The sequence below is a fragment of the Eptatretus burgeri genome, chromosome 17 (assembly GCF_056783735.1).
Source record: "Eptatretus burgeri isolate ZD-2024b chromosome 17, Ebu_testis_v1, whole genome shotgun sequence".
Taxonomy (NCBI): Eukaryota; Metazoa; Chordata; class Myxini; order Myxiniformes; family Myxinidae; genus Eptatretus; species Eptatretus burgeri.
In genome coordinates this window covers 37,075,464-37,138,047 of record NC_140977.1, presented here as the reverse complement: position 1 = coordinate 37,138,047, position 62,584 = coordinate 37,075,464, and the positions used below count along the sequence as shown (strand labels likewise).

Here is a 62,584-nt window from a genome sequence, read left to right as displayed (position 1 = left end):
ACCCACACACACCCCATGGTATCGGGCGGAGGTTGGACCGTGACATTCCAATTTTGGGGGTTGATGGAAAGGCTCAAAGGTAGCGTAGTCTACTATCTTTGAGCTGTCATCTAGTTTGGGTTGGTGTCGCAAAACGACTCAACTAGGAACTTTGACTCAGGAGCCAATCGGCCCATTATACCTGCGCAACACCAACACCAGACCAAACAAATCTGTCTCAGGCCACAAAACCAGTCTCAACGGGGGAGGGGGAGCCAGGAGGTGATGTGTGTGTGTGTGTGTGTGTTTGTACATACACACGTACACACACAAACACACACACACATACACACGGAGTTCCACATCACTCTCTGCTGGCATTCGCATGTGGTTCTCCACCTCCGAGCCCACAGCCGGTGACAGACCCCATTTATAAGCACTTCCCCACCATCCATCTGAACAATCATCCCCAATGAATAAATAATCGAGAGAACAGACAAAAGTCCTCAAGTTTCCAAGCCATATGATTTTACCAACTAGTACTGGACCATCTCGAGCAGAATGGGCCATGTTGAGGGAGGTTTTCACTCTGCGGTGGACAAAACAACTTGGTCAAGTCAAGACTATCCGATAGAATATAATAGATTATCTTACTTTTCTTTTTGCCCTGATTACCACTACTCGCACAACTATGGCTTTCACAAAGAGTCGGCGAGCTATCGCCGGAATCTTGAGAAAATTCCAAATTCCTGCTCTAACCTTAGTCGAACGTGAGGCCTACTCAGCTGGTTCGTAAAAGAGTTGGGCCAAGCTTCAATTCCCCCAGCCAATCCAACAAGAACGTGGGAATAATTGTGACTGTTAAAGAAGGAAAAAAAACTTGTACATCAACAACAGTAAAAACATTTGGTGAGTGAAGGGCTATCTGGAATATAGTGTGCAGTTTTGGTCACCACAACTTAGGAAAGACATAGCTGCCATAGAGAGGGTTCAGCGCAGGGTGACGAGATCGATTCCTGGCCTCGCTAGATTCAGCTTTAAGGAGCAGCTGAAGAGACAGGGCTTTATATATTAGAAAGGAGGCGGTTACGAGGAGATATGATGGAGATGTTTAAGATAATGAAAGGTATCGATAAAATAAGTGCAGAATAATTATTCAGCAGCGTAAACAGGACCAGGGGCCACAGCCTGAGAGTAAAGAAGAGGTGAGGTAAGACCGTAGTAAGGTAGGGGACTTTTACTCAAAGAGTAGTTGATGCATGGAATGGCCTCCCTGGAACGGTAGTGGCAGCAGAAGCGGTTGATAAGTTTAAATTAGAATTAGACAGGTACCTGGAAGTTATGGAGATAGAGGGGTATTGGGATGTTAGACAGAATGTTCAGAGAGGCATTGCGCTTTCTCGCGGTCTGTTGTCCAGATTGTGTTATCCACATTGAGTGCACCTACACCATCCTGTGTGCGAGTGTTTCCTCGAAGGTAGACATATAGGTGTTTAGGTGCAGATTTTGCTTTACTAGCAAGAGGCTTTGTTTGCACTGGTGACAAGGCCTTAACGACAGCGTAGTCCCCCTCTGACCTTGTGTTTTGGTAATGCCTCCACAGTTTCTGCTTTGCTAGCAGGAGCTTCAGAGTGTCCCTCATCAACCATGGAATTCTGCTTTTCTGACACAACTGCTGCTCTGGGGTATTCATTAGGTTTTCAATAACTGACTTAATGTGTAGCCACGCTTAATCTGCCGAATCTATATCCTCAAGTTCTATTACAGTGGATAAGCTCTAATATTTTAACAAATTGTGCATTTTATGAGAAAAGCATGAAATTTCTAGCATAGTTAGGTCATACCATAATGTTTATTTTCAGATGTGGAGGGAAGTCAGATTTGACCTCTGAGGACCGTGAGAGGTCAAATCCAAGATGGCCGCTCGTCACCCGGGTCTAATGTTCAAACGTCCTTAATTTTGGAACCAGACTGCGCAGAAAAACATTTACGGTGTAATTTCCAACTAAATTGGGGATGCCCATTCATTTGGTGATACCTTTGAGAATGTCAGAATTCAAGGAAATGAATTTAGGTCAAGGTCAAGATAAAAATTTATCAAAAAATAAACAATCAGTTGAAATTTGCAAATGAATACCGAGTGGTGTCATTGTGGCGAATTTAGTTATTTAGCCCCTCAACGCCCTGGTACAGGCTGGACGAACGCCCTGGTACAGGCTGACATTGCAAGTTCTGGAACAGCAAATTCCTTCATACATGCCAGCCATGTCACCAAGACCCGCCATGCACACCAGGTCACAGCTGCAAGCCTTTATACACTCCTCCAACACGCTTACCGTGAAGACTGCACATCCGATGATACTGATGCCATGCAACCTGATAGTCCACCTTTTGAGGAGTGGTGCATACAGCGAACAAAGGCCAGTGTCCACTTTGACTACTGGCTAAAGACTTTGTCATTGGAGCTTCTCTTGCTGCGGTACATTAGGTCTCTTTGTGAAGGTAACTTCCAGCTGTAAGTGGAATCCCTGACACAGATCATGCCATGGATGTTCACCCTTGATTACACGCACTACTCCAGATGGCTTCCCGTACACATCCGTGACATGACGACTCTCTCTGAAAAACACCCAGATGTCCCATCAGAATTCAAATCTGGAAATTTTGTGGTGTGCAAAACCAGCAACAAGTTCTCTGCCATGGCACTTGACCAGTGCCATGAGCAGAACAATACAATGGTCAAAGGTTCTGGTGGGGCTATTGGACTGACTGGCAATCCTGGAGCACTCAGACGCTGGATGGTAGCAGGGCCAGAAATGGCAAGGATCACTACAGAGTTTGAGCAACAGGCCACAAAGCAACAGCATGGTGCTGGCAATACTGGACACCATCACCATGATCAGCAACCTGGAGTGCAAGCAGCATTCCTGAAGGAGGTTAAGGCATTTGTGACAGTGCTGGAAGAGATGGGGAATCCATTTATAGAACACAGTCAAGACCTACTAGTCATTGACATAAGGGACATCGTGGACACCCAAGTGACTCAAACTGTGAGAAGGATCGAGACTCTTGGTGAAGAGCAATACACCAAGTTTGTGAGAGAAAGGCTGCAACAGTGTACAACACCTATCACACAAACACTTCCAAAGAACAAGTTGCCACTGTTCAGTAGGCCACCGGTCAAGATTAAGTCAAAACAGAAGGCACAGCTCGCAGCACTCAAGAGTGACTGTGGTCTCTTTTCGAGGCTGTACATCTCCTGTCAAACACGAGACGGAGACATGGACAATTTCTGTTTAGTTCCAAAATGAAACGTGTTTGAACATTAGACCCGGTGGGCTGGTGGCCATCTTGGATTTGACCTCTCACGGTCCTCAGATCTCAAATCTGACTTCCTCCACATCTGAAAATAAACCTCATGGTATTCACTAACTATGTCAGAAAATTCATGCTTTTCTCATAAAACGCACAATTATTGTGCTTATCCGCTGTACTATTCTCATCGGGTATTGGCGGCTGCATATCTCATTCCTGCGAAGTTGGCCTTCCAGATGTTGCGATGCTTTCCCAGTGCTATCCATGGTACATCTTTGGGCAGGAAGTGTCGCCAGTGGAGCACTACATGATCACTCTTACCCAATGGCAGGAGACATGGCTGCAATTGCACATCCTCATCATCCTTGGTGAATACAAGGTCCAGACATGATGGCTCCTGGCCCCTCAGAGAATCGTGTAGGCTCCACTACATGCTGCGTGAGTAGTTCTTTGGCAGCTATGTCCAACAGTCAGCTGCTGAAAGACTTTGGCTCTCCCATATATGTGAGGCTGGACCAGTTGACATGGGGTGCATTGAGGTCTCCCATGAATAGCACATTTGTAGTTGCCGAGCAATGGTGCGTGATTTCCACAAGGAATTCCAGATCCTGGTCCCTCAAATTGCCGGGTGGCCTGTACCAGACCCCAACGGCTAGTTTGTGAGAGCCTTGTATAATTATTTTGCAGAAATATTATACAAAAAAAAAACCCAATAGATAAACACAAAAAATTACAATAAAAAACCTACAAAAAACACAAACACAAAAACAAGCAGTCATAGACTGGTACTTACGAAATCGTCAACTTGACCTCTGACCTTGTCTAATAAAAGCTGTCTCTCGAGAAGGTAGCGACGCAAACCAGAAGTTTCTACGTTGTTTCTGTACCAAACCATCAAAAATCGTATGTTTTGGATGTTTGACCTCACTGTGACCTTGACCTTTGACCGATTTCGACCAAAATCTAATCAGCACTAGCATTCAACCTCCTGAATCACGTGGTATAATTTGACATTGGTAGATTCTTCCGTTCTCGAGTTATCATTTTTTGGATGTTTGACCTCACTGTGACCTTGACGTTTGACCGATTTTGACCAAAATCTAATCAGCACTAGCCATCACCTTCCTGAATCACGTGGTGTAATTTGACATTGGTAGCTTCTTACGTTCTCGAGTTATCGTGCCTACAAACAAACAAACAAACATACAAACAAAAATGGAAGTCATTAATATACTTACGAAATCTTTAGATTTCGTAACAAACACACACAAACAAACGCACAAACAGATGACGGAAGTCATCAATATACTTACAAATTATATATATATATATATATATATATATTGTTATATATTATATTATAAACAAATCTAAAGATTTCGTAAGTAACAAACAAAATAAAACTACAATAAAAGCAAACAACCCCCCCCCAAAACCAAAAAAAAAAACAGGAAAAAATCTACAAAAAAAAAAATACAAAAAAACATTTTGCATTTTTATTTGTTATATATATATATTGATGTGGTGTTGGTGTGGTGCAGGCATCATGAGCTTAAACCAGAGATGCCAACTTTTGGAAATCAGAATTAGGGAGGATTTGCAACCGACACCAAATAATGTGCGCAAAGCGCACATCTCGAGCGCGGAGCGCTCGACCCTTGCGGCGGGGTCCAGGGCCCGCCTTAGGGCCCTGGAAGCTCTGGGGTTCTAGACGCTCTCTAGTGCCCTCTGAGCCCTATTTTGGAGCATTTAACATGTTAAGAATTCCCACTTTTTGAACAAAAAAAGGGGAAAATTGTGCACTTTTTAATGTTACATGTATGTTAATATTAGTAAGTTAGGGGACAATCAAAGATTAACAAAAAGCACACAAGAAGCAATATTTTTCTTACCTTACTGGCTGGTACTACTGCTGCTTGCTTTTTCCATGGCAGCTTTGCTGAGTGACAGCTGTGTGGCTCTTTTAGCCCTTCTGATTATGTCTTTGCTGTATTCTCTCTGGTAGCAAGGGGTGCTATGAGCTAGTTTTTCAATTAAGAGAGCTTCCAGGGTTTTGACACTCAAATTGGGACGAAATTCAGTATGATTCTTCCGTACAAGACTGAGTGCCCGCTCACATGATGCGTTCGAATGAGGAATGACCAAGATTCCCTTCATCACTTTGCTCAAATTAGGATACTTCTTGGCACCAGTGCAGGGATCTGTGAGCTGTGAAATCCGATGCCACTGCTCATCCACTCTCACTGTCTCAGTAGCAATTGTAGCTATGGAGGCGTCTGCCTGGTAGTGAGCGAATTCACTCTCAAGACTGTCTATGTCACTATCACCGCCACTGAACAGACAGGGGAATTTCTTGATGAAAAACTCCACACAGTCAAACCCCACTTCTTGGTGTAGCTTAACATCCAGCACCTGAGCATGCTTGGCTAATTCATCATCTAGCGGCCAGGTTTTGAAGATGTAATTGCAGGCTTTCACATAATATGAGCGAACTGCACTGAAGAAACCTTGGATGTCTGACTCACTCAGAGTGAAGGTGGATTTCTTGAGACTCCTTTGTTCCCTTATATACAGTTTGGCATCGTTCCCAATCATGAGGTCCTCATCATTCTTCTGATGATTTCTGTCAGAGAAGGGTACATTTACCAGAGCAACCGATGACACCGATGGTTTCAAAAACCGTACGAAGATATCTTTCAGAAGACCATTCAATTCTCCGTGCAGGAGATGAATACAGGGTTCGTCTCTTTGTAGCAGAAGATTCCCCTTCTCAAAAAGCTTGTTAGCATATCGAAGGAAGAAACAATAGAGTTTTGTTTGTGGAGACAAGAACATCCTGTTGACACGTTTTTCTCTAGATTCCTGCACAGTGTTTGAGGAAGATGCGCTTTTAGTTGTAGAACTCGTAGTACACTTAGCCGCAGGGCGATCACACTTGCGTTTACTGCCAGCAGAAGAGGTCAGACTCGTAGTACCAGATCCAATTTTACGTTTGAGGAGAGAGCTTGAGGTAGGTGCAGCCAAGGAAGAAGACCTCTGATTCGAAGGTTTTGCTGAGCTTCTATCAAGTGATTTGGCAAAAGCAGAACTTAACTTGGGTCCTTCTTTGCCTGTAGATGGGACTATCACAGTCTTTCTCAACTCTGAAGGGATCTGCTTTGTAGATGAACGTGATGAAGGGCCGGTGATGCTACCTGCTCTCAGCATTGGTTTTGGTGCTGTCCCTGCTGTCTTCTTCGCAGCAGATACTGCAGTGGTAGTGGTGAATGCTGCTCCACTAGTGCTTGATCCTGCAGTGCCAGTACTGGCAGTAGATACAGTGCCGTTCTTCTTGCTCGTTGTTAGAGTCTTGGCTACAGTTGGTTGCATTTTTCTTCGTACTTCTTCTTTGAAGAAGAGGCGAAGTGGCTCCCACTGTTCAATCAGCCTGTCTAGGCACTGACCAAGGGACAGCCACCTTGTTGCGACATGCTTCAGAATCTTGTGTGTCGGGGCATCACAGAGTTCTTGGAGTGCTTTCACTCCTTTGACGCGTTTACTACTTTTGTCCAAGTAGTAGTAAATATCGATGAGAAAGTCATCTAATTCAATGGGTAAGGCCTGAGCCGCCTTCTTGGCCGTATTGTGCATCATATGGCAAGGGCATCCCATGATGTAGCACTCTGGATTTTGTTTGTGGATATAAGCAGCGACTCCTTTGTGCTTGCCCACCATGACAGAGGCATTATCAGCACAAAAGGAAACACAATTTCCCCACGGAATTTTCCTGTCACTGAACTCATGATCAAGCAGTTTGAAAATGTTTTCTCCAGTGGAATCTTGTTTGCACGCAAGCAAACTTAGCAAACCTTGCTTCACAATCCCAGCACTGTTGTCATAGTACGAAATCAGGACAGGATATAGCTGGGCCTCACCACTGTCATTGCTACCGTCTGTAGCTAGGCTAAATGGAGCTAGTCTAGCAATATCGGCAATAGATGAAGCAGTAACATTTGACAACTCACCAATTATTGCTGAAGTTTTTGTTCTTGCACATCCATACTTTGAAGCAACTTTTGAATCTGGAAACATCTTTTGAAATAGAGGTCCAGCATGATCTGAGACTGATATGGGCAAGTTATGTTCCACAATAAATCCACTAAAGAGAAGTTCCGCTCGGGTAACATCCTCTTCCTCGCTTGTCCCTTGTTTGGTGAAATAATTCAGAAGTGTACCGGTACTCGTGCTCGAAGATCTCTCCTTTGCAATGTCTGTGTGCCGTTTGCTTCCAACGTGCTTCCGAATATCATCGCGACCTCCGTGCTCAACTGAAATATCAACGCTGCATACTGTACAATACGCATGATGAATTCCTCTTTCAGACTTTCGAATACACGGGTATTGGAGACTGTATTCGGTCTTGTACTTCTGAGACCATTTCTTGGTCTTCGTAAGCTTCTTTTCTGCCATTTCGTAATCAACATCTTGGGCTTGAAGCATCAGTAACTTCGAAGTCGATGTTCCACAGCTGCAGCGCGACTCATAGAACTCTAGCGGCTGTTAAACACCGCACGGTGGTCGCGACCGCCGGGCTGGTACGGGGCCCAGCTGCATGCAGTGAGCGTATCGCATGCATATACACTGTGCATACATACCGCATGCACTGTATTGCACACATACAGCATGCACTAAATCTCAGTGCATGATCGCATAAGCGAGATCCAGACCCAATGTTTCGCTGCTCCTCATTTGAATTTGCAATTTTTTACGTACAATTTGGTAGCAGCGAACGTTATGGAGTTACCACATGCTATACGTAGCAGACGATGCTTTTCATTCAATTCTCATACTAGTACATTCTGATTAGTGAACAGTGCAAAAATATCAAAATTTCGGGAGGATAAGGATAGTGATCGTAAGGGCGGGAGTTTGGGTGAATTTTCGGAAGCCTCCCGATAAAATCGGGAGGGTTGGCATCTGTGGATCTAGATTCCGGGTGTTCGGCAGAGTCGACCCTACTGCTCCACCTCGGGGTCGTGCTCGCAACCGATCCCTGGCCCGCAACAGTACGCATCTTAGAAATGTCCCTTGAGCAATAGATCAAAGCTACAGGCTAATAAAATTCATAACATGCCAAAAATCTATTATTATGCTAATTAGCTACCGCCATCCTGGAAATGCAAGTATGACAGTCCTCGTCCGCCTCTGCAACAAAGGAGAGAAGGCTTGGCATCAAGAGACGCCACATAGCTTGCAAAGTCAGTTTGCGTGCCCTCATAGCTTTGTTGTATGCCTTTCCTGCCAGAACAAGTTCTACAGTGCCTTGCCTGAGCAGTCCACTCTCCACCCACACTTCGGCTTGTCCGGAACCATTCATATGATCTCCCATGGCCTTGAAGAAGTCCATCGATACGTGAAGGCCACTGAGGCGAGGTATTAACTTGTCCTGGTATTCTGGAACAGACCACTTAAGCTCCATAAGTCTGCAGTACAGCACTTGGTCGACTGTGAGGACTGTATGTTCCTGCCCAAAATGTGAAGATATTGCCATGCATCTCTTCATGGCGGTATTCAAAGTATCCAACTCATGAGTGGGAGCAAGGGTTATAGGCAAATATCCTCCTTCTGTCTGTTCTGGTTCCTCTGATGGCAATGACTGATTGAATAGAGTCCAAGAAGGTTTTATCTCTGAATTTTGATGGCGCAAGAAGAAAGCTAGGTCTGGAGCTTTTGCTTGTCTTGCATACTCATTGTCCTCAGATTTGCTGAAGCAGGCTTCGTCGACGGGTGCTGTGAATACTGGCTTGTATTTTCCACGAGTTATACTGACAGGATGCAGCTCCTCCAGGATATTTGGCACAATTAAAGTATGTCTTGTGGATAGCTCGAGATTTTTAAGAGAAGCATCAGTTGTTTGGCCTCATTGCCATGCTGCCATTTGAGTTGCATGGAAGGTATTCTTTCCATCAAGTGTTTCATCAAGGGTGTCAATGTTATCACAGGTGTAGTGTATGAATTTATTTGCCTCAATGTTTGGTGGAATGATGGCACCAGTTGCTTTGTCCAATGATTTGAGAGTGCTCTCAGCCAAGGAAGTGTCTACTTGCAACACCTGTTTGTAACTCAGGCAATGCCCTGCCTTGTTGAATAATCATTCTAGGTCTTTTGAACGCGTAGCTTTATGAGGAGTACTTGCAAGACCAACATGTTTTGGAGTCCATTTTTTGCCACACTGACGCAGTAGACAAGATCTTGTGCCACACTCAGAACTCTGCTCCGGACATGTTCTTCATTGTTCCCAGGGTTATCATCTTCAAGGGATGCCTGCCCACCGACTATCAGTCTCAGTAGCATATATAAACTCTCGGGAATGCATGCTATAGCATCTTCTTCACTGACAGAGAACCCTTTGTGTCCTGGAGTTTCCATCATGTCTCCACGGACTTTCATAGCTACATGAACAAGTGAAAGGAAAATGTCGTCCTGGGGCTCATACTTAGGAAAGACTAACTTTTCCTCACTCTCCTCTGTGTCTGCTTTCATCTGCAAAACTGCTGTTGGCTGGTACTTAGTGGGAATCAATACGGTTTTTCGTTCTGATATGCAACTGTCAAGAGGTTGAAATAAATTGAAAATGTCCCCAAGCTGTGACTGCAACTTTTCCTTGAATGTTCCTCTTCTGCTTTGATAGGACGGCTGAATCATGGTTGAAGATTCCTCAGCTAGCTCCTTATACCTTTCCCATACATCATTCAGAAGAATCACATGTCCTTTGTCAGCTGATTGATGGAGCTCTTGGCAAAGCCATATCATACATAGCAAGGTCTGTATTTGCTGACTCCTGCTTTGTTTTGGAGGTAGACCTGTTAAATGCGCTAAGACAAGGCAGATGATATTTGGCTTCAGCTGCAATTAGGTCAATCACTCCTGCCAGTCGAAGGCCAACTTTGTAGTCAAGATGTGAGGCTTGAATTATTTGATCACTTGTTTGCTTAGTCATGACGGAGATCAGTCGTGCCTTCTTATTTGCAGTTTGACAGAAAATTCAAAGGCTCCAGTTGACTGGCTGCACACCTTTTCACAATGAACGCCTGTAACCACCTGGAACACCTGAACTGCAACCTGCTCCCTCTGTTGAATATTCTGTCTGAGTCCTCTGAAGACGTTCTATTTTACCCTTGTGCGTGAAGTGGGCATAGCACATTCTGTGCCACACAAGAGATATGGCTGTGGAGGAATCGAATGCATTCTCAAGCCAATCAATTGTCTATATTTTTGGAGTCCCTCAGCTTTTTTTCTGCTACAGGCTGCATTCCTGAGTGTTGTGAGTCCATGTTCAGTTGCTTCACTCAGGTTTTTTCTGGCTTTATGTCAGGGCAAGGATACGGTCAATCGTTGACCTCTTTGGTGTAAAGCCTGACTGCTCTGGACGCTGGTGCTCAAGCAGATGGTGGCGAACCCTATCAAGAATTATCCGAGCAAAGACCTTGCCCGGCACTGAGAGCAGCGTCACCCCTCGGTAGTTGTTGCAGTCTTGGCGATCACCCTTCCCTTTCCAGAGAGGGACAACAAGGCCCCTCTTCCAGTCAGTTGGGATGATGCCTGTGTTCCAGGCAGAGCACAAAACTGCATGCAACGACACGAGTGCAGCATTTCCACCAGCCTTGAGAAGTTCGGCATGGATGCCACAGATCCCTGGAGCTTTGCCCCGTTTCAACTGGTTCACCGCAGCCCGTGTTTCCACAAGCGAAGGTGGACCACAGTTGATTCGAGGGTCAGCAACAGGGATTGTAACACCCTTGACGTCCAACTCGGCAGCTGGGGGATCAGCCTGGTACAACCGCTCAAAGTAACCGGCCCAGCGGGCCTTCACTTCAGACTCCTCTGTCAAGAGCCTACCACTCTCTGCTCGAACTGCAGTGCTCCGAGGGATGGGCTTGGATGAACGTAATGTGCGAATTCCCCTGTAAGCGGGACGAGAATCACCTGTCCAAAGGTGATGCTCTACCCCCTCACAGATTCCTCGCACATAGGCCTCCTTGTCCACCCTCAGTGCACGTACAGTTTTATGCCTCAGCTCCCTGAACAGCTCAACTCTGCCATTCAGCCTGGCCCTGCGATTCTGCTCAATGGTATCCAGTGTCCCTTGAGAGACAAAATTCGTCTTTGCCCTGCGGTGAGCTCCAAGACATCCACCGGCAACATCAAGGACAGTGGTCTTGAAGGCGCTCCACAACTCTTCAGGACCCCCCAAAGCACCCAGACCCCCCAAGTGTCCACTCAGCCTGTTCGCAAACTCCTCAGCTACTCTCTCATTCCTGAGCTTGCCAACATCCAGCCTAGGCTGGGATGGTACCATTCTCCAGGATTTAAGGTGCAGCTTTAGAGTTGCTACAACAAGCCTGTGGTCAGTATTGAGGAACTGAGCACTCCGGTAGACTCTGCAGTTCTGGATCATCCTCCAACGACCGTCAATGAGGACATGGTCAATCTCCTTTGCCACACCGCCAGCGTTGGAATACCAAGTCCAGCGATGAGCTTGTGGGCGCTGAAACCATGAACCAGCCACCCTATGTCCATGACTTCTTGCAAAGTCAAGGAACTTAGTGCTATTCTGGTTCATAGTTCCTGACGCATGGGGACCAACACACACCTCATAACCATCCCTATCAGTTCCAGTCAATGCATTGAAATCTCCCAAGACTAGAAGTGTATCTCGTCTGGGGCACTGATCAACCACAGACTCGAGTGTGGCGTAGAATGCATCCTTCACGGTGAGATCACTCACCTCAGTCGGAGCATAAACAGAGACCAGGGAAATGACACCTAAGGAGTGACGAATCCTTAATCTCATAATACTGTTGTGGTTACCAAATTCGCAAACCACCATTCAGGTCCCTTAGGTGAGGTATCTCGGTAAGTACATGTGTAGTTAGGCCCGAACCCGTTGTCTAGTGGGAATACATGTCATTTATGCGTGCTGCGACTCTTCAGGATAGCCGTTTTTCTTTTACTATCTTTATTTTGGACCAACCGCCATGATTACCACCACAACCACAACATCAACCAACAACCACAACCACCGCTTCACCACAACCGCCACGACCTTCACGTCACACCTCGCAACCGTAGCATCGCCACCGTTCTTGCCCCGCTGTGGGTACCGGTGTTGGACTCGTGCAGGGCGCGCGTCGAACAGCGTGTACAAAATCACGGATTTTGTGCTTCAAAAACGGATCAAAAACGACACACGCCCACTTTTTGCCGTCCAATCGGTGAGCGAGGGGCGATTTGGCCCCGCCTCCAGGACGATCGATATATGCAAATTTGTGGATTAAAAAGCCTTCACGCCCACTTTTTCTCGGGCCAATGGGGAGCGAGGTGAAAGGTCAAAGGGAGGGGGTCAAAGGCGAAGCTACGGGGGGATAAAAGGACCGTGTTCGTCAGCCAGAGTGGGGAGTCGGAGAGTCCAGAGTGGGGAGTCGGAGAGTCCAGAGTGGAGAGTCGGAGAGTCCAGAGTGGGGAGTCGGAGAGTCCAGAGTGGAGAGTCGGAGAGTCCAGAGTAAGTGAGTAGGAGAGTCCAGAGGCGGAGAGTAGGAGAGTCGGAAGCAGAGGGTCAAGACTTCGCGGGCGGTGGAGCTGCTCGTCGTGTGCGTTGGAGTCGGAACGGAGGGGACGAGCTGTGGAAAGGCGGCGACACCAGACGAGGGGGTGCTCGCGTCGTGCAGGGAGCTGCACCCGAGGGAGGCCGACAGCGCGACCTGGCCGAGGTGGAGACGCACACCAGGGATAATAAAGATCCTCTATACCCCGAGCATCAGCAACCCCCTCCTGTTTCCCCCCGCGCTGAGATAGTGCGACCAAGGGGGCCCCTTTCCCACCCCCTACCCGACACCCTCCGCGAGGCCCGCGGAGTTGAGGCGCCATCGCCGCTCCGCGTCTCATCACCAGACGGGTGGCGCGGCGACCCGGTCTCGGCCTCAGGCCCGCCTCATCCTTGAGGGTATTTCTTTTCCTTGGTTTTGGGTATGTGTTGTCGGCGCCGTCTGTGAAGTAAAATTGTATAAGTGTTGCCGTGTGCTCGGTAGTCGGTATTAGCTCTGCATTGTGTTTTCGCTTTTATATTTGCTTTTTGTGTAAATTGCATTGTGTCTTTTCTGTGTGCTTTTGGTGGAATTGAATATGTGTACTTCCCGTGTGCCGCGAATAAATGTGCTTTTGTGTTGAACTGTTTCCCGCTTCGCTTCGTCATTTCTCCCATTGAATCCTCATCTTGCTTCACCTAAAGGGTTGGTAGTGGGCTGAATACGCCCGATAATTAATCGAACCGTCGAGGTCGACGATAACACTGCTCGGTTATTCTGATAGTACGGAACGGGTCGCTTAAGTGGCCCGTGTCCGAAGTCGACCTGCGGCGAGGTGCGATCGCCCGGTCTACCCTCCGCGTGGGTACTTAGGTAGGTCGAATTTGGCGAGCAACCTATCACGCGGGGGCTGATTGGCTCGATCGCGGTGAGACCGAAAGGTCCACCCGTGACTGGTTCCCGGCGTTAGTCCGAGAGGGTCACGACTGGATTGTCCGTCCGGTGGGCGACGTGCCGCGATTCGAGTTACGTGGCCGTCAGCACGCCGGCGGGCGCGAAAATCCGCAACACTGGTGTCAGGTCGTGCGATACAAATTCATCGCCCTCCTCGCGGCACTGGTATCGGAGAACAGGAAAACGGGCTCTCCTGTCTCCGGCTAAATTCACGGGAATTAGAGAACATTGTACTTTACGGTAATTCTACATATCGACGGTCCCCTGGGCCAGTGCGCATGCGCAGCCTGACCCGGAGCCAGGGATGTTGTGGGTGTTTCAACCTGTTCAATACTTGTTTGATTATTGTCGTTCCACGCTAATAAAGTGGTCGAACAAATTGAACTCTGTTCTTATTTATAATCAAACAACTTGATGCAGTCGAGTAAAGATCGTCGGTGCTGAGGAGGACGCGACTGGGTGAAAACGGACCACGAGAACGTCGACAGTGAGTTTGGGTTTCTCGGGTACTGTACCCAATCTTCGCCCCCAGGACACTGTACACACGTGTGCATCACCGAAAATAGAACGTTTACTCCAGAATAACTGTTCCTATGGCGCCGGTGGAAGCAGAGTGCCCGATCGAGGTTGTGACTATATGGCAACACACGCAGAGGCGGCAGTGGTGGCCGCCATGTTGAGTATACACGCCACTGTGCACGTCGCCGCCCCAGGGCGGCGAGCTCGAATGCCAAGATGGAGAAACTCAAGCGTCCCTCCATAGCACTGGCCGGAACGGGCGAGGCCTGGTCGTACTTCATAACGCCCGCTGGGGCGAATACAAAACAGGTACTAAGCTTGTCGGACCTGACATAGTCGCGCAGCTACTGGAGTGCTGTGAAGAGGAGCTGAGAAAGGACCTCACTCGCGCGGCGGGTCGGAGCCTCGTGGGCAGCGATGAAGAAGACGTCCTCGCCGCCATGAAGGCGCTCGCCGTCCGGACGGAGAACACGATGGTAGCTCGAGTGGCCCTGTCTAACATGCGGCAGGGACACGAGGAGCCCGTCCGGTCGTTCCACGCCCGCATCAAGGGGCAGGCGGACACGTGCAAGTATGAAATGAAGTGCACCAAGGCGGGGGTGCGATCAGGTCAACGACTTCACCGAAGAGATATTGCGCAACGTGGTTGCCCGTGGCATCGCGGACCAAGCAATACAACTTGACCTACTCGGTGAGAAGAACCAGGACATGCCATTAAAGGACATGATAGAGGTATATCGAGGCCAAGAGTCTGGAAAACGCTCGGCATCGCGCCTGCTTGACACTCAGAGCACGGACGCGATCAGTAGTTCGTATCGGCGGGGAAAGCGACAGGACGTCCGCGCCAAAGTAGGAGCCAGGCCGGAAAAACGGAAGGCCAAGCCCGAAGGGTATGCATCTACTGCGGCGAGGTGGGCCACGGCAAAACGCCTCAATGGCGCGCCAGGCGCGCCGAGTGCCCGGATATGGTAAAAGTGCCGGAAGTGTGACCGCCAGAATCACCTCGACAAGGCGTGCCTGAGCGGCCGATCGGCAAGACCCCATCTAAGGAGACCGACGGGGATGTACGACGAGCAGACGGCAGCCTTCGTCGAGCTATGCACGGTCACCATGGCCAGCACAGAGGACGAAATGCGCACGCTTCCCCTCGCTCACCACCTGTACGATGATATGTGCGATAAGTGGATGAAACGCATATCCGACCCGCAGCCATACGTCAACCTCACTCTCACCAACAAGCGCGAGGATTACAAAGCGCTGGGTTTTAACCTCCTGAAACACACGCGCGCGGTAACCCTACCGCTATGGCAGACACGGGGTGCCAGAGCTGCCTGATCGGCATTAAAGTCGTCCACCAAATGGGCCTGAGTACCGAGGACCTCATGCCTGTATCCATGACCATGAAGGCCGCAAACAACAGAGGAATTCGTATCCTCGGAGCCGTGGTAGTCAGATTCGCCGGTAACAGTGACGACGCTCGGAGATTGGAGACGCGCCAAATCGCATATGTGACGGACTCTTCAGACCGCATATTCCTCTCCCGCGCGGCCTGCATGGACCTGGGAATGATCTCGGACAGATTCCCGACACTCGGAGAGGTGAATCTGACGACCTCGGAATTGTGCGACTGCCCGCGACGCGCGGAGCCGCCGACCAAGCTGACCGCACTCCCCATGCCAGCGACCGAGGCCAACAGAGAGGCACTACAGTCACATTTACTCAGGATGTATGCTCAGAGCACATTCAACACGTGCCCACACCAGCCACTACCGAGAATGACCGGCCCGCCACTACGTCTTATGCTCAGTGAGAACGCGACACCGGTTGCCCATCACACTCCCATCTCCGTGGCCATACATTGGCAAGATGAGGTAAAAGCAGGCCTCGACCAGGACGTTCGGCTCGGCGTGTTGGAGGAAGTACCCGTCGGCACGCCGGTGACATGGTGTCACCGCATGGTAATTTGCGCGAAAAAGAATGGCAAGCCGCGACGCACCGTCGACTTTCAGGCCTTGAACAAGCATGCGTTCCGCGAGACCCACCACACCCAATCCCCGTTCCACCAGGCGAGACGCGTACCCCTAACGGGAAGCGCAAGACAGTATTCGACGCATGGAACGGTTACCATAGCGTCCGCCTACACGAGGACGACCGCCACAAGACGACCTTCATCACTCCATGGGGGCGCTACCGGTACCTATCTGCCCCACAAGGGTATATGGCATCGTGGGACGGTTATTCATCACGATACGATGAGATCGTCGCGGACATTGGCAATAACAAGACCAAGTGCGTAGATGACACGCTCCTATGGTCGGACACGATTGAGGGAGCTACTTCCAGGCGGTCCAATGGCTGGATATATGCGGCCGGAATGGAATCATCCTCAACCCGGAGAAGGTTGCCTTCAGCGCACCCACGGTGGACTTCGCGGGCTTCACCATCAACATGACCGGCATGCGACCGCGGAGCCCCTACCTGGAAGCAATCCACGATTTCCCACAACCGCGTAACATCACCGACGTCAGATCGTGGTTCGGTCTTGTCAACCAGGTGGCATACGCCTTTAGTATGGCCGAACGAATGCAGCCATTCCGGAAGCTCTGAAAAAGTGGAGAGCGCTTCCAGTGGTCCATGGAGTTAGAGGACATATTCCGCGAGTCGAAAGACGTGATCGTACAAGAAATCGAACACGGTGTCCGCATATTTGACAAAACTAAGCCAACATGCATCGCCACGGACTGGTCGAAGGAGGGAATCGGATTCTGGTTGCTTCAAAAGCACTGCCGATGCGTGCCAGTTAGACCATTCTGCTGCACTGATGGATGGAAAATAACCCTGGTCGGCAGCAGATTTACACACGCGGCAGAATCCAGATACGCGCGCCCATAGAGAGCGAGGCTCTCGCAGTCGCGGACGCCTTGGACAAAGCGCGCTACTTCGTACTGGGCTGCGAGAACCTGATCGTTGCGGTAGACCACAAACCACTGCTGAAACTCCTTTCGGACAGAGCACTTGACGACATACCCAACCCCCGCCTCAGGAACCTCAAGGAGAAGACCCTGCGTTATCACTTCCGCATCATACATATCCCGGGAATGAAGAACAAGGCGGCAGATGCCATGTCGCGCAGGCCAGTTGGCACCACGCGACCTCCACTCATGAACCTTCCAGATGACAATGCCACCATAGCGACCCACCTCCAACCAAGCACGCACACCGACGTCCTGTCCCTCCTACGCCAAACTGAGCCGGAGTATGCAGCGACGTCGAGGACAACCTGGCATGGTGTGCCGCGGGCCTCGAATCATTGCGATCAGTAACATGGGATCGCGTCAGGGAAGCCACCAGCAGCGATGGCGATATGCACATATTGGAGGGAATGACAATGAACGGCATCCCCGACTCAAAAATCGAGATGCCAGGAGACGGTCGCGACTATCACCAGTACCGCGAGAACATTACATCGACAGATGGAGTGATCCTATACAAGGACCGAGTAGTCATACCACCCTCACTCCGCGGCGATGTGCTGGCGCCCTACACGCTGCCCACCAGGGCGTATCAATGATGACCGCCCGCGCAGAATCCTCTGTATTCTGGCCAGGCATGTCGGCTGACATCAGCGCCACTCGGAAAAACTGCGAACACTGCCACCGGATGGCACCATCACAGCCTGGAGCGCCACCAACTCCACCTATTCCGGTCGTTTACCCCTTTCAGGCAGTGTGCTCGGACTTCTTTGTACACAGGGGTGCACACTACCTTGTGACAGTGGACAGATACTCGAACTGGCCGATCATCTCAAAGTCGACGGGTGGCGCCGCCGGACTCATAAACCACTTACGTCGCGCCTTCGTGACGTACGGGACACCAGAAGAGCTCGCGTCGGATGGGGGACCGGAGTTCACCTCCACCGAGACCAGGTCATTCCTGCACAGATGGGGCGTACACCACCGCTTGTCATCGGTGGCCTTCCCTCACAGCAACTGTCGCGCGGAGATTGGAGTTAAGACAATGAAACGACTTATCACGGACAACACCAGCCCGCAGGGAGGACTTGACACTGACGCTGTGCAGAGAGCGATACTACAATATCGTAACACGCCTGACCCTGACACGAAGATCTCCCCGGCAATGTGTGTCTTCGGCCGCCCGATACGCGATTTCATCCCAATTATCCCCGGGAAGTACAGACCGCACGACACTTGGCATGAGACCCTGAAAGCGAGGGAGGAGGCCCTCCGCAAACGTCATATCCGCACAGCCGACACCTGGGCAGAACACACCAAACGCCTTCCGCCACTTGCTGTAGGGGACCAAGTCCGCGTACAGAACCAGACAGGATTCCACCCAAAAAAATGGGACAAGACAGGCAGTATCGTGGAGGTACGCCAACACGACCAATACGTGATCAAGATCGATGGCTCGGGCAGAGTCACACTTCGGAACAGGAAATTCCTGCGCAAGTTTAGCCCAGTTCGCAATGACCAGCTGCCACCCGGTCTATCTATGATGATCTAGCAACCCGAATCACTGTACCTGCACCCGTTGTAACACCGCAACTGCCTGACCTCGACAGCGAACCCGTGACATCTGCGACGCCAACGGGGCCCACGCCGGCACTGACGTCAGTATGCACACCCCGGCGCAAGACGACACCCGTTTTAGACACGCCAGCAGCACCAGGACGAGGCACACCGAGGCGCGCGATCCTTCAGACGCCACCATCGGCCCCTGAAACCCCGAGAGCCCCATCCCCACTGGGGCCCGATGTGACACCACCAGCACCAGCGATAGGTCAACACCGATCCACCAGAGCGACCAGCGTGCCTGCCTGGCACAAGGACTACTCCATGGAATAGTCACACGATGGGCGATATAAACTTTTGTTCATTCATTAAACTTAATATTTTCTCAGCCTTTATCTATTAACATAATAAAGACTCGGAGGGAGATAGAGAACATTGTACTTTACGGTAATTCTACATATCGACGGTCCCCTGGGCCAGTGCGCATGCGCAGCCTGACCCGGAGCCAGGGATGTTGTGGGTGTTTCAACCTGTTCAATACTTGTTTGATTATTGTCGTTCCACGCTAATAAAGTGGTCGAACAAATTGAACTCTGTTCTTATTTAGGAATCGGTCCAGGGGTGAGAGAAGCGACCCCCGATTCCCTCCAAATTACGAGCGAGTTAAATTAACCCTTCACGAGAAGCAAGATGGCGTCTCAAGGCGAGCGGGAGCCGGGGGTATTAGAAATGTATATGTGTAGTAATGTAGAGTCCATGGTCCAGGATGGAATCCCCGTGCAGGAAATGTTGATTGTGCAGGAACACGGACTCGCCCAACTGAACCCAGAGCCCCAAATGGGTGCGGCAGCGGCCGCGGTGTATGACACCTCCCCTTCCCCCCTCCACCAAAACCCTTCCCCGATCCCTGCCGAAACGGCTCACCCAAGCGCACCCGACATGGCCCAGCTATGCGCCATGCTGGCGGCAATGACAAATGAAATGAAAAACGAAATGAAAGGCATGAACAAACAAATGAACGAAAAGATGGATGCGAATACACAAAAATTGGATGCGAATACACAACAAATGAACGGAATGGAAACAAAAGAAATGCAGAAAGAGCTACGGGGTGAGACGCAGAACATGGGCCGATGCCTGCAGGCGGGCATGAAGGCCGTGACCAGGGAGCTGGGAATGGCGACTCCACGTGTGGGAGCAAACGAGCTGGAAGGGGGTGCAACGGCTGACAGGCCCGCGGTGGAGGCGGGTGAAAAAATAATTCGGGGGGCGTGTTGGACGAGGGTCGTGACAGAGGAATCGACGGTGACCAAGAGGGAAAAATTAAATGGGGAGACCAAAACGTGTGAGACGAGACACGAGGTGACGACAAGGGAAATAATAGTGGAGACAAGGGAGGTAAAGGGTGAAGAGTTGGCAGTGACGGTAGCCGGGAAGGGAACGATAGAGGAGAGACTGCACGGTGAGGACGGGGTAAGTGACGCACACACACACACGGAGGTAGTGGAGGATAATGGGGGTGAGCTGGCGGACTGGGTAGAGACCCAGTGCGAGCACCTGGATGGCCTCCTCCAGGAACGAGGGGAGGGAGTATGCCCCCTTGAGGCGAGTCACGACCAGGTGAGTTCGGTCGTGTTTTGCGAGGTTGAGGGGACGAGTGCTGTGGACGGGTGCACGGAGAGCTTGGGGGGTATAGAGGCCCCGGAGACCCTTGTGGGGACACGAATCCCCAGTGTGGTTGTCCCTGTGTGTGTGGTGCAAGGTGTGAGTGCGTCCCCGTGTGTGGAAGCGACCCCGTGTGTGAGTGGTGTGGTGGCGATGGTGCCGGAGTGCGTGCTTCCCAGCACGCTGTGTGTGGATGAGACACCGCGGTTGAGTGCCCCCGCGTGTGTGGATGAGGTACCGTGTATGAGTGTCGCCGTGTGTGTGAGTGAGGCACGGTGTGTGGATGAGGCACAGCGGTTGAGTGCCCCCGCGTGTATGAGTGAGGCACGGTGTGTGGATGAGGCACCGCGGGTGAGTGCCCCCGCGTGTGTGGATGAGGCACGGAGTGCGAGTGAGGCACCGCGGGTGAGTGCCCCCGCACGCGTGAGTGAACGGCCGTGTGCAAGGTCGCTGTGTGCAAGGGAGACCGTGTGTGTGAGAGAGCGGTATGTGAGGGAGATGTCGGTTGGCATGCGGGAGCACGCAGCCGCGTCTCCCGGTGTGAATGTAATGGTGTGGACTGTGTGCGTCGTAACACGCAGGTATGCGTGTGTGGAATGGAGACGGAGACGGCGACAGAGGAGAGAAAGCCGAGCAGCGGCTGTAGTTGTTTCGGGGACCGTGCCGGGTTCGCCCAGCAGTGAGCACGCGGTTCGTGCTGTGCAACGCACGAGACCACCACGTGCTCGCTTGCGAGAGTGAAGTCCCGGTCCGGAAACGCACGCGGTGGATTTGCCGATCCCGCGGACGGACAAAGTTTAGGCAGGTAAATGGATTTGGACCGGACGGGTTCTCCACGCGATCGTGTGTGTTAAGCTCCAACGGGCAAAGCACATGTGTTCGCGTGGGGAACCCCTCGAGACGTGGGGCTTGTTTTTTTTTATGCGCACGGTGACGTCATGGCTGCACGTGGGGTTGGAATCCGGCAGGAGGGGTATCTCTGCCGGATGGCCCCGTCCAAGGAGGGACGAGGAACACGTGCAGCTGCATGACGTCACGGGCAGGTGCAAAGTGCGCGAGCTCTGAGTTGCCGCGCAGGTGCTGCGCATGGGAAAAAAAAAAAAGCAAGCCTCACTTTCGGGTGTACAGGATTCCTGGGCAAGGGGTGAAAGACCCCCTTACCCTGGGCACAGGATGGAAATTAGTTAGGGGGAAGGGTTAGCTTAGTTAGACCGACTTCATGGGGCAGGGGTAAGTCCTCATGGAGTCCGTGGAATGGATTAGTTAGAGGGATTGTAGCCAGATTTAGGTTGGGAAATTGATTAATGAGATGATTTGGAGACAGAGACAGACTTTGGATGTGTAGTGGGGACGTAGCTTAGCTACGTAGTGTTAAAAGGAACGTGCTGTAGTTTAAGGGACGACGTGGGAGCACGAGTTAGTTAGGGGAGGTAGTTAGAAGGATGGCAGAGTTCAGCGGTGTGTGTGTTGAAGAGTTGTTGGTGAGTTGTGAGGTGAGTACTTGGTGAGTGAGTGAGGCCAGCGGGTCTGTGTGTGTGGAGCGAATGGGGACTGCATGGTGCGATGAGTGATTGGGGGGAGGAGTGACTCCCGCCCAAGGGACCCCGGGGTCAGTATAAAGTGAGTTAGCTGGGTTAGTCAAATTGAAAATGGAGGTCGTTTTGCTGTTGGTGGGAAAGTAGGCTCGAGACCCATTTGGAGGGGTGCAGGAGCCCTGTTGACGGGCTTGGGAGCGTGGCTGCGAAAGGTGAGTATCGCTGAGTGGGTACCCCGGGCACCAGGCTAGTCGGCCGCGGTAGGCCATGGGCCCATGGGGGGCCGGGATAGAGTAGTGGGCACGGGTGCGCCTGCTTGGTGCGGGGGCCCGGGCGCCGTGGCCGCGTGGGCAGTGTTGTGGGCACGGGTGACCCTCGGAAAGGGGCCCGGGAGGCCGGCCTGCCACGTGTGCATTTCAGGGGAGGTGCCATGGGGGGCACTCCCCGGTGTTAGGGAGCTGGTAGGCTCGGAGGCAGTGTAGTGCCCGGGGGTGCCATAGCGGAAGATTCGGCAGTAGGGCGTGGCTGCCAAAGGGAGCCCGTGTCCCAGCCAGGAGGCCGTGTGAGGGCCCGGAGAGAAAATCGGGGGCGAGGCCCGAAATTGTGAGGACAGCAACACAGGCCACGGGAACCTGGGTTTATAGAACCAATAGTTTAAGTGAGAGGCGCTTGTTGAAAGCCCCGGGGTAGTTTAACAGTTAAATGGTTAGGGTAGATTAGGAGATGTACCCCTCCGCACCATCCATCCCCTCGCTGTCGTTGTGGGCCGCTGGACCCACTTTGGTTAGATCGCCGAACTCTGGGGAGGCCATTCTGAGGCTTCGTTGGGCCTCGACACAGGACGTTAGCTCTCCCTTGTTCCCCTCCGGGAAGGGAACGTAGGGGTTGGGAGTAGGCTAGGTGACAGGATAGGTTAGCCGAACAAAGACGATAAAGGGGGTTAGGGGACGATTTATAGTGGGGAAGTAAAAATAAAAACAACAAAAAAATAAGTTGGGGCTAAATTGGGGTTTGACAAATTAAGGGAGTGGGTATGTACAGTGACAGGCAAAGGCGATAGGTGGGAGGGAGACAGGTAGGTAGGTCCGAGCCCGCCTTCCAAGTGGCCAGCACCACCGCACTCCCTCCACCAACCTCCACGGAACGGCAAAGGCTGGCCAACTTCATCTGCAGCTGCTGTGCTGCAAGGCCTGTGCCGGCCCACTTCATCTGCCAGCTGGCTGTTTTTCTTCAAGGCCTGTGCCGGCCAGTTCATCTGCCGGCTGTGTTTGCCTGCAACGGCCTTCTTCTGCGGGCTGTGTTGCCTGCACCTTTGCCATGCCATGCCCACTGCCCACGTTCACCAGCCCCGTTCAATTTTTGCTTTACCACCCCTGTTCATTTCCATGTGCGCCAGGATCAAGGCAACAGTTTGCAAGCTGCGAGAACTGCCCTGTTGGCAGCTACAACACGGGCCTGCAGTGGCGGCCCGTGCACCGTGTTTGTGTCCATTCATGCATCCATTCGTTGTGCTCATTGCGTGTGCCACTTGAGCTGGCACGGAGACTACGTTTGTGCAGCCCATGCACCGTTGTGGTTCACTGCGTTCAGTTCAAAAGGGAAGGCCTTGGACTGCATGTGAGCAGCCAGCCACGTTCCCTGTCACCTGCATTGTTTTGAGCCAGAGACTGCATGTGGGCAGCCTGGCTCCCTGCTAACTGCTTTTCTTTTGCAGAGTTCAGTGATCCTGGGCCATGGTTTAGTGTAAAATTTGTAAGTTAAGGTTAAGATGTACTGTACATATGAGTGCGCCCCCGGCATGTATGTCTTAGCGCCGGCAATTTTATTTAAGTCGTCCGTGTGAGTGAGTTTGTTTAGATAGTTACGCAGCCCTCAGGTTATTTATTTTGGGGACACGAATACCATGAATGTCGCACTCAGGGATCCGTAGGTAAAATGTACTAGGGGAAACTACACATGATGGCACACGAAAATTTGACGACTCGGGACGAGTCTGTAAAAAGGGGAGGGGGTAGTGTTGTGGTTACCAAATTCGCAAACCACCATTCAGGTCCCTTAGGTGAGGTATCTCGGTAAGTACATGTGTAGTTAGGCCCGAACCCGTTGTATAGTGGGAATACATGTCATTTATGCGTGCTGCGACTCTTCAGAATAGCCGTTTTTCTTTTACTATCTTTATTTTGGACCAACCGCCATGATTACCACCACAACCACAACATCAACCAACAACCACAACCACCGCTTCACCACAACCGCCACGACCTTCACGTCACACCTCGCAACCGTAGCATCGCCACCGTTCTTGCCCCGCTGTGGGTACCGGTGTTGGACTCGTGCAGGGCGCGCGTCGAACAGCGTGTACAAAATCACGGATTTTGTGCTTCAAAAACGGATCAAAAACGACACACGCCCACTTTTTGCCGTCCAATCGGTGAGCGAGGGGCGATTTGGCCCCGCCTCCAGGACGATCGATATATGCAAATTTGTGGATCAAAAAGCCTTCACGCCCACTTTTTCTCGGGCCAATGGGGAGCGAGGTGAAAGGTCAAAGGGAGGGGGTCAAAGGCGAAGCTACGGGGGGGATAAAAGGACCGTGTTCGTCAGTCAGAAGGGAGTCGGAGAGTCCAGAGTGGGGAGTCGGAGAGTCCAGAGTGGAGAGTCGGAGAGTCCAGAGTAAGTGAGTAGGAGAGTCCAGAGGCGGAGAGTCGAGAGTCGGAGAGTCCAGAGGCGGAGAGTAGGAGAGTCGGAAGCAGAGGGTCAAGACTTCGCGGGCGGTGGAGCTGCTCGTCGTGTGCGTTGGAGTCGGAACGGAGGGACGAGCTGTGGAAAGGCGGCGACACCAGACGAGGGGGTGCTCGCGTCGTGCAGGGAGCTGCACCCGAGGGAGGCCGACAGCGCGACCTGGCCGAGGTGGAGACGCACACCAGGGATAATAAAGATCCTCTATACCCCGAGCATCAGCAACCCCCTCCTGTTTCCCCCCGCGCTGAGATAGTGCGACCAAGGGGGCCCCTTTCCCACCCCCTACCAGACACCCTCCGCGAGGCCCGCGGAGTTGAGGCGCCATCGCCGCTCCGCGTCTCATCACCAGACGGGTAGGCGCGACCCGGTCTCGGCCTCAGGCCCGCCTCATCCTTGAGGGTATTTCTTTTCCTTGGTTTTGGGTATGTGTTGTCGGCGCCGTCTGTGAAGTAAAATTGTATAAGTGTTGCCGTGTGCTCGGTAGTCGGTATTAGCTCTGCATTGTGTTTTCGCTTTTATATTTGCTTTTTGTGTAAATTGCATTGTGTCTTTTCTGTGTGCTTTTGGTGGAATTGAATATGTGTGCTTCCCGTGTGCCGCGAATAAATGTGCTTTTGTGTTGAACTGTTTCCCGCTTCGCTTCGTCATTTCTCCCATTGAATCCTCATCTTGCTTCACCTAAAGGGTTGGTAGTGGGCTGAATACGCCCGATAATTAATCGAACCGTCGAGGTCGACGATAACACCGCTCGGTTATTCTGATAGTACGGAACGGGTCGCTTAAGTGGCCCGTGTCCGAAGTCGACCTGCGGCGAGGTGCGATCGCCCGGTCTACCCTCCGCGTGGGTACTTAGGTAGGTCGAATTTGGCGAGCAACCCTATCCCACGCGGGGGCTGATTGGCTCGATCGCGGTGAGACCGAAAGGTCCACCCGTGACTGGTTCCCGGCGTTAGTCCGAGAGGGTCACGACTGGATTGTCCGTCCGGTGGGCGACGTGCCGCGATTCGAGTTACGTGGCCGTCAGCACGCCGGCGGGCGCGAAAATCCGCAACAATACGCTCGTTGACCGGTGTTACCTCAATTATCATTGGGGTCAGCTTATTGGACACAGCTACAGCAACTCCTTGAGTATGGTAACCATCAGAGCGACCAGACCAATAGTAGGTGTAACCACCCACCATTATCTCTCCGCAATCCGGTCTCCGAACCTCAGAGAGAGCTGCAATCCCGATGTCCAAACGCTTGAGTTCAGATGATAACAGAGACAGGTGATCATCCTCTCTTAGGGATAGGACATTCCAGGCACCCACCCGAAGGGACCGCCTCAGGTTAACCCAAGGAGACCGCCGTCTGGTGGACGACACCTCAGCACCACTCCGACACACTCTCCCGCAATCTGACCCAGGGATGTTACCCCGTGGTTTCCCTCCTATCATCAAAGATTGGGGGTCCCGAAGGCTTTGCCCCAATCCCGTCATCCGGTGAGCTGCCCTGCGAAGGGAAGCTGCACAGGAGGTACTCCCACGGAGTGGGTTTTCAGATTTTTTTGCGTTTTGCGGAATGAAGGGTTTTACAGTGGCCGGAGTGCAAATCCTGCCACCAACCTCCTAATAAGAAGTGACCCAACTGCAGGAGGACGTCCGCAGACACAGTTGGGCACTATATACAGATGGCCGTTGGCTCACAAGGATCTCCTCCGCCCTTTGACAGGTTTTGTTTTTAATCCTGCTGGGTGTCCATATCCAAACACCCCCCTCACCAGAAAACCTGGTGGGGGAGACGGTTTAGTCGCCGACAACCCGACCATGGAACAGGTTAGTACAGGTTTACATGGTACCTGTAGCAGGTTACAGATCGAACCTGACCTGACAGATTTCGCTCAAGCCAGCCTGAAAGCCTTCAAGAGTATGGACGCGTACTCATATTATGTCGCCGAGTTTGTTGGTGACATCATCTCGACGAAAGCTGACAAGAACTGTATTACCGTGAGGACAAAGGTAAGCCTGTTTTATTTAATTCCACTATTATTGTACATTCGTTGTTGCTTGTTTTGTTCAGCAACCAGCGACACTTTTTTAACCTGACTGCTGCCACAAGTTAATTTCAAGTGAAGCTCTTGTCTAAATGCTGTTTGTAGAAAATATTCGTTCGTCAGTTTCCTTACAGATACATGATATTTTTTCCATGACAAACATCCGGTGTAATGCCACACTGCTGTGGATATTTCCAAGTGGTAGTTTTTTTATGTGTTATACATATCGATGTGACTTTCTGTGGTGAAACTCAGAACTGTGCGCGTTAGACAGCTGTGAGAAAGGCGATCTGGCCGATCTCATTCTGTCACTAAAACAAGGGATATCATGCATTTTAATGATACAAATCAGACAATATTTTGTAACCACCAGCTATTTAATACCAACTACTGAAATAACGTATCGGAAATTAGTTACATACTGGAGACAAAATGAAGGCCGCACAACCAGTCATGTTCGCCAGGTCGCCATTTTTCTCTTCTCAGAACCGATATCCAAAGATTCCGTCGGTCTACTTCGGCAGGAAAGCGGTAAAACTGCCCTCCAGAGCCTTTAGTACATCCCGGGCACAACAACTCTTACCCATTTACAGAAAAAAAAAATCGCTTGCTTGGAAATAACGGTGGAGTTGAAGTGGAGACTATCGGTTGTTATGGACGCGGTAATACTTTCTTGCCACTCAATATGGCGGAGCTGCCACAGTCACGTGACCGGTGACGTCATCTGAATAAGGCCGATAGGGACTCTGAATGTTGAGTGCAGTCACGTGACCGGTGACGTCATCAGAATAAGGCCTTTAGGGACTCTGAATGTTGAGTGCAGTCACGTGACCGGTGACGTCATCTGAATGTTGAGTGCAATCAGCCTCCAGATCCGCACAGTGCATGTGAACAATGTGCATTTACTTAAATGGTACAGTAGTGCCTGTCCCAAGAAAGTGCCCAAAATTGTCAATTTGGCAGCCATTTTGTTTATGCTAATTAGATGATCAAAAACTCAAAATTCAGCTTGGGAACAGGGCTCGTCGAATTCAGGATACCTTAATTATGTTAAAAAGTCATGTTCCCAACTTTTACTAAAAAATGCTTCTCGAGCCAAATACAGGGGGGCCCTTTTCGGGAAATAATTCTAGTCTAGAATATAAAACATCACAACAAGGCACTTTTAACAAATATATGTATGTATATATATATATATATATATATATATATATATATATATATATATATATATATATATATATATATTACCAATAGTAATTGTTGATGGCAACAAGGTTGGATGCTGAGTCACACGACACACGAATGCCACACGACACCGAGGATGAAACATTTCTCAGAAATACGTCTAGTCTATTGTTGGTCATGTCCTCCTCACATTTCCATTTAATTTGTTTAATTGATTAGTTTCATCGCCTCGGTTTACTTCTCTAAATACTGATCCGAGTCCCAGTCCCAGTCCGGACCTGTTGTTCCGCACCTCATGACCTCATAGCATGTTGATGACGTTTATAAATTCCCTCGCAGTCTTTCTTCTTGAAGATATCCGAAACGACGTGACCGATTCACACGTGAAAACACCTCCGACGGAAGGCGTGGCAGCGTAAACACGTGATCGTCGCCACGTCACTAGCGTGATGACGTCATCCAGGTAACACTTTTTCTCGAGAGACCGAGGCCCTTTTCTCGTATTACAAAACTGCCTCTTTCTGCGGTTGTTTATCCTTTCTCCCTCGGGTTGTCTTGACGTTTATATCCATTCCATCAACTAAGAAGATCAGAAAACGTGAACAACTTTACAAGGAGGAGGGCTGGAGGAGGTGGAGGTGTGGTGCAGACACATTGGAGAGTGAGTGGAGTATGCAAGACCAGCAGCCGGTGAGAGACGAAGTCGTTCCACTTAGTCCCAACTCCTCAATGAAGTTCATTCTCAAGTTGAAAAGTTTACTCCACATGGCGGACTATTGTACCAACTTACCTTGAACTCGTCGTTGTTTTAGTTTACTTTTACGTTTATAAAATTATGTAAATTAATGATTTAAAAAATAAAAGGAGAGATATCCTTCAATGTAAACTTGTGTCTGTTCACACAGTCCTTTGTAGTAAGTATGTCATCGTCGTTCACTTAATGGAGGGGTTGTTGAAGGTGTTCCATGGAGGAGGTTGCTCAAATCAAAGCATTTGATCTAAAGTTCTAAACACACGTGTCCTTTGTCATCAGGCAGGATCCATACGCGGGTCCTCATGAACCCACTTGGTTTGGCAGGTTAGGGTACTTGAACCAAATGACGCCGAACCAGGTATCTCGTAATGGAGGGTTGTTGAAGGTGTTCCATGGAGGAGGTTGCTCGAATCGAAACACACGTGTCCTTTGTTATCAGGCAGGATCCATACGCGGGTCCTCATGAACCCACTTGGTTTGGCAGGTTAGGGTACTTGAACCAAATGACGCCGAACCAGGTATCTCGTAATGGAGGGTATTTGAAGGTGTTCAAATGGAGGGTATTTGAATGTACAGTACATTCGTGCCCTTTTGAGTTCCTTGTTCTTCAAATAGGTGTCCTTTGGCCTCCCACTGCCCCTCCTTCCTCCAAGCAGGTTGGAGTCCAACGCCTTCGAAATAAATTTTATTGGAGGGTTTTATTTCATCACAAGGGAAAAGGTTTTCACTTCCACAAAAGTGATGCAGAAAAGCATCATCTTTTGGCTTTTTTTAATACACAGGTATTGAGGCTCATGGAAGAGCAGTGAGATGGGGGTGGGAGGCAATGGCGATGGATCAGCAGACAAAACGGGGGCATTGGTGAGACAAACTGATGCACTGTGGCGAACAAACAGGAATAGTAATTGTCAAAGGTTGGAATTGTTTCTCTCCTGTGAGTGTAAGAAGCAAAGCCTTGGCGAAGCTTTCCAAGCACAGGTGTGCTCGAGACCCTGCAGAGGTACTCAGAAGTCTTTTTCTTCTTCTTGCATATGGCAGCACGGCTGTCGGGTAGCTATCATTTTGTTGGGGCGCGACTATACCGCTGATGCTGTGCGCCCCAATACTGGTACACTGGTACTCATTTCGCCCACTTTGGAAGGATGACGGGCTGAATCAACCCCACCTGGTGTTAATTCAGTGGCAAATGGGGCTCAAACTCAGGACGCTAGGATCCCAAGCCAGCCACCCTAACCATAAAGCCCAAATAAGGCTTTACTTTGAAGTAAACACACCACAGTAGAAAATGATGTGGATACGTTCAATATATGGCAGATTCATCATGATGTATGTCTGGTGTTGGCTTAATGGTTAGGATGGTGGGCTTGGGATCCTAGGATCCTGAGTTCAAATCCCACTCAGCTGTTGAATTAATACCAGGTGGGGTTGACTCTGTCATCCTTCTGAGGTAGGCAAAACGAGTGCCAGCATGTTGGTATCCTGTGTCAGAGTGGCAACTCATCCAGGATTGTACCCAATAGCCAAGGAGACTGCTTAGGCAGCATCAACGCTCTGCACAGAGTATGGTCCCGATGGATGGATGGATAGTAATGTACTCGTCCTCAGTCATGCAAGTGATTTTGAAGCATTGTACAAGAGAAGGTGGAAGGCCCTCAAACTGGCAGTGAAGTTGTGGTTGGGTTAGTGAGAGTGGAAAAGATTATGGATACGTCCAACAGTACGCTGATATCATGCAGGTCTAGATGGACCCAGATGGACTATTCCAGAAAGGGGATATATGGGGGGAAGAAGGAGTAAAGGTGAAAGCCAATTTTGGATTGAAGGAGAGTAAATCTATCCACGTCCTCTGCCGTGTGCTTGGGCTTACACCATGTGGTCAGCATGATGTGTTATAATAACATTGGCACACAGTACGTGGCGATTGGCTTGCTCTCCGAGAGAATGAGCTGAATGTAGGAAAACAAAACTGACAAGTTGTAAAAGTGGACTAATCGTGAATCAGGGCAAAAGTTGTTCTGTGTCAAAGTCCATTGAGCAAATTCTGAGCAGCACAATGAAGAAGTTGAAAAAGGAACTCCATTTGTAGTTGTTAGGTGAGTCACTTAGATATCATGCAAGGCATTGTAATAAGGGGGAGGGTGGGGGTGAGAGGGGGGGGAAGGGGAAGGGGATTGAGTAACATAACATGAAGGAATGTCAAATATCTCGCTTGGAAAAACAGTTTCAGAGGCAGCAGGATATCTCGTCTTGGCGCTCAAGTCGAATACAATAAAAAGTGGTCTGATATACTTTCAAGTTTTAAATTTTGAAAGTGCTAATAGTGTTGTTTTAAGTGTTTTTCTTTTTATGATTATAACCATATTTGCTGAGCAGTAGTCTGATAAGATGGCACAAATGTAGTGAACTTGCTTGATAATTATGGACGAGGTGGTCTGTGTTTGCAATTCTCAGTGTGACCATAAAGGACTGGTGATTCACAGAAGGGCAATGAATCATTGAGTGCGCTGTCCTTCTTTCGTCCGTCGGATGCATGTTAAATTGAGGGATCCATGCGTTAACGTCATTCCTGTGAGCTTCAATCGAACATCAGGCTGCTGGGACTGCTTCTGGTTTACTTCAATAGCACAAAACTTTCAGATATATATATTTTTTTTAACGATGGTTAAAATCATTATTTTATTAAAATTGAAGTAACATTGCACAGGGTATCGTGTTCTATGAATTCTGGGTTTCATACACATAAGGTCAACATCACCTGGGTGTGCTCTGGCTTTCAAAAGGAATTAGCCACTGTGACTAATCCAGGTTTAGAATGATTAGCCGCAGGAGAAAGGAAATAGCCACATATTTTATTCAAAAGTTTTTTTTTGTTTTTTTTTAGCAATATGAAATAATAAGTTAATTTTAAGGCAGATGTGTGAGGTTGGTTGGATGAGTGAGTTTGACGTGTGAGATTGGTTGAATGAACGACCATCAGGGGAGGTGGTGATTGTGAGGGATGGTGGTGGTGATGATGATGTGTGTGTGTTATGGTTGTTGTGCCTTTAGTGGGGGATGGAGGTGGTTGTGGACCAGGATTGGACCAACCTCATGCCAGTCAAACTCACTCATCCAACCAATTTCACACATCAAACTCACACTTCCAACCAAAGTCACCCATCAAACTCTCTCATCCAAACAAACTCGTACTACCACTGATTGTGTCAAAACTCACCTGGCAACCATTGACCCAACGAAGCATGTAGTGCCGAGTAGCGCCGAATCATTCCGGGGGGAATTTATTTTTTCAAAAAAATTAAAGTAACATTTTGAGACGAGAATCATGGGAATCATGCGTAATTTCGGTCGATTTTTTTTATTTATTTTTTACTAGAAAGTTGTTTAAAACTACTAAAGTTAGTATATGTAAGCTTGTACGAAATCACGCGTGATTCCCGTAATCAAAACATACAAAATGCCGGCCGTCTCAATGGAGGTTGAATTCTGTGCTAAAATTACCCAAAATTCATCTAAAACTGCTAAAAAAAACAAACCACTATAAATGGATTAGCCACAGTGGCTAATGGGTGGTTTAAAATATTAGCCACAGGTAAGGGGGATTCGCCCTGTGGCGACGTGGCGAGCAGCAGCGCACCCCGAGATCACAATAAACATTTGATCTATTAATTAAATTGTTAAAACATTAAACAATGGCACTTTTGGCAATCGAGCATCATGCCAGGTTATGCCCCCCCCCACTCCTCCCATCCCCCTCCTTGGTTGGGAGAGGAGGACGAGCTTGGCTTGCCCTTGTTTGAAGATTGATGTTCTGCTCGGAATCAAAACTATTGCATTTAAATATTTATTTTCAATATGCAGAAGGGAAATTGATATACAAACAATGCTCAGTCTCCACTGGAATGCACTGAGTGTAACGAGTGGCCCCACGATGCTGTTCGACTTTAAACGAGGAAATGAGGAGACCATTGGCCTATCGCGCTCCTGAGTTAATTTTTGCTCCAGCTTTAAAACAACAATATTCTTGATGTTTCACTAAAGTATAAGTAACCTGATCTTCATTGTAACCCAGTGATCCAACCTGTTGTATGCCTGGTGTTGGCTTAATGGTTAAGGTGGTGGGCTTGGGATCCTAGGATCCTGAGTTCAAATCCCACTCGGCTGTTAAATTAATACCAGGTGGGGTTGACTCTGCATGTCATCCTTCCGAGGTCGGCAAAATGAGTGCCAGCTTGCTGGTATACTGTGTCGAGTGCTGACCTGTCCAGGATTGTACCCAATAGCCAAGGAGACTGCTTCGGCAGCACCAACGCTCTGCACAGAGTATGGTCCCAATCGATGGATGGATGGATCCAATCTGTTGGGAAATAGAAGGGAGTGTGGTAAGAGAAACGTGATAACCACGGAAAGCTAAGTTAGGTTAACATGGTACAGATATCTTGAGGCTGCAAAACTACACCTTTTGAGTTGGCATTTGGCAAAAATGTATGAACATGGGATTTTTGTCTTTTTAATACATCAATCTACACTATCCCACCAAAAGTCATGGAACACTACTTTCCAATGCATTCGATTTGCCTAATCATGAACGTCATGTAAATAGTAGGCGACCAATCTCATTACTCAGTTTCATTGCAAAATGTCACAAATTGAGGCAATAGAGTTATTAGGAGGAGTGATAATCAGCTGGCCAAGAGTGGGCCAACGCCATAATGGGAAAAAGTGCCTTGGCGATCCCCAAATCGACATGTCGGGAATGTTGGGTTGATGTATAAAGCTATATAGTCCATGGGCCCAGGCCAGAAATTCCACTTGTCGGTACCATCTAAGGAAACCAATCCTAGTTATGATTTTTGAATTGGTGTATGTATATATAGATCATATTTTGATGTGATAACCATTGCAGACTGGCAGCTTATTGGTAGTTATCATCTCTGGAATATACCCACCCTCCGCATAATGAAAGCGAAAAGGCAAACTCAGAAACATTCACTAATGATGTAATTGCTGTTTCCACATGGGGCGAGAATGAACTGCAAACCACAAATACATGTCTGAAATGCTTTATTTCTACCATCCGAATAATCCTTTCTGTCATTCCTGAAGGCAGAATTTGTTTTATGGCAGAAAGGGGCGAACAATAGGGCCGATCAAAATGTTGCTGATTAGTGATTTTCAGTACATTTTCATTTATAATATTGTCATACAAGTTCCCTGGGTAGTGCTACTGAACCGCAGTAGCCTACAACATGCACATGTTGTATGAGGAAAACATTTATGAACATTTTACAAGTTTTTACCACAGTAAAAGGAATTGCCCTTCCCCTACCCTAGTTCCAACAAGCGTTCAAAATGTGAAATTTACGGATAACCCAAATTTCACCACGCTACTGTGGCATGTTTATGTACTATGTTTTACTCATGCATATTTGTAGCTATGAATGTCCTTGTGATTGTGCCAAAGCATTCACACCATGGATCAGTAGTCTCGTCTTCATCAGAGTCCTCGAGGTCGACAACCTCTTCCTCGACATCAGTGGGCTGGTTGCTGCAGGTTCGCAACTTGCACATGTCAGTGCACTTCAGGCTATTGGCAAGGCACGTGCAGTCTGGGAGTTTGCACGACCGTCCACACTTGCAGGAAAACAGTTGCAACACTGCATCCGGTGCTGGAGAACCCTGCATCCACTCGATGGCCAGCTTCCCGTCATCATCAGTGGTCCATCCACAACCCTTGGGACTTGGATCATAGGGTTGGCATTGCAGACAGTGCCTCCAAATAGCAGCATGGTAGTTTGCACGGAGGACGTGCATGAAGAGGCAGTCTTCACATGGTGGAAGCTGACTGGACTCTATCTCTCCCCGTCTGGCACAGAAGAGTTGATGTCGGAGTTCATTGACTTTCGTGGTGTTGGTAGACGGCACGTACATGTGGCAGGTGACCTCTTGCAGCTTCTGAAAGAGCTCGGTGGATACTTCCCATGAATGACCGAGCTGACTGAAGGCCTCTTGGTAGGTCTTATCCGACTTCATTTGCTTCAAGGCGCCCATCTTTCCCCGGCCTGCAAAGGCACTGACTGTATGACAACCGGAGAACACGTGCAGTCCAACCAGGGCATCACAGACACTGTCTCCCATCGATCTAGCAAGCTTGTCAATGTCTAGGAACCGTGTGCAGGTTTGCGTACCACACTTCTGATACACGGGGCATGGGATGTCCTTATTGAAGGCAAGACACAGCACGAGGACATCTGTATCTTCGGCAGTGATCACCACAGCCTTGTACCCAGCCTCTGCTGCATGTAGAGCATGCAGAAGTATTCGGGTGTCTGCTTCCTCCTGCGTGGACTTCAGCTCTGCCACTTCCTCCCAGTGGTCCTTGGTTTTTTTTTAATTTTTTTTTTGATTTTTCCCCCAAAACGTCAATATCTCAGAATGGTAAAATGGTAAAAATGCAAAATACATACACTAAGCTGCTCTTCTGGAACGGTTATCACATATTGAAATAATCATATAGTCCATACCAATAACTTAGTAGCCCTAAAGTTTGGTTTCCTCAGATGGTACCGATATATGCCTGGGCCCATGGACTAATAATTAATTGATACAAACCTGGACCATCAATCTGGAAGATCTTTGAAAAATAATTTCAAGATGGAGGCGAATGCCATGATGGACTGTTTATGTGAACAGATGAAATTCCTCTTTTTTTTTTCTTTTTTTTTACATCGTCGTTAGGATGCCATTTGAAGGTTCGACAACAACAATCATAATATCTGGACCAACTGGTGTGTGCAATAAGCAATAAAAGCTGGAGAATCCTACTTCCAACTATTTGAAAAACTGGAAGCACATGTTGGAGTGAAGGGTTTATCCTGTCATTGCATATGGGTAGTCTTTACAGGAGACAAAGTGACTACACACTAATGTTTAATTGTTTTGAATTGTCAACATGATTGTGTCCTGTGACTTCAGTTATTGGAAGTGTGAGTATTTTGTTAATATTAATCTTTGTCTGTGTTCTTATCTGGTCAAAGCAAGTATTTAACTTTTCCGTGCAGTGCTGGGTGTATGTGTAGCCAATATCGTATGCAATGGGTGTAACATGCTATTTACTTGTTTCAGTATATTTGTAGCTTTCCTGTTTTCCATGTGGGATGATTGTGGAATGAGCTTGCTAACAACTGGAAGGGTGTTTTTGGGGCCATTAGAGATGTCAGTTTCTCTCTAATTTTGCATTACCTTTTCCTCAGCCTTTCTATGAGAACGTGGCCTACACCATGGATTTAGACGGAGGAGGAAATGTGAACAAGAATGGAAGGGATAGGGAACGTGAAAGAAATAGGGACAGAGACCGAGAAAGAAATGGAGACAGAGAAAGGTACCGGGAAAGGAAAAGGGATGGGGACAGGAACAGGGATGAAGGCAGGGACAGGTACCGGGAAAGGGATGGGAACAGGGACAGGTACCGGGAAAGAAATGGGGACAAGGACAGGTACCGGGAAAGAAATGGGGACAGGAACAGGGATGGGGACAGGGACAGGTATGGGGACAGGAACCGAGAGAGAAATGGGGACGGGGACCAGGAAAGAAGAGTTAGGGAAGACAGGGAGAATGACAGGAGGAGAAAGGCAGATATGGAGACAGCTAAGATAAGAGAGCGGGAGAGGGATAGGGAGATGGCGATGATGAGAGCAAAACAAATAGAAAAAGAGAAGCATGAGAGATCAATTCCATCTTCTCCCCCAGTAAACATGGGTTCTGTTCCAGAAGATAAAGTTCAAGGCACAGGTGAGAATGGCACAGGTTTATTTTGTGAGCAGTTTCCCTTGATTCTCATTTAATAAATAAATAAATAAATATTTTTTGGAGTTGTGATTATAACTCATCCATTGAGTTGTGATGAGCAGTGGACCTGGCTTGGCTGATCCTTTTTCATTTTCTATCTTCTCAACTCCTCCCCTACTCCCCAGGCTGCTGTTCTGGAAAACGTGCTTGCATCATTATAGGAGGTTTAGCTCTACTCATCGTCGTCGGTGGAGCTCTTATTGGTCTTCTTGTCTGGTGTAAGTCTCATCTCACCACCAGGAACATTCACTGCCTTCAGAAAGTAATCACAACCCTGAATGTTGGCACATTTTGTTGTATTACAGCCTGAATTTAAAATTGATGAAATAGAAATTAAAAAAAAATTTGTTACCGATCTACACAAATTACTTCATAATGTCAAAAGTGAAAACATGTTTTTAGGAATTTTTACAAATTAATTATATTTTACAAATTAACCCTTAATTTTATTCCACTAAAATTAATTTACTATTTTACAAATTAATCCCAAAGTTTTACCCCATGAGCAAACAGTTTTATTGTCAAGTCGTGAGATGACCAGGTGCGAAGGGATGAAATGTGAAGATGATGAAGTTGATTGGGGTAATTTGATAATCTTCCACACCACCTGTTTTGACAACTTTTATTTTTTTGGTCTATTTCTTTCTGAAATCCATTATTGTTATTTTACCATTCCCTGCAGTCTCTTCCCGGCATCAACCCCCCACCCCTTTCAACCATAGCCATTAAACTCTTCCCTGTCTTCCCTAACTCTATTCTTCAGAACATTCTTGCAAGGTGTTAATTATGCCAACAAAATTTGGTGAATATATATATATATATATATATATATATATATATATATATATATATATATATATATATATATATATATATATATATATATATATATATATATATATATATATATATATATAATTGACTCCTCCAGCCGAATAAGCTGCGAAAAGCAACCCAAGAAGACTTACACAAGGTAAGTGCTAAACGCTGTTTCAAACCCTTCCCAGAGTTCCTCAGCAACTATAAATGACGTTCACACATAGTACACACATAAGATTCCAAATGCCATACACTCCCTCAGTTACTGGACCGATTTCATCACTTATTGACGAATCATAAGCGATAGCATAGACAGCAATGCATACCAATGAGGCTCCCAAGCGCCATTATTTCATTCAAATCTGAACACGTTTCCAATGGCATCTCACCTTCCTCACCTCTCGCTCACCAAAAACTCACCATCTTGACCACCAACACCTCCTGGGTGGGTACGCGGGATTGATACGACTCTCGTCCAGTCACCAGAACACAGCAAGGAGGTGGGTGGGGGGCGCGGAAAGAGCAATCCGGGAGTTTGGTACAGGAGCTCTGGGACGTGTCACGCTAGATGTGCGAATGAGACCGCTTCCGACCCCGGGAGCCTGGCAGGCGTGGCTGGGGCTGCTGTGGCCCAACAGAGAAGCAGGATTTGGGTCGTCACCCCACCCTTTCCCTGAGGCTTATAAAAGGCGGATCGTGGAGCCGCTGGCTCTCTTCTTCACCTCTCTGCTTCGCCCTCTTCTTCACTGCTCTTCATTGCCTCTACCTGTCGCTGGCTCATGGTCTTCTAGTCCCTGACCCCCGGATCCGCAACAACATACATATATATATATATATATATATATATATATATATATATATATATATATATATATATATATATATATATATATATATATATATATATATCATGCTTTCCTTGGGTTGACAGGAAAGCTCATAAGAAGCATACTTCCTTTTGAACTGTCTAGTCTGGGTTCATCCATCACGGCGACCACAAACTGTCATCCTGGTGTGTTACAGGCTGGGCATTGCATCAGTAAGTGTGCTATTCTTCAGATCGTTGTTAATCAGCATGTCCTATTCGCTGTTGGATGTTAAATAACCCATGTGTTTCACATGAGTATGCAACAGTTTGCCAGCACCATGGCAAACCTCCAAATTGCTTTCATGATCCCAACTGGAAAAGGTTATTGAAATAATTCTTCTCTCTTTTGCTCCCAATGTTTCTCCCCATGACCAAACAGTTTTATTGCCAAGTTGTGAGGTGGCCAAGTGTGATGGGATGAAATGTGAAGATGATGAAATTGATTGTGGTAATTTGATAATCCTTCACACCACCCATTTTGACAACTTTTTGTTTTTGTCCATTTCTGTCTGCAATCCATTATTGTCATTTTAACCTTTCTCTGCATTCTCTTCCTGGCATCAACCTTCACTCCTTTCAACCATAGCCATTAAACTCTTCATTCTACCAACACCTATTCCATTCTCTCTTCTCAAGGTTTCTGTTTGCTTGTCTTTCACCAGCTCGGTCCTCCGGGGATGACGATTTCGTGAAGGTGTACAGAGCCGATATTGATGACTACGCTTTCGTTTGTGCAGACAACTGGAGGAAAGATGATACGAGTTTTGTTTGTCAATTGCTTGGATATACCAGGTGTGACCTACTTATTTGAAATGAGGTTGCATATGGTGATTAAGCATGAATGGCAAATCCACAATTGGGAAGTGATTAGTTATAGGATGAATGGCAATTTGGGTTGTTGAAATTGACACCAAGAAAAAGTATGAAATATAATTTCAATCACTTTTATCTTTACTTCCACCATAGAAGGTGGATGGAGGTTATGTTTTCATGCCTGTCTGTCTCTTTGTGTGTTAATTTGTCTGTTGGTGAACAAAGTATGTCAAAAAGTTGTGTATGGATTCGGATGGAATTTGGTGGAGAGCTTGGGTATGTGACAAGGATGAAATTATTAGATTTTGGTTAAGATCCGAATCTGTATCTGGATCTGAGAATTTTAAAGTAATTTTTTTTCACTATTTAAAGATAGGGCCAAAATCGATATGTTGCAGGATTTCTCAAATTAATGGATTTGGGCAAAACTTGGTAGGCAGGTTGGTGGTTTAATGAGGAAGAATTGATTCAATTTTTGTGAAGATCCGAATCCGGATCCGAGAATTCTTTCAGTGATTCTTCACCATTGAGTGATGGGGTTAAAATGACTCGTGTGGGCCCGTCGGGGCGTGCCAGTATGTGCAGCTTCGTGCCTGCAGTATCAGGTCCCCAGCATCAATTGTGACGTCATATCAAACGAAGAAGAATAATTGTGACCCCCCACTCTCTCCCCCTCTCCTCCCTCCTCTCTCCCCCCTCCTCTCCTTCCTCTGTCCCCCCTTCTCTCTCGCCCCTCCTCTCTCGCCCCTCCTCTCTCGCCCTCCCTCTCTCCCCTCCTCTCTCCCCCTCTCTCCACTCCTCTCTCCCCTCCTCTCTCCCCTCCTCTCTCTCCCCTCCTCTCTCTCCCCTCCTCTCTCTCCCCTTCTCTCTCTCCCCTTCCCTCTCGCCCCTCTCTCTCCCCTTCTCTCTCTCACCCCTCTCTCTCCCCTCCTCTCTCTCCCCTCCTCTCTCCCCTCCTCTCTCCCCTCCTCTCTCCCCTCCTCTCTCCCCTCCTCTCTCTCCCCTCCTCTCTCTCCCTCCTCTCTCTCTCCATCTCTCTCCCCCCCTCCCCCCTCCTCTCTCACCCCTCTCTCTGTAAATGTATTCACAAATGTCTACCAAGCACAACAATTAATTCCAACCTTGGGAAAAAACAGCTTTCAAACCCTTGGGAAAATTCAAACCTTGGGATTAATTAATAATTTGAACAATTAATTGAAACCTTGGGAAAAAACAGCTTTCGAACCTTAGGAAACACTTGGGAACCAGCTGAAATGGATGAGGAAGAACGATATCAAACTTTGAAAAGGCACACACTCAGGTCCCCAGTGTCGATTGTGACGTCGTACCAAACGAAGAAGAAGAATTGTGACGTCAATCGTGCAAAAAAAAATTTTTTTTTTTAAATAAACATTAATTGTGACGTCATTCGTGATGTCATAGCGCCGTGTCCTGTCATTAGTTGACAGATAAATAGCCGTAACTTGGGAACCGCTTGTCCGATTGATATCAAACCTTGAAAAGGCACATCCACGGGGCCCCAGCAATATTCTTAGCAAGTTTCAATGAGATCGGACCGGCGGTCGTCGAGAAACGACGGTCGCATACAGACAGACAGACACACAGAGATTGCTGGAATTATAGATAGATATAAAGCAGGATATCTCAAAAAGTTATGGATAGATTTGGACGAAACTTGGTGGATGAGTTAGTTGGGTGACAAGAACAAGCCGATTCGATTTTAGTTCAGGTCCGACTCCAGATCTGGCCCATCAGTGGGATACAAAGCGGAAACTAATCAGCCTGGCAGAGATACGTGACCTACCGATTGCCGTTCTAGTTTCTCTTTATTTTTGAATTATGTTGGTCTTGATATTTGCTTGATTTGTCACTGGATATTACACTGTTACTCACAATCCCACACCTCTGTTACTTACAATGTGATTCTTCTCATGAGTATTAAAATTGTGCCTATAATGTCATGTGAGCAAGGTGAAAAAAATTCTAATTGATAATTATGGAAGGCAAAAGCAGAAAAATTAGAAATTAACTCATTACTGACAGATCCAATCCCTGTACATACGATCACATATAGTCTTGCAAATTAACTGTTACTCTCAGTCAGATGTATAAAAGTGAATGGAATTTGCTCAGAGTTCAGGTCTAATCTACTTTTATTGGAGCAAAGTGTACGGTAAACTTTGTTAAAGGAAAAACAACTTTTATGTCTCAAGGGGTTAATTTTTATCAGATGCAATGATCACAACAAACTGGTTAATAATAGTGATGGGTTGTTAAATAAATGCCAACATTCACTGTCAATAAACACTACCAATCCTGTAACTATAATTGTGGCTAATAATCGAATTATATTTGTTTTGGCCCAAAATTGTACACGGAACTTGGACACATGAGGAGGCCATTTGGTTCATCACACTGAAACTTTGTGAATGCCACATTCATTCTACCTATAAATTTATATGTCAAGTCTCATCGAAAACTTAGAAATCAGTACGTGTTGGTTCCTTGCTTGATGCTTGGCATTTAAAAGGATAGAGAATGGAGAAACAACGCTGTGAAGGCAATGGGAAACCACCCAGTAACAGTATATCCCTTGCCAAGAAACTGCTTTGGCAGCACCAAGCATTGTAAAGAGTGCGGTACATCAACGTCAAATCACGATTATGTACTCAATTTCACTGTAAGAGGGCTTGGGGGTGGAATAGGATTGGTGAGGAGGAGGAGTAGGAGAACACCACATGTGCCATGCAGGTTTCTGCAGGGTGCACATGGTCCACCAACATCCCTCTTCTGGGAAAACTCTCAAAATCCACTTATTATGGCCTTGCTGGACATCCTGTGATGTTTTTGTGCTATAAAATGCAACAAAACTTTTCCCACAAATTTGATGTTTGCTGGGACACACCTGAAAATTATTTTTGGGAGATATTGTAACCATGTTTTGCTTTGCCGGGCCACACTGTAAAGTTTTTGTGTTGTAAATTGCTAAATGTTCAATTTTGAAGTTTTTGTGATAGTTATGGTCAACCGGTTGGTTATAGAGCCTGGTGTTTGCTCAGTGGTTCAGGTGGTGGCTTGGGATCCTAGGGTCCTGAGTTCAATCCCTGTCGGCCGCTGAATTAATACACCAGGTGGATGACTCAGCCTGTTATCCTTCCGAGGTCGGCAAAGTGAGTACCAGTTCCAGTGTGTGTACTAGTAGAGGGGCACTGCATCAGCGACACAGTTGCGATTCAAGAAATGATAGCTACCCTGGCAGCTATGCTGCCATACGACCACCAACCGGTTGGTTCAGATACGGTGAGTTCCCCACCTAAGAGAATGTTGCGTTACCGTGCCGATTGGAATCTCCGTGCTTGGCGAATGATGTGCTGAGGCGAACTTTGCCAAGATCTTATAGTCTGGCCGAGCAACCAGTGTATCTTCATGTCACCAAACTCTTCATAGTCCGTGACCGTGCCAATCTCTATCGCAAACAGATTTCCCACCTCGCCACCAGATAACACCGTCGTGAGCAAGCAGGATGAGCCAAAACCAAGTTAAATTAACAAATATATTGGTGTGTATGTAAAACAACAAGAGCAGGTATATACAAAACAGCAATCGCAATGATAATAAAACATAACCTGAATAGTTGACCCCTAATCTGATTATACCCCCATGGAACAGATCATCGACGAAACTCGTCCTTAAATAGCTAAACTTTAAGGCCTCAGACACACTCCACTGAAGACTGGGGGCGCACAGCAAGGACAGCAGGGTTCACTATGCTTAAACCTGTTATTGGAGTCGTGGCAGCAATGTCCAGCTCTGGAATCACAAGGAGGGGGAGAGGAATCACAGGCTTGTGGGGAAAGTGTGGTACCGGCAAGCGAGACGTGGATGATTGCGAAGGTGGGTCGTTGTTTGGCTGCTGCACCCACTGACTGTCAACCACGTTGATCTCTTCTGAATCTCCGAGGCATCTTCCTTCTTCCTTCTTCTGCTCTGGCCCACACCCCAAGCTGTGACACACTTTGCCCCCTCCGCTCACTCTCTATGGGCTGATGATCCAGCCCGAGGACGGCCGAGCCCTGAATGACCCCTGACCTGGCCAAGCCAGTGAAGTCGTAGGCCTTGCCCGATTGGGTCTGGCCTTCCCGCACAAAATTCTGGCCTGGGGCCTAGCAAACACCCTTTGAAGCACATTTAACAGCCAAACAAAGGTAAGAACATGAAATAAAGGTCAAATGGAATGTAACCTAATTTTAGACACGCGCTGGGGTGGGTTGCACATCTCTTGCTATATGAATTAGTGACGCATATTTATCACAACGTTTCATGACTTGATTCTTATTCAAGACACAGTATGTGAATAACTACGCCATAATAAACATTTTGTTAACTTCTTAGAGCCATATCCGCAACACTTTATATATCCATACACACATTAACTCCATTATATTAAGATTATTGGATACAATTATTGTGTTTATTGCATTCTGCTGTTCGAACAACACTGGCACCCTGAACAAATTGCAAATTCCTACCCCGATTTCCTGTGTTGGAGTAGCGACCCGTTCAGGGTTGTGCTCCCGAGCCAATTAAACTACCTCGGCAGCCGCATGCGCCCGATTGCGCAAGACGGAGCATCCATCCATCCTTCCGTGAACGTGTACACGCAGTATGACAGAACCTAAGAATTCATCCAGAGGTTCCCAAACCTCATTTGGTTGTGGTCAGCAGCAGCTCTGCACAGTGGCCGCTTGGTCATTTTGAAACGACAGCTGTTGTAAATGACGGACACGTTGGGTCCCTTCCTTACAGCCGTGTGAGTCTAACAAACCATTGCCAACAGTTTAATTTATTTAGTTTTAAAACGTTTTTAACATTCACAGCTTCTTAGTGATGCTTTCATTTCTCTGATATTTTCATTTTCTCAACATCCAACATGTTTACGAGCATCGACTAATGGTTGTTGTTGTTTTTTGTTTTTTTTTCTTATTTCTTACAACAGAGTGATTCTCACAAATTTATCTTTTTTTTTATATTTTGAATTTATACACTTTTTAGATTTTATATTATTTGTACATCTGGCTTTTTGTTCTCCATCTCTTTATCTCGTCTATATGTCCATATGTTTATTATAAAAGAGAATTTGTAGATTTATATATTTGTTTTTAAGTGCTTCAAAAACTACTGAACCAAATCCAACCAAGTTTTGAATGTTGCCTAAGGGTACACCAGGTATGGTTTCTGTCAGGGTGGCATACCTGGGGGAGGGGGGTTCAGGATCTGGAGGAAGACTCCAATTCTCTCGATGTAAATGTGTATCATATAGCGCCACCTGGTGGCATCTGGTATTACAATTAATCTTCTTTTTCTTCTGCACACAAAGTTCAAACAACTGGATAATATACATTTCAGTGATATTGATTTTTTTTTCTTTTAGTGAGAATAATTCGAAATTTTCAAAACGTTTCATTTCATTCATTTTAAGCAGAGGTTCAAGTCAAAGCATCCAATGCTGACACTAACAGCGAAATGAAAATTATTTTTGCTCACACCATATACATATAAGCAGCAAGTATGGTTGATGAAGATGATGTTAGCTGACTTCCACACAGATGGAAGATTACCTCGGGAAAGTTGTAGAGCATAATGTTTGTGAAGTACGTGTTGCCTTTTTGATTAAATCCATCAGCGAACGTCGGGTAAAAATGCCTAGTTTATATATATATATATATATATATATATATATATATATATATATATATATATATATATATATATATATATATATATATATATATATTTGTATATTTGTATATATATATATATATATATATATTTGTATATTTGTATATATATATATATATATATATATATATATATATATATATATATATATATATATATATATATATATATATATATATATATATATATATATATATATATATATATTTGTATATTTGTATATATATATATATGTATATGTTGTATATCTCCCTCTCGAATGCAGTCAAAGGGATGAACAAACGGACAACACCAAGTATGCACCTTCAGTAAGCACGCCGCTTGTGGCTGTTAATTTGAGCACAATTGGGACTGACAGTGCCAACTCACAGCTCTATTTTAAGAAAGTGTAAGTTTCACTTCCTGTTTATTCTATCCAATGGATTTCTTCCATCATGTTCCTCCAACTGAATGAATTATGAAATTTTCTGCACCATGAATTTTCCCTCTCATTTAATCCATTCCTTTGTTTTGATTTGTTTTATTGGTGTGAAACACATGCTGTTTCTTTTCATAACAGAATTAACCAACCTTTGTGGTATATCAATCCAGCTTGACCCTGAAATGTTTCAGTGTCTAGTTGTGGAGATATTTTGCTGCAACCTAATTGCTATTATAGTTGATACTGTATAAGTGCTTTGAATAGTGCATATATATATATATATATATATATATATATATATATATATATATATATATATATATATATATATATATATATATATATGTGCTTTGAAGTTGTGGAAAATTATTCAAAATTATATTTTTTAGTCGAAAGATCAGCAAAAATGTGGCAATGTCCTTTTTGTTTGGCCACGAAACACTTTTTGTATTAAAAAACAACAACAAAACAAAACAGGGGGATATTGTAATTGGCTCCACCTGTCTATCCATCTGTCATGCTATCTCCTCCTTTACGAAAAAAAAAAAAAACGTTTTTACAGCCATTTTTCCCTGCTGTGCAGGGGTTTGGCTTTTTCTTGAGGCAATGTTTTATGGCCGGATGCCTATCTCCTCCTTAACGGTTGTGCAGAAATTCATCAAACTTGGTTGATATGATCACCACATGACAAAGTGTGAAAGCAGTATGAATTTTGGCTCCACCTCCTGAGGCACTGGGGTGGGGGTCAAAAATTCAATTACAGGCACATTTTAAAACCTTTTTTTAAATGAAATTTTATGTGTTTGAGCCCCGGTTCATGTTCCAGGAGGTGGGGACTGGGACTTCGGGTCACAGGGGTCAAAATATAAGATTTTTTTTTTTTTTTTACTCAAAATTGGATATTGGTTCAATTTGGGTATAACTTTTTGCCATCTTTACCTCCACCATCTAAGCGGTTATGTATTCCATCCTGTTTGTTTATCTGCCTGTCTGTCTGAGCACAATATCTCAAAAAGTTATGGACTGCTTTGGATGAAACTTAGTTGTCAGGTAGGGTATGTGAAAAGAATTAGATTCTGGTGAAGATCTGGATCTGGATCTGGATCTGGACATGGCAATTTTTATCGTGATTCTTCACCGTTGGGAGATGGGGCCAAAACCTATATAGTATAGTGTGATATCTCAAAAGGCTGTGGACAGATTATGACAAAATTTGGTGGATGAGTTGGTAAGGTGACAAGAACAAGCTGATTCGATTTTGGTTAAGGCCAAATTTAGATCCGGTCTATCAGTGGGACATATAACCTAAACTGTTCAGCCTGGTGGAGGTATGCGCTCCACCGAGTGCCATTGTAGTTCATCTCTGCTTTAGGTGGGAAGAATGGGGATTTGTGATATGTCATCAACTTCATTATTGTATGGCAATTTCTTTGAAGTCAACCATTAAATCTGTTAACATTTCCTTCTAATCCTTGTAAATCCTTGACATTGTGAGTAATGTGACTTTTCTTACTCTTCCATCCTTAGAACGAAGTGTCAAAATAATCTTTTGATTACCATCCGTTGCTTCAGTAAGTATTTGTATTCCATTTGCTCTCTTGCCACTCGGTGTGTCTGCATGAGCTTGAGCCTATTGGCTGCACCATTTTCCTGTCAGACTATATTTAATCAACCACCCTCTTTCCCCCTTACCCTCCCACCTTCCATGCCTGTTTAAGGCAATATAATTTCTCCCAATGCACCTTTCAAGAAGGGCTTGTGTTCCTTTATTTTTCTGGATAAGCTTTGAATTGCTACTGTAGTTGGCAAGCTGTGCAAGGGAGGTCTATCAGTCAGTCGTCCAAGCCATTAATCTGACGTGCCATTGAACATTGTGTAATCTAGCCGTCTGTAGACTGGTGCTGTGGCCTCTCATCTTTGCCCTTTTTTTTTAGGCCAATGGAGTCTTGGTCTTAATTGTCGGAAAATTACAACAGGAGGTGGAGTTGTAGGATCCGCTTCTTTTGCTTATCATCGGCACTGGTTGCTGGCCTTGTGGTTAATTGCTCTTGTTACTTGCAAAATTGAAGATTTTTCAAGTGTATTGGTCAGTCGATTTTGTTATTCTGTTTGTTTGTCTGTCAATCGCCTACAGGTCACAATTCTAAACCGATCGTCATGAAACTTTACCAAGTTGTAGAGGTACTCTCAACCTAGAAGCATATTGATTTTGAGGTCAAAGGTCATCTTGAGGTCAAATTTCTAAAACCGTCGATTTACATCCTATTAACTTGAAAGTTGAACAGGATTTGCATAGTCTATCACTGAATTGGCAAAACAACTATTTTTGAGGTCAAAAGGCAACTCGAGGTCAAACTTCTAAAATAAAATTCCATCTGAAAAATCGTCAATTTTCATCCGATTAACCTGAAAATTAAGCAGCAATTGCAGAGTGCATCACTGAATTTGGCAACCAACTATTTTTGAGGTTAAAGGTTAACTCAAGGTCAAACTTCTAAAAGCATCAATTTCAATCTGAAAAATAATCAATTTTCATCCGATTGACCTGAGCTTTGATTAAGATTGTGAATTTTAATCTTAATGAAATAGACAATTTGATGTATCCATGGCAACCTTTGGAGAGGGGGGGTGTGGATTTTGCAAGTATCGTGCTCTGCACGACATCTTTTTCTTATATTTACTTTTATTTTCTACAAGAGCAACGCTCATGGAAGAGAAAGGTAACCCTTTTAACCCTGAGCTACTTGGACTTTTGGCGACCTCATCCTGGGCTCCCTGGTGAAACATCCGGTACCGCGGGTATATGGAGGTTTGAATAACGGCCAGTAAAAGAGCCACTCTGGTTCAAAGGGTTAAATTTGAAGTGTGGTTGTGGAGCAATAATTTGGAACAACTGGAAAGTGGATAAACAAACAAACAGGAAAGGAAGAGAGAGAAATGGAGAACACTGAAATCAGCAAGTAAGATGGTTCGGTTAGGAAGGGTTAATGGGGGTTAAAAAAGATCATGGGTCAAGATGGGGATGAGAGGCTATGGACTGCCTGCTTGAAGCCCTTGAGCTTAGAGCGTGAAAGGATGGCCTGTGAAAGGCAATCCCATCAATGAGAAGCGAGGAATCGTTTTTTTGTTGGTCTTGCTGCTCCTGCCCTTTGACCTATTTGCTCTACTCCTGCCCATGCCCCCTCCATCTTCCCCCAGTCAGATTCATTCCACTTAAAAAAAACCCCTACCTTTTCCCCTTCATCAAGTCTTGGCTTAACCCCTGCTTCCTTTATTTTGTCCCCTCTCTTATCGCACATGTGGAACTGCCTTCCCGAGTCAGTAATTTAGTTTCCAAAATCGAGGCTCATGGAAAAGCAAATTTCATTGTGCTCTTCACTCCAGGCCTTCAAGAGTGCTGCCCACTACTCCCTCATTGTCTCTCCTCTTTCAGCCTTTGAGCTTTTCCACAATCACTAAGACCCTGCATCATTTTCATCTGCAACTCCTCTACTCGAGCAACGGCGCATCTCGACATTATTGCCCGGTTTATCTTTCAGCCTGCTTTGTGTCTGCTGACCGTTTATCTTTTACGTCTCGTTTGATGAATCGTGAACTTTTTCATGGCTGAGAACAACCCCACATGCAGGTCGCCACTTTGTCGCAGGGTGTTGTGGGTTGGTGTAGGTATTTGGAATTTGGCTCGGATACCGGCACACAAAGGCGTACTTTGTTGAAGACACTGCAATCTTAACGTCCCCTGGCAAATGCTTCATACAAAGAACATCAGGTGTTCATCTGAAGGATAGTGCAGTGATGCAACACTGTGCCTGCTTGGCACCAAGGTGACTCAGGAATCTATCCCAGACTAGACTGCTCACAGGTGAGTTTGCTACCATTGAACGATCCTGCTGGCCACAATGATGTATAGGGGTGTGTAAATTCAAAATGAGGTACAAACTGAAGGTGTGTAGAGTGATATTTTCCATTTTTATTCTCCATATGAAAGCATTAGTGTTTTTTTTTTCATACCAAAGCATTTCAATACCTAGCATCATCACTCTTAAGGAACTTACTTCCTTATCTTACATCAATCACCCTTCTCAGATGAGATAATGTCTGATATGAAATTTGAATTTCAACAATCACTCAGACATTTTTGATCTGGAGATTCCATGACCTTTTATTGGGCATAACTGTGTGACTGGTGGGCTGTTGCAGAATGTGGTAAGTGGATTGGCAGTCCTATTCGGATAATTGGTGGGAATGATGCTACCCTTGGGACCTGGCCCTGGCAAGCATCTCTTGCACTCAACGGAAAGCATGCATGTGGGGCATCCCTTATTTCACCATACTGGCTTATTTCTGCAGCACACTGCTTTGAAAAGTGAGTATTGATTTTCTTTTTTCAGGGGAAGTAGTGGGGAGGGGGGTCGGGTGGTGAGAACAAAATGTGGAGGATTAGACTGTAAAGAGCATGATCATCTTCTTCATCATCTTCTTCTTTTAACGACTATTATTGACACACCTTTTTTTGTGGGGTCGGCCGGGGGAAGATTGCCACGAGTCTTCACGGACCAGCTGGCCAGGCTTGATATTCGACTAGTTATGGCAGGATTTTGGAATTTGACCATGGTGTCAGCGATAGCTCACCTACTCTTTGTGAAGGACACCAATGGGATCTTTGACATCCATCAACGAATGCTGGAAGGTGGGACGCCCGTTTATCGTCCATCCGAGGGACGGCACACACTTTGCTGAATTGCCCTTCTTGTGAAACACTACGCTGGTAGTTTATAGCTGGGTCAAGAATCAAACCCAAGCTGGACAGCTTCGAGGCGAGTGTGTGTACCTCTAGGCCATCCTGTCAGCCCTGTAAAGAGCATGATGAAATGAATAATTAGGCCAGATGTAAGTGTGAGGAAGTAGAATGGACTGGTAGAGAAGGGAAATGAACGGGAGGATGTAAGGGCAAGAAAAGTAGATCTATAGACACATGAAAGGTTGTTTGGGGGTTGGGGGGGGGAGATTCATGTGCAAGAGGGGAAGACTGTTGACTTGTGGACACAAGGGGGCAGAGGGGGTGGTGATGGTGTGTGGGTGTATCAGGGAGGGGTGGTGTGGGTACAAGTAGATGGACATACAGATGTTTAGTTGGGGGCAGTGTAGACACAGATGTATGTATGGAGATATGGAGGTTTGGGAACATTCATGTACAGATGCATAGATGTGGTGGGTCAACCATATAGACTGGTGGAAGTGATTGTGGGATTGGGGGGGGGGGATGTAACAATGGGCATTGAGGAAGGGGATTGCACAAAATTGTCAGGGAAGGTTTTGTGCGTGAAGAATGGATGATGTGGGTGGGGGAAGGGTGTATGAGTGTGGCTAGCCATACATGTGGGCCGGAAATGCAAGCTGGAAAATGGGGGTTGGCTGAACAATGAAGTGAGTACAGGAATGTTTTGATTATTACTTTCATAGATTGTTTTACTTTTCACCTGTCTGTCCATGCAGGTATCCATCTCCTTCTGATTGGTCTGCTTATTTTGGCTTTCTGGAGCTAAGTTCTCTACCTCCTCCAGTTCATTTGGAGTCGATAACAGTGAACCCCAAATATAACTCGAATACCCATGACTACGATATTGCAGTCATACGACTGTCGAGGGCAGTTGTGACAAGTGATGATGGTCAGTTATTTGTTTTGTCCTCTTGTACTTGCTATTCATTGAAGACTACTTTGTTTTTGTCTCTTTTGTTGTTGAGTATATCCCAGGCTTCTCCCGATTGCTTTCGGTATCTGCAGTTTTGTTTGCTTTTCTTCCCCCATATCAATATTTTAGCCTCACCTGAAGGGGAAAGCTACTGTAATTACCTCTGCCACCGAAGTTGGATGGAGGTTATGTTTTCACCCCTGTATGTTTGTCTGCTTGTCTGTTTGTGTGTTTATGTGCAGGATATCTCAAAAAGTTATGTACAGATTTGGATGAATTTGGTGGACAGGTTGAGTGTTTGACAATGATGAATTGATTAGATTTTGGTAAAGATCCGGATCCGGATACTGTAATTTTTTTTCCCGTGGTTCTTCCCCATTGAGAGATGGGGCCAAAAACAATAGAGCATGACATTTCAAAAAGTTGTGAACGGATTTGGGCAAAACAAGGTGGACAGGTTGGGTATGTGACAAGGATGAATTGATTTGATTTTGGTGATGATCCGGATCCATTATTCACATCATCCACTACCTTCGGTGGCAGAGTTTACCACTCCGGTGAGGCTCTGCATTTTTTAAATGTTCTCTCTAGTTTTGTCTGCATTCAAGTTGTTTTGGTCTTTTGTTTACCTTGAAGTTGATTTGAAACCACTGGCCGGCCATCCAATTGTGCCCGGCATAGCAGCATGTTGCACTTTTTCAGTGTTGAAAACTGGCTGCATTTTTTTTTTTGGGGATTGATGAAATCTTGTCTGCTGTTCAATATTTGTTTTTTATTTGTACAGTTTGTCATGTTCTCAGAATATGCCCAACACATCACCAATTCATGTAGTGTGTACGTAGGTTTCCATGCTGGGGCCTGATTTGATGAGACTTCTCAACATCTAGGTCATTTGAGTCTCTCTTATCGGCAATGTTATAATGCTGAAACACTTGCTCATATGAAGCTCAAATTTTAGAAATTGCACATCCTCTAAGAATAAGGAACTGATTAAATGTTTGGCATTGTCTAATAATACATTTTTCTCAATTATGTGATATCCCAAATTACTCTGTTTCATGAGATCTCAGGAATCCGACATCGTAGAAGATTAATTTTTTTTTTCCACACTTCTTCATGAGGACATTTCACTTCGGTCTTTTGAGTACCATTATCATTTATTTACTGTGCAATTAATTACAAAGGCTTAAATTGTAAGATGTGGCCATTTATATGTTAAATCCAATTTTATGTGCAAGTGTCAGATGGTCGTGGTTCCGGTCCTCACCCACTCAATAGTTTTGCGGTCGTTTCCTTCTGACAATGTGTCATTTACTGTGTTTCAGTTCAACCAATCTGCCTACCCAATGAGGACCAGGTCTTTGCAAGTTCACTGACGTGTTGGGTTTCCGGTTGGGGGGCCTTGCAACTCTCTGGTAAGATTGATGAGAGCATCGTAATGAACTACCCGTTGAAGCCATTATTCCACTTTGCAATGCTTGTATTCTCCATTTATGTTTTCTTTATCTGCAGATAGAGGTTTATGGAAGAGTTAGACTACAGCATGTTAAATTTTATACCGTCAATGGAATTGTAGGGACAGACAGACATGGGACTTGAAAATGCTTGCACACAGGTAGTGTGTTGATGGTGCTGATTGTGCTGAGCTGTTAGTAAATAATCGCTTGGGACTGGAAGACTTTAAGGGCTGAAAGGAGAGACATTGCATAAGCTTATTGTCTTGCATTCGATGGGATAAGGTTAAGAATACCGAATATCAAGGAGAGCCGTTACCTCAAGGGTAAAGGAGGACAAAAGAGTGGAGGTCAGCAGTATGTTGAGAATTGAGAAGTTGGTGTTAGTCATACATTATAGTAGTGAAAAATGGTTGCTGATGTTACAGTAATTATAATTATTGTAATAATTTTATATGGAAGTAGTGGGGTGAGAGAAACAGTTAGGGTTTGATAAATTTGATCTGCTCTATAAAAGTTTACTCCTGCCTGTTATTAAAGGCAGTGCATCCAACAAACTGCAGCAATTGCAAGTGAACCTACTGAACTTTGATAAATGCAATGGACAACAGTCGTACAATGGGCAACTTACAAAACGGATGATGTGTGCTGGATACTGGGAGGGAGGAAGAGACACTTGTCAGGTATGTTGTTTTTTTTTTTTTTTTTTTCAATTTGAGAAATGCATAGTTCTGCTCCTGTGGGAGGGAATGGTGCTTGTTGGATTGCAAACAAGCCAGTTTCCTTCATCCCCCCATCTTAATTTATCTACTAACGATTGACTCCTTCCTCCTTCCTCTTCCTCCTTCGAAGGGTGATAGCGGTGGGCCCTTGGCCTGCGATCTCACTAAAAATTGGGTGTTGGTTGGTGCGTCAAGTTGGGGAGACAACTGCGCTCTTGCCAACAAGCCTGGAGTTTATGCTGATTTGTCTTCAATGCTTGATTTCATTCGAAAAACGATGCAGGTGAGACAATTATTTAAAAAAGGATGAGGCTGTATTGTATTTTATGAATAATTCATAATTCCAGTGTTTTGTGTAGAAAATCTAGGTGAAGATTAACTCGGTATATCTAATGAATAAGAACTGGAAGGTGCTTGAGCTATTGTATTTTGATTATCGCCATACTCAAAAAATTAAAAACTCAAACGACAACCTTTGACATCACGACATCACCAGATATGCTTCCGCCCACATTATTAGATCATGATACATAATTGTACCAAGTTTGATTTAAATCCCTGAACTAAGATTTAAAATATTAAATAATTGTGGCTGCCAGACCATGTGTCCGATCAGGTTGAAATTTAAAACATTTATTCTACATCTCTACTCGATCGTAACTGTGACATTTCACATTGATTGATGAAGTGGTTCAAGAGATTTTTTTTCCGAAAGAATTTCGTTCAAACCAATATGGCTGCCAGACAACATGATCTATTCATTATTTGTGAACACACTGGTATCCCCAAAGCTCAGGGAACATTTTCCCCTCAATCTGTCAAGCCATTCTGCAGAAGAAGATTTTTTAAATGTTTATTCTTCAAAATATCATAGCTGTCAAAGGTGGAGAACTTTTGGTTCCTCATGGATAGGTAAATAATCATACAATACCTGTAAAGTTTTGCCTTGATCTGTTCAGCCGTTATGGAGATTTTTGAAGGTTTTATGTGTAAAACAACATGGCTGCCAAACCACGTGACTGGAGACGTCATCAATTATTTTGCCAATTACAATTTATCCTGAGATGACCCTTTAAATTTTTCATATTGATCGGATAAAGCGTTTGACATGGAATGATGACGTCATAAGGAAGCCACATATGACATCATCAAAAAAAATCACCCTTGTTTCCCATGGGGGAGTACTTTGCATGTGCCAAGTTTCAATTTTTTTTTTTCCATGGAGCGGTTTCGAAGATACAGATGTCCAATTTTTCCCCCTTTTTTCCAACATGGCTGCCACACCACATGACCTATGATGTCACAGTTATCCCAAAAACATTCCACATGAGTAGTCACATCTATGGTTGAAAAAAAACAAAAACCGTGCCACCCCGCTTCGATTCAACCCCGCTTCGATCGGACACCTGACCCACGACGTCCACTTTATCAAATCAAATTCAGAATGGGTGGCCGATCACATCTTTGGAGTTTCACGTTGATCAGTTAAGGCTTTTTGTCCAACATGGCTGCGAGACCATGTGACCGATGTTGAAATTTTCAACCAATATTTCCCCATGCCGAGTCAATCATATTAAAAATATATATTTATCTGAAACCGCTTAGCCCCTAAGCCTTTCGATGCGAGACTTTACAGTGATGATCCACTACTGTTGCTACAAATATTTTATTACCTCTGCCATCGAAGGTGGATGGAGGTTATGTTTTCACCACTGTCTGTTTGTTACTTGCACAACTGAAGATTTTTCAAGTATATTGGTCAGTCGATTTTGTTATTCTGTCTGCCTGTTGTTTTTTTTCGTCTTCAGGTCACAATTTTAAACCGATCATCATTAAACTTTACCAAGTTGTAAAGGTAGTCTCAACTGAGAAGCATATTGATTTTTGAGATCAAAGATCATCAATTTAGATCTGAAAAATAATCAGTTTTAATCCAATTTACCTAAGCTTTAAGTTGTAGTGATTCTTCCATTGAGTGATGTGGTTAAATCAACATATAGCAGGATATCTCAAAAAGTTGAGGACGGATTCGGACGAAACTTGGTGGGCAGGTTGGGAATGTAACAAGGAAGAATGATTCAATTTTGATGATGATTCAAAACTGGGTCCTCAAATTTTTAAAGTGATTCTTCACCATTGAATCATCAACACACCATTTGAAAGCCTTTATCCCTGAGCAGGGGTCAGCTTTTTGCGGGCTCCAATCATGGTACCCTTTCTTGTGGCAATGTTTTTACAGCCGATGCCCTTCCTAGCGCCAACCCTTTAGTCACCTTCGACCCTGCAGGGATAATTACCAGTAACCTGGTGCTCATTTTGCCGACCTTCGGAAGGATGACAGGCTGAGTCAACCCCCCTGATGCTAACTCAGTGGCCAGCAGGGCTCGAACTCGGGACCCCGAGAATCCCAAGCCACCACCTTAACCACTAAGCCACACCAGGCTCATATTCTTCACCATTGAATGATAGGGCTAAAATTATATATAGCATGATATTTCAAAAAGTTGTGGATGGATTGAGACAACTTGGTTGTCAGGTTGGGTATGTAGCAAGGAAGAATTGCTTTGATTTTGGTGAAGATCCAGATCCAGGCCGAGAATTTTTTTTGAAGTGATTTTTTATTATTGAGTGGTCAGGCTAAAACAATGTATAGCACAATATTTTTCAAAGTTGGAGACTGATTCGGACGAAACTTGGTGGACGAGTTTGTTAGGTGACAAGAACAAGCTCATGAAATTTTAGGTCAGGTCCGAATCTAGATCCGGCTCAAACTCTCTGAAATTATTTCTCTGAAACTGTTTAACCTATCAATAGTAGATTTTGCAGTTATGATCCACTGCCCTTGCTGCGTACTTTTGACTTAAAATGACATCATCGATCATGTGGTGTAGCAGCCACATTGGTTTCAAGGAAAATATATTTAAAAAATTATGTTTCGGAAACCGCTATAGCAATCTATGTGAAACTTTGTAGTTGTAATTCACTGCTCTTATTCCATGTAATACAAGATGCTTCATATTGATCTGTTAAGCTGTTTTGGAGAAAAAGGGTTTTGAAATTTTTGGTTTTGAAACTAACATTGCTCCCAAACCACATGACCAATGGCATTGAAAATTTGGACTCTGCCCAAGATTTGGTTGAGGATCACATGTCTGAAGTTTCGTTTTGATCAGATAAGGTTCGTTTTTCTATCCGATCTCACTACCACACCACATGACCTATGACATCGTCATTTCCACACTGTATGCAGGTATATGGTTTGATGATACTTGTTAAATTTTGTTTTGATCGGATAAGCGGTTTCAGAGAAAGCATTATTTGATATTTTCCTCAATCCAACATGGCCACCGAATCACGTGACTTATCAATTCGTCTTTATCATCCTAATATCCCCATGTCATGGGGAGCATGTCTGTGAAGTTTCCCCTCAATCTGTCCAGCCATTCTGGAGAAGGTTTGGGGGTAAATACAAGATGGCTGCCAGACCATGTGACTTGTGATGTCATAGTTATCAAACCTTATTCAGCATGGATAGTCAATCATTTGTGTGAAGTTTCACTTCGATCTGTAAAGCGGTTCTGGCGAAGAAGTTTTTTTTTTTTTTTTTTTTTTTCCATTTTTTTCAAAAAAACAACATGGCTTCAAAACTACATGACGGATGACATCATAATAATTTTTTATGTGTTGAAATATTTCCTTAAATTAACCTCACAATTTTTCAAACTGATTGAATGCAGCGTTCTACTTGTCGAATTTTGACCAGGATACCATTTCACTGATTACGTCATAGTCAAATTTCTCTTATTCCTCATGGGTAGTAGTTGCCAGATGCCAAATTTCAATTTTTCCATCTTGCGGTTTAGGAGATACAGAGGTCCAATTTTTTTCCCCTTTTTCCAATATGGTTGCCACCCCACGTGACCTATGACGTCATTTTCATTAAAAAAAAAATTTGCATGATGAGTCGAATCTATGGTCAAAATTTCGTGTCAATTGGATAAGCGGTTGCAGAGAAAACAGAGAAAATTTGCATGCACATACGCACGGACGGACAACCCGAAACCATAATGCCCCCGCCAACATCGTCACTGGAGTCATAAAAATTAACAAATACAGAATGTATGCAACTATGCATTCATAACTTCAGCAATCTAGGGTCAATCCATGTTAAAAGTTCGCAGAAGTGTGATCGATAAGTTTTAAGCCTCACGATCGTGGAGACCAAGGAATTGCTTCTTTTCCTTCAGAGATGAATTGAGTTTCTTAAAGCTTTGTAATTTGTTCCCAATTGTGAATATGAATGATGTGACATGGGACATGTTAAATTTTCAATATCAAAGTGAATATTCCAGATCCTACCATTAATTTACGATTTCATTCAAAGTTGTGTGATTTTTTTTTTTTTTTGCTCACTTGAAGGTAAAAGTGAGGGACTCATGTCATTTCTCATCATTGACAAATTGGACCAAGGTCAATGATCTTTGAAACACACAGTATTCTGTGGACATTCCACAAAAAAAATTGCCCAAAAATGAATTTAAATATCTGATTACAATGTAAGGTAGGTGTCACCAAATATTTTTGATTGTGGGCCAGAACCAAAATTCCCTAGCACCTCATGGGCCACACAACCAAGTGAAAGGTACATTGTGTGGACACCACCCCTTTTAAAATGTTCTTGCAAAAAAGTTTTTCTATTTTCTCCCCATCGCCACTAATTTTCTTATCTCAGGAAATTAGCTCCGTTTAGCATGAGTATTACAGTAACAACTGAATGAAATTGATAGACAGCAGTACCTTACAGTCAGCGCATCACCTTACCATCTGATCTATGTGGGGAGATGTAGATGCACGTCTGTCCTTCATGACTATATTAGTGATGAGGAGCATGGCCATGGGTGGTAGAGATGGGCAGGAAGTTGGCAGAGCATGTACACACCAAATTTTTTTGAAATAATAGGCCTGCAATACTATGACATCATTTGATGCCAATAACAGTTCACCAAGGTCAGAGAGCTGAGATTTGTAGAACTGCGACTACCATCCATCATGATAAGATGGGTGCTGACCAAGATTAGGGTGGGTGGTGGAGGAGGGAGGCGGAGTATTTGCGTGGTAAAAATCATTGAAATTCAGGCACGTAATACAACACTAGAACATCAAATGATGCCAATAGTAGCTTGCAATGCCAGGCATAATCTAAAGCCAATAGCTGTGAAAGGGTTAATAAAAAAGTTTAAAATTTTGATAAATGTAGCTTCATGGAATGGCATGTTTTTAGGAAACGCAGTCAGTGCAAACGGCCTGTTTCGCTAAATGTGAGCTGGGTATCTATATAAAGAGGGGCATGTACTTACCAATATAAAGTCAATGAACAAGTAATATTTAATAAAATTGATAATATGAAATTTTTGTCATGCAGAAACCAAAAATCAGTCTAAAATTCAATAAGCTATATCGCTATCAAATCAATCCAGCAAAGATACTGTTCGCAATGAAATGGGTACAAGATATAGTTGGAGAAAACATTTTCCTCCATATATACAGTATATACACAATCAAGCAAGCCGAATTAATCCCAGTACATGTTAATCACCTTCTGTGTTTATCATTTGTCAAGTTGGTTTGAATGGATAAATACCAGAGGCCAGGAACACATAATTAGTGGCAGATAGAATAGAATAGAATAGCATTAAAGGGAATTAACTCAGGAATAATTTAGCAACTAAATTAGCACCATGCAAACAATCCATTCATGGGGATTAGGATTATCTCCTTGGTTTGGATGGACCCGACGATGCCTGTTGTGGCCCACGGTCCGCCTTTTGAGGACCCTTTATGAAAGCATTTTGATTTTTTATGTCAAACAATTATGTCCTTTCAGGGGTTGAGACGATGTCACTTGTGCCTGCAAATAATGATTGAAAGGGTTTTTGTTGTGGAAGCAAAGAAATCGCTGAAGGAAATGTGAAAATGTGTCCCAGAGTATTGCCTTGGGTTGACTATGTGAACTGATATTGGGAAGTGCAATAGATTCAGCTTTAAATTGGGCAAAATGAGAAAAATGGGGATTAAAAAAAAATCATTTTACTGGGTAATTATTTTTCCATTCATCAATGGACAGTTTTTATAGGTTGTGAGTTCAGAATTGATTTGTTGTTGCCATATTAAGTTTTTAGAGAAAATTTAAAAATGCAAATTGAGATGATAATTAATAATGAAAAGCAGTTCAGGGATTTCAGAAACTGATATTGCCATGAGGACAGAAGAGTCCACCTCTGACAGAGGAGATTGCTCTATCAAAGGCATATGGTCTGCTTATAGACAAAAACACCAGAGACACTCGTGGAGAGGAGAACAGAGACAAAGTGGGACATGATGGTCTTCATTGGATCATCAAAGCCACAGACAATGAGGTTACATGATGCAATTTAATGTACATCCTTAACAGATGCAAAGCACTCACGACACAAGCTTGCATTGGCTGATGTTTGAATTGGCTAAATGTCACGAGGTCTCACAATACAGCTTTGTGATTGGTTGGCAGATTACCCCCCTGCCCTCGGGTATATCAAAGAGGAGGTCAAACAGGGAAATTGCTCTTGACAAAGGCTCGTGGGGGCATGGTTAACCCTTTGTTTCTGGCCAAAAGACTGAGTTGGGTGATACAACTCGAGGATGGAGAAATCATTATGGAGTCCTTGGATATTATTCCCAACCACCTATCGTTACTATATACTGTGTATCCGAAAGTTTGGTCAAATTTTCTTTTTCTTAGATGTTGCTGAACTCAGAGTAATTAAGTTGATGCATAAATTAAACTGCATGTGGTTCAAAGCCGACCCAAAATGTGACGTCGGTGTTACAGTCGTGCCCCCCTCAGCCAATGATGCTACTCGCAGTCTTGCGCTGCATATGAAAAAAGATTGGTTGTTTACTGTCGGGGTAAGAAATGTTTTACTCTTGCCACCTCTACCGCTTGTGACCAATTTCCTAACCCTTTCTTCTCTGTCCACCTTATTCCTCACTCCCTTTTGATCATCATCTGCTCTCGTCTCACAGTCCAACAACTGATCAAAGGAGTTTCTCCTATTTGCCACGTGTTTCATCATCATCATTTGAATTTGAACATCCTCTGCTTTCATCGCAGGAGTTTTATTTTGCCAAATGTTAAGTAAAGGCAGGGTGAGGCTGAGGAGGAAGAAGAATGTATGGAGGGATAGTCATGTTCAATAGGATGAATGAGAATGTAGAGGTTAGTGAAGGGAGATTGGGGAATAAGGAAGAAGAGTATTAAATTTTTTTACTGTATTTGGGCAGGTGGTGTGGGTAAGATAATGCGGTGGACGAATGGACGAATGAAGGATTGCAGAAATCATTTTTAAACGACATATCACCAAAAGTACATATGATCTTATGATGCCAACATATTTCCAAATACAGTTTTATGAACGTTGTATTTTTTTTACCTCATCTTGTGCTTTGTTTTATTACTTTTACTACATTAATACATGATGATTTTACAAATAGTCACCAAATTTTTTTTTTTGTGTAGGATTATTCTATGTTTGATCATTGTGACTGAATACAATCCACCGTCCTATCCGTCGCTCTCTTCAACCTTTCTTTATTATCTTGCCAAAACGGAGTTTTTGCAAGATATGTTAGTCAGCTTGTAATTTTTTTGTTTGTTTGTTTGTTTGTTTGTCTGTAATCACGTATAAAAAATTCTGCAGAGCACAGTTATCATTGGAAATTTTTGTAACTTCGCATATCAGGGGCCTATAGAGGTCCCTTTCAGTTCACAAAATTTTGAAGGTCAAGGTCAAGGTCACTTTGTCGCAAATCAGGGGAGTCGACAAAACCCTTATTTTTTGAGTAATTTTGATCGGATCGTCTTCAAACTTCATGGGAATACAGTTCATGGTCTGGCGCTCAGCTGATTAATTTTTGGTGGCGATTGGCCTTGACCTTCATGGTTAGTGCCTCAGCTCAAACATATTTGACCCCAAGGTCAAATTTTCAAGTTTTAGGAACCATATCGTGTAGTACCTCAAATTGAACACCTCGATGAGTGTTTTCTAGATATGTCAAGCTTGAGACATTATGACGTCATTTGGTGACGTTTTGAGGCAAACGCATATTTTTCATGGTTACTCTGTAGAACGATTCTCATCGGAATCTTTCGTAGGCAGATATTCCTCAAGGAGTCGCTCCTGGTGGATAGCAGCTCTGTTCACCTCGGTGTGACCTTTTGGCAAGATACGGGTTACCCTGCGGGTGACATTGGGTTTTTATTTTCATTTTTGCTGTTCAACTTTTTCTCATTTAATTCCTCTTTTTAATCTTTTTACTTTAATTCATGTAAACTCACAAGCCAAATTGGAATCCATATTCAGTACTTCATGCCTTTTGTTTTTCCAGTGAGGGTTTCAATAAACAGTTGCTGTTCTAACCTTCATCATGTTGTGTGATCACGTTGTTATTATTTCAAATGCATCTTGCTTTTGACAATGTCTTATTGCTATTCGCCTCATTACATGATCCACTGGATTATTTGGTGAAAAGTTTGAAATAGCCTCGATTGTCTTTCAGGGCATCCTTTTGAATGTTTCCAGGTGAGCAGATAACTATTTTATCTTGAGATGCAGACACATTAACATTTTTGCAGGAGAAATGTATTAAAAGATGTTGTTCAGGTTTTCTGATTATACTAAAGCCTTGAGAAAACTAATGGATCCCCAGAAAAAGGAGAAATGCAAACAGTGTGACCACTCCTCATTTTCATAAATGCCAAGGTGAGCCAATGAAAAAAGCCAAGAATTCACAAAGTTTCGGAAAAGTGATGATAATACAAAACCTATACGCCAAGAAAACCTATAGAAAACCAAGACACCAAGGAGAACAACGAATAGCCAAGATCTTGTGAAAAAAGCCAAGGATTGGTCACACTGAATGCAAAGGTACTACAAGTTGTGGGAATACGGTTTTTCCATTCCCCTAACAAATTGTTTCTTGACATGGAAAAACATTTTTTCTTTGCTGTATTATTCGGCAACATTCTCTATTATTATTATTATTATTATTATTATTATTATTATTATGTAGCATTGCTTTTATTTCAATCTTACGATCATGGAGCAAAGGTGGATGTCATGAAACTCCAAAATTGACGTGGTGGAAATAGCACCACCTTTGGTGGTAGCTGGTATTACAAATCATCTTCATTCATCTTATGATATGTCGTGATCAATGAAATTTATTTCAAAAATGACGATTATAAAGGCCACAGCATTTTACTCCCCTGAGTTGGGCCACCCGGAGGGTGGGAGTGCCTGGTTGTTTTAATAACCATGTTACATGTGCGAACCAATTTTCAGCCAAACTGGCCAATCATAGAGGAAGAAATCAAAACCTTCACGCTGATTGTTG

General features: G+C 45.3%; 1 protein-coding gene and 1 pseudogene across 2 annotated transcripts; one reads left to right on the top strand and one right to left on the bottom strand.

Moving 5' to 3' along the window:
* Positions 1 to 9,034: 9,034 nt before the first annotated feature.
* On the bottom strand, positions 9,035 to 10,609 carry LOC147009773 (uncharacterized; annotated as a pseudogene).
* Positions 10,610 to 28,455: 17,846 nt separating this feature from the next.
* LOC147009772 (transmembrane protease serine 3-like) lies at positions 28,456 to 61,613 on the top strand. 2 transcript variants are annotated; one of them, XM_085860810.1, is made up of 13 exons: positions 28,456 to 28,714; positions 36,029 to 36,566; positions 36,749 to 36,841; positions 38,690 to 38,758; positions 38,973 to 39,102; positions 45,128 to 45,250; positions 46,811 to 46,854; positions 49,484 to 49,649; positions 50,780 to 50,952; positions 52,302 to 52,391; positions 52,971 to 53,113; positions 53,283 to 53,435; positions 60,215 to 61,613. In XM_085860810.1, the coding sequence occupies exons 1-13, from the start codon at positions 28,697 to 28,699 to the stop codon at positions 60,224 to 60,226; spliced, it is 1,752 nt and encodes a 583-aa protein (XP_085716936.1). In that variant the 5' UTR covers positions 28,456 to 28,696; the 3' UTR covers positions 60,227 to 61,613. The 2 variants fall into 2 exon arrangements, with proteins under 2 accessions (XP_085716936.1, XP_085716937.1); XM_085860811.1 differs by lacking the exon at positions 28,456 to 28,714 and adding an exon at positions 30,851 to 30,871.
* The last annotated feature ends 971 nt before the right edge of the window (positions 61,614 to 62,584 follow it).

Bases quoted from the DNA above. Each gene is read 5' to 3' on its own strand.
- LOC147009772 (XM_085860810.1), top strand. The intron at 36,842-38,689 runs GTAAGTCTCATC...ATGACCAAACAG, and splicing joins TATTGGTCTTCTTGTCTGGT to TTTTATTGCCAAGTTGTGAG. The intron at 53,114-53,282 runs GTATGTTGTTTT...CCTCCTTCGAAG, and splicing joins GAGGAAGAGACACTTGTCAG to GGTGATAGCGGTGGGCCCTT.